The sequence below is a fragment of the Lytechinus pictus genome, chromosome 5, assembly GCF_037042905.1.
Source record: "Lytechinus pictus isolate F3 Inbred chromosome 5, Lp3.0, whole genome shotgun sequence".
Classification (NCBI taxonomy): Eukaryota; Metazoa; Echinodermata; class Echinoidea; order Temnopleuroida; family Toxopneustidae; genus Lytechinus; species Lytechinus pictus.
Window position 1 is genome coordinate 32,216,845 of NC_087249.1, and position 72,089 is coordinate 32,288,933.

At 35.6% G+C, this 72,089-nt stretch overlaps 2 protein-coding genes across 3 annotated transcripts; both read left to right on the forward strand.

Annotated features, from left to right (window-relative positions):
- The first annotated feature begins 8,078 nt into the window (after positions 1–8,078).
- Positions 8,079–32,661, forward strand: LOC129262104 (maltase-glucoamylase-like). 2 transcript variants are annotated; one of them, XM_064100264.1, is made up of 23 exons: positions 8,079–8,682; positions 13,255–13,403; positions 16,436–16,604; positions 16,854–16,950; positions 17,199–17,311; positions 18,144–18,269; positions 18,931–19,062; positions 19,521–19,631; positions 20,599–20,664; positions 21,984–22,097; positions 22,616–22,700; positions 23,176–23,308; positions 23,593–23,726; positions 24,688–24,722; positions 25,294–25,410; positions 26,297–26,445; positions 26,939–27,023; positions 27,940–27,996; positions 28,334–28,470; positions 28,816–28,904; positions 29,719–29,768; positions 30,472–30,639; positions 31,648–32,661. In XM_064100264.1, the coding sequence occupies exons 1-23, from the start codon at positions 8,194–8,196 to the stop codon at positions 31,708–31,710; spliced, it is 2,868 nt and encodes a 955-aa protein (XP_063956334.1). In that variant the 5' UTR covers positions 8,079–8,193; the 3' UTR covers positions 31,711–32,661. The 2 variants fall into 2 exon arrangements, with proteins under 2 accessions (XP_063956334.1, XP_054756121.2); XM_054900146.2 differs by lacking the exon at positions 8,079–8,682 and adding an exon at positions 10,958–11,969.
- Positions 32,662–33,742: 1,081 nt separating this feature from the next.
- Positions 33,743–58,247, forward strand: LOC129261546 (maltase-glucoamylase-like). Its single transcript, XM_064100263.1, has 23 exons — positions 33,743–36,373; positions 37,483–37,631; positions 40,220–40,388; positions 40,978–41,074; positions 41,563–41,675; positions 42,206–42,331; positions 42,797–42,928; positions 43,232–43,336; positions 44,218–44,280; positions 47,487–47,600; positions 48,164–48,248; positions 48,879–49,014; positions 49,354–49,487; positions 50,033–50,067; positions 50,618–50,734; positions 51,076–51,224; positions 52,046–52,130; positions 53,118–53,174; positions 53,898–54,034; positions 54,773–54,861; positions 55,435–55,484; positions 55,699–55,872; positions 56,636–58,247. The coding sequence occupies exons 1-23, from the start codon at positions 35,876–35,878 to the stop codon at positions 56,711–56,713; spliced, it is 2,892 nt and encodes a 963-aa protein (XP_063956333.1). The 5' UTR covers positions 33,743–35,875; the 3' UTR covers positions 56,714–58,247.
- Positions 58,248–72,089: the final 13,842 nt, after the last annotated feature.

The following is a 72,089-nucleotide window of genomic DNA, read 5'->3' on the forward strand; positions in this document are numbered from 1 at the left end:
AAACATTTGCGACCCACTCAACTATCGTTCTAAAGCATGAATCAGTGAAAAGTTTGGCCATATTTTGTCAGGGTCGATTCGTCGTACATACTATACGGGCTTTCGACTGTAACAAAGTTATTGCCAGTCAGAAGGAGACAAAATATAGAAAACTAAAGATGATATATTGAAATATAGATAAAGAGGGATCGGACAGATTCAATACTAACAGGTTTGGGGTGTAAAATCCCACAAAATAATATGGGCGTTTTTGGCAAAGTATTAAAATATTATGAACGTTGATATTTGTGAACACTCATTTTTAAACTGTCAAAAAATGTTAATGTTGAGCCGTTTTGAAGTAAGAGACCCCCCCCCCCCCGCGGCTTCCAGGGTAACCAAAATTAAGATAAACATAATGAATAATTACGCAATTAGAATTTTGTGATTACAGTCATTATAATACTGGTATTCTGACAATTTACAGACTGTAATCTGGGCCAACTATGCATCTCGTACATGCCAAGGAATGGACAATACATGCCGGATATTCTTTTTCGTGTGGATAATATAATGCAATATGAATATGAAAATATAATGGAAATTTTAGACAAAAAAAGGGCCCCATTGCATATTATGTCTTTGAATAATTGATTATTTTCAAACTTTAGGCTTCATTCATTCCGCAAGCGAGCAAAGTAGCCACCTGTCTGATAGCGACTGCATTTTTATTGTTCATTCCACCAAGTCATGAACAATAGATCCCCAGACTCTCTTTCATGAGGAATGTCTAATCCGCACTCCCTCCTGACCTATTATCGAGGAGAGCAATTTAGCACAGGATGTTCATAGAAATCGTGCCACGCGCGCGTCTTTTGATTTGACAATTGAATACTTTCAAAGGTTCCGATACGCACAATAGCTTTTCTCTCCGTTGAGATCAAGATTAAGATTCCTCTGTCTCTTTCCCCAACACTGTTTCGACTTTAAGACATTTAGCATCGACAATATGCGTCAAATTTCCTGTAATCTAAATGATGATGATGATGATGATAGTGATGATGGTAAAGATGGCATGGATAATGTCGAGAATGAAATCACGCGGAAACAGCACACCTCCACCACCACGACCACCAGCACAAACACTGGCATTGTTACTTCCACTTATCAAAAGCATAAAGAAAAACAAATAGTTTAAAATAATTTAATTAACTTGTAGCTGAAGCCTATTTTGCAAATTTAGAAATAAAGGATAAAGATAAGATTTAAGATTGAAGAAATGTATAGGCTATATAATCCTTGACAAATCAAAAATACAGGAAATTGAAAGATAAAAGAGGGAACATAAATAACGAAGCAATGGGGTGTGAAGGTAGAAATTACTAACAATTTGTAGAAATTTAGATCTTTATAAATTGTTGAACCTTACGATTGTTTATTCAAATAATATGTTTGTAATTGATCATCTATCAGAAAAGTAAGATATTGCTTTCGACAATATCAGAAATTATATTTTCTACACCTCTTTATTTGTGATATTTATAATTACCCCGTCATTAAAATATCAATCTAGTAAGGATTATTTTTACTTCCCCTTCCCTGAAATAATAAATTAAATGGACATTATTTGCTGTTCAAATGATATATAAGTGACACCACTAAATTTCTTTATACCGTGCATTGTCAATATTCATGCAGTAGGACTTATGCACAATCAACATACTCGATATGTTAGTACAATTTACATTTCCAATTATTAAATTTGCTTGATATATATTTTTTTTCCATTTAGTAGTAATCCAGTTTATGCTTCCAGATTTGCCATATGAGCTCAGCGTGTAGGGGAATATACCCATTATCTTTTTGCTGGCAAAAAGGGAGAAACAAAAGAAAGCGGAACATCGGAAGAAATTATGCATTGATTGATATAAATTATTTCTCGCTAATAAAACAAATGAGGAAGAATAAAAAAAGCATTACGGAAAATGCATGACATTCACAGAATTCACAGAATTGACATTCACAGAATTATGAAAAGTGAAAAGATCATGAAAAGTGCGTTTACTCGCTTGATTCGCTCACTCCCATTTTCTCTTGTTTTTCTTCCTTACACACATCATACTTTTTATTTCGCCCTTGCCACATTGACATCATATATTTTGTTGAATATCAAAATAATATTTAGGTTTCTTTCCGTAACTGATGCAAATTTGATGCTTATTTTTTCCACCAAAATTGGTACGTAATTTGGTGTTGTTATCAAATTTTCTTGATCCATTTTTTTTTTCATTTAGTAGTATATGATATCAGATTTGACATATGAGCTCAGCGTGTAGGGGAATTTACCCATCATCGTTTTGCTGGCAAAAAGGGAGAAACAAAAGAAAGCGGAACATCGGAAGAAATTATGCATTGATTGATATAAATTATTTCTCGCTAAAAAAACAAATGAGGAAGAATAAAAAAAGCATTACGGAAAATGCATGACATTCACAGAATTATGTAAATAAAAGATCATGAAAAGTGCGTTTACTCGCTTGATTCGCTCACTCCCATTTTCTCTTTTTTTCTTCGTTACACACATCATACTTTTTATTTCGCCCTTGCCACATTGACATCATATATTTTGTTGATGATCAAAATAATATTTAGGTTTCTTCCGTAACCGATGCAAATTTGATGCTTATTTTTTCCACCAAACTTGGTACATTATTTGGTGTTGTTATCAAATTTGCTTGATTCATTTTTTTCATTTAGTAGTATAATGATATCACATTTGACATAAGAGCTCAGCGTGTAGGGGAATTTACCCATCATCTTTTTGCTGGCATAAAGGGAGTATAAAGTGAATATGGTTATAATGAGCCATTTATGAATTCCATAATTCCAACGTATATGTGCCGAAGGCGGGAGGTCCTATTCTCAAAAATTAAGTATGTCACAATTAAATCTATCAAAACGGTCATCATGACTTGGGGAAAAGCGAAGATTTTACAAAATAACACGACTTTTTCCTCGTAAATTTCTTAACTATTCTGTTGATTTGAGAAGCAATACCTTTGTTTCTAGAAAGAAAAAAATGTCTGCTCTTTCATATTTACATTTACTAAAAATCCTGAAAATACTTTAGTTTGGCGCAATTAGCAATTGATTCGGAAAACACCGCCACAGATCCAAATACCAGCAATGTACCAAAACGGCTCCGCCGCAGGGAGAGGTATCGGGATTCGCGGGCCCGCACGCAAAGGGTTAATTATCACTCTCTTTTTTCTTCGTCCTATTTTATTCGAGGAGAAAATTGAACAATTAATATTTTTGTGAGAAGTTTGAATATGATATTAATAAGCGTAACAATATCAATAATTCTTTTTTATAATGGTATGGGCTATAAAAACACAAACGAATATGAACCATTATTTACCTGATCTTAAGTTTATGAAAAGAGAGTTTGGCTGCAGCGGAAATGAAATTGATATGATTACAATCATTTTATGACATAATATATAATTATAATATTTATGACTGTTTTCACAAAATATTACTAAACTTTGAAATTCAATAACTTTGTTATTTGTTATCCGATTTTGATGAAAATTTCGGTATTTTGCTCAGTGAATTCTGCTTTGTATATAAAACTATAAATACTTTCAGCCGGGACCATCCCTTTTATACTAAAAAGAAGGTGAAAGAGAAGAATAATGATAATAATAATTTAAATAACAATAACAATAACAATAATGATAATAATAATTATAATAATAATAATAATAATAATGGTTATTTATACACAAAAAGTATCACAGCGCTTACAATCAGAAATAAAATATAAATATAAATGTTACGTAACAAACATGTAGAATTATACACATTAAATTGCATCAATCATTGGTGTTCTCAACTAATACTAATAATGATAATATTAATAACAATAATAAATGAATAAATAAATAATGAGTGTGATGATTGCAGTGCGCAGACGAGAGTTGGAAATGACAGGCTTCTTTACTAATATATTTATAACGAGAACAATTTTGTGACAATGCTAAAAACAATGTATAAGACCTTTCCCCCGCCCCCCCCAAAAAAAAAATCCCCAAACCGTGCACATTTGCAGGCAGAAAAAAGCCTTGACACAAGAATACTACCATACAGGCCTGCAAAAGACCTGATCGATAGCTCATGAATATTCATGTAACAATAGCGAATGGGCGAGTAGTGTTGGGTGAGGAACATCGTACCGCTCGGTCATTGGTCAATTCCGAGCTGAATGTCTTCGCACATTCGCCTTTGCTCTGCCCATAGAAGTACGTGTATTGCTACACACAACCGTTACATCACACGTGTCAATAGGGGAAATCTTGATTCAGATCGCAGCAATATCCGAAATCAACTCTTGAAAATAATGATGCAAAAATACAATTTTACTCAAAAAATGTCTATGTAAACCACTATTTTTTATATGATAAAATGAATTGTGAATTCCTGGCCTGTATAACAACATAAAAAACAGAGAATATGGTGTTGATTTTCTGGCTGTAAAATTGGTTTAAAAAAATAAAGTTATCTGGGCACGCATACGTGCCAATGGCATTAGAGGGCTAAGGGCACGCATAGCTGCCAACGGCATTTAAAGAGTTAAAGAAAATGCATTATATTAGTGCAATAATAATAATGGAAATAATGGTACGAACTATCAAATATGACGTCTAATCCACTGACTGTAAGCCTACTTGATATCTGCACTGGTTTTCTTGTGGATCAAAACAGAGAGATCAGCAGATCAAAGACTGTCTATTTGTGGGCCTAACCTTGTCGGGTGATTCACAAAATCTACAAAATCTTTTTAAGTTGCTAAATGGCAGATCAACAATAGAAAAAACAGCAACAAAATGACCCATGGCCTCGACAAGCAATTTGACAACTGATCAAGACGCCATTTCATTCATCAAACCTAATATACATGAGCAATGCCCGCGTGACGGTACAAGATATAATATAAAACCAAACCACCGGTGCAACCATATTTCTGCGCCTCTGAGCTTTATTTCACCAGATCTATGGTTATTCAGACATATGTATATCAATGTGAAGATGTAAATTGTGCATGGGACATATGGTACAAGCCGCTGGTGGAAATTATAAACAAATGTGCACCATACAAAAGAAAACGTATACGAAATAAGGCGTGTCCATGGGTGACAGGTGATGTAATTGCATTGATGAATACAAGGGATTACTTACATGAAAAAGCAATCAAACTGTCGTCATCATATCTTTGGAATCAATATAAAAGGTATAGAAACCTGGTGACAAGGGAACTCAATAAGCTTAAAAAATCATGTATTACCTCTTTATTAGATGTTAAATCAGGTAACACAAATGCACTGTGGGATGTTATGCGGCGTCTGACTAAGAAAAAGCAACCTAAAAATATGACATTGAACGTAAACGATGCCGAAATATCTGACTTGAAAGAAATTGTTGAGCTCTTCAATACATATTTTATTGACTCAGTTCAGGAACTCACTAACAATTTTGAACAAAGTGTTGAGAATTCCAAAGAGTGTGAACACATTAATGAAGAAAATTCGGAAAAGCAGACAAAAAGTGATTTGTTTAATTTCTCTATTATTTCTATAGATTTCGTCATCAAAGAGATAAAATCTTATAGTTGCAAAAAAGCAACTGGATACGACGAACTCTCCGTCAAAATACTGAAATATATTTGTGATATTCCTTGTGTAATTGGAAGCTTAGTATATATATTGAATCTGTCCTTAAAGTCTTCTGTATACCCTGATGCTTGGAAAATAGCCAGAGTCCAACCGATTCCAAAAGGAGGGGATTCAGCCACACTGAAAAATTACAGGCCTGTATCTATACTGCCGATTTTATCTAAAATAATCGAAAGGGCAGTGTATTTAAACGTATTTGATTATATATCTCAGAAAGACTACTTATATAAGAATCAGTTTGGGTTTCGCCCTAAGCATTCATGCGAAACAGCTTTATTATGCATGGTGAATCAATGGTCAGAGAATGTAGATAAAGGACACCTGAATGGTATAGCTTTTATAGACCTTCGACGTGCATTTGATACGGTTAACCACTCCCTACTATTAGATAAATTATATCAATATGGATTCTCACCTAGTGTCATCAAATGGTTTGATTCTTACTTGAAAAACCGCCAACAATATGTATCTTTAGGAAAAGAAAAATCTACTCTACGAAACATTACAATGGGTGTGCCACAGGGTTCGATCTTAGCCCCGATACTTTTCACTTTATTCATTAATGATCTCCCAAACGCTATACCAAATGGCACCGTTTACATGTATGCTGACGATACTACTATTTCTGTTTGGGGGGGATCGAAGCAAGAGGTTGAGCTAAAACTGTCAAAAGCTCTTAGGGATTTGGACTCTTGGCTCAATAAAAACAATTTGATTTTGAATAGTGACAAGACCAAAACGATGCTACTAGGATCAAAACAAAAGCTAAGGTCACTAGACAGCAATATGCTATCGATAGTGTTAAATGGATGTCAATTGGAATGTGTAAATGAATATAAATGTTTAGGAGTTATCATAGATAACAATCTCGACTTTAAAAAACACGTTGACAGCATATCTTTAATTGTAAAACAAAAACTAGGAACTATTCGCCGCTGTAAACAGTATTTTGATAAAGCACAATTGAATAAGCTGTATTGGGCTTTTGTAATGCCCCATATAATGTATTGCTGTACCGTCTGGTCGGAAAGATCTGAAATTAATCACAGTAAGTTAGAGAGATTACATAAGAGGGCAGCATACATGGTATCTAACTTCTCTTGGGAAACTCCATCTGAACAAATTTTCAAAATATTATCCTGGCCCAAAATACGCAATGTCTTTTTTAGAGCATCTCGCTTAATGGTTCATAAATGTTTACACGAAGCTGCTCCCCAGGTGCTTTGTGATAAGTTTATTTATATAGAGAAAATATCCTCCCGAACAACTAGAAGCACAAATAAGATGATAATCAGGGTGCCATATGCTCGTACAACCTTTTATCAGAAATCATTTTTTGTCACAGGCCCATTACATTGGAATAAACTACCCGAACACCTCCGATTCATAGAAAACATTAAACAGTTCAAACGGGAAATGGCTAAATGGGAAAAAACCTTTAATATGTAATAGGGACTAATGGTGGAATCTATTTTATTCTTTCTCCTCATTTTGTACATATTTTATCTCTTTTCATGTGTATATAATGTTTTCGTTTAGTTTTAGGTAACATCTGTACAGTATCATATTTTATTTGTTCTGTTATTTTCCATAGTTAATTATGCTTATTTCATTTCATTTTTTTTTCAATATTAGTATTTATGCTCTATTCTTTGTTTATAATTGAATATGTTACCATGTTTTATATTTGTGTTTGTTCACGAAGGGCCTCAACGAAAACCAGCTTGTTGCTGATTGAGCTACCCTTCTTTTAAATATTTGAAATAAATAAATAAATAAATAAATTAGTTAATCTGTAAATGTTACTTTCATTAACCATGTTTTCGTCGCTTCTCTCCCGACATGCCTATTCCATTATCGTGCGAATACCAGTATCTTTCAATTGTCTATATGGTCTCTAATATGTTTGAGGGATGAATGAATCTATTGATTTACTTGTTAACTGATACATTGAAATATAATCATTAATCGAATTACTTGATAAGAATTCAATTTTTTTTATCTTTAAATACACTGTCACAAAAAGAACATAACGAAGACTTGCCTCTACAAGAACAAGCAAGGTGATGAGAATTGGATGTCGCACAGAGTCATTTTGTTTTAACCTCTGAACAAAAGAAATGGGCCCTGTATCACGAATCTTAGCGATTGATCGTGGGGTTGGATTTTAAGATGGATCATACACAGTAATCAATACAATCAATCGTAGAAATCAGACCCATGATCCATCACTAAGCTTTATGTTACGGGGCCCTGGCGTGAACGCAACACCCTATTTATGAATCCAAACAGTGCCAAAGGTGAATTATGTAAATGTGACTTGGCCGGTTAATAGTCAGTACTATAAATATTCCATTTTTACAGCAGATTTTATAACGATTAAAACAGCCAATGAGAAAGGAAAACCATTTTCGTCACTATACGGCTACCGGACAAGAGAGATGCTTCCATTTGTCGTTGAGGCGCTTCGAAAACCAAGATGACTGGTAAAATGGGTTCATTGGAGATGGGGAACCCCGAGGAGGTTCCCAAGCAAGGTTTCAGTACATACACCATGGTGTTGGTTTGCGTGGCCGTTGCAGCCGTTGTTGGTGTCGCATGCATCCTCGGGACATATTATCTTCATCCCGCTTACGGGAACACCGGAGATAACAACTTAATACCAGTGACAACAGTAGAGCCACCACAGAGGGATCGCATCAATTGCATTCCCGACGTAGAAATAGACCATGAACATATATGCATGCAAAGGGGTTGTACTTGGCAAAGTACTGATGAACACGGCGCGCCATTCTGCTACTTTCCGGAAAACTACGGCGGTTACAATGTCGTGTCGGAGCAGACTTTCGGATGGGGTCTACGACTTCGGATGGAAAGGGCAGCATCTCGCCCTACCTTTTTCGGTGACGAAATTTTAACCTTAACGGTAGACATCGAGATGCAGACTGAGAATAGACTTCATTTTAAGGTATATATTTGCAGGATTTAAATGTGTCCTATCTGTCTAATGACCATGAATAACTGGCGTTAAAAAGGTCAAATTGGGGATAACCACTGCTGGTAACGGGCAGCGACATAATATTTTGATTAGAGTTGGCAAGACAACCTAAATGTGACATCGCACTTTACTCGGTTTTCCAATTAAACTAGAGGTGTATCATAGAGTCATACGCTCATTCATTACATTTTACATGTTTTACACACTTCCAAATACTTGCTTCCGTGTATTATTGTTTGTTATTCATTACTTGAAAAAAGAAAAAAGAAATTAAGTTCTCGAAACTCTTCTCAGGGCAACTTTCTCTTGTGTTACTATTACTAGGCCTATACTACTACTACTACTGCTACTACTACTACTACTACTACTACTACTACTACTACTACTACGATACTACTACTTCTTTTTCTTCTTCTTCTTCTTATTATTATTCTATACTACTTCTTCTTCTACTACTACTACTACTACTACTACTACTACTCCTACAATTACTACTCCTACTACTACTACTACTACTACTACTACTACTACTTCTTCTTCTTCTTCTTCTTCTTCTTCTTCTTCTTCTTATTATTATTATTATTCTATACTACTACTTCTCCTACTACTACTACTACTACTACTACTACTACTACTACTACTACTACTACTACTACTACTACTACTATTACTACTACTACTGCTACTACTGCCTCTTCTTCTACTACTACTACTACTACTACTACTACTACTACTACTACTACTACTTCTACTTCTACTACTACTACTACTGCTACTACTACCTCTGAGTCCTTCTCCTACTATACTACGACTAATATTATGCCAATATGTCTAATATTGCAATATTGTTTAATTGGCTCCTTAAATACAATGGATATTCGGTGTTTATAGTGTTTTAATTAAAACTGTGTGAATGAGTAAATTATTACCAGCATTTATTACGAAACGAATCCAAATATTGTCCCCTTGCGGTGATACGACATCTGCCCCGGCGACAACTGTCTGAGATATGGGGTCCGATTTGCAATAGGGTTTATATTAGGTTTAGGGTTGAGTAAAGGATAGGGAATAGAGTTAAGTCCAGGGTAAGAGTTGGTCATTCCTTCTACATTATTCTAAATTTTCCATTACATATATTCGAGTCTTAGATCATGTCTTTCGAATGGTGACGTTGCAAGTCGATCCCAGATGTAAAAAAAGTCATTTACAACATAACAACATAAAAGCATGTATGATTGTTTATACGTCTGTAAAAACTCTACAAAAACACGCATACACATAAAGGCCGATACTCACACACAAACACTAAAGACTCCCTGGCATTTAAATAGGAAGTTCACCCTACGACTCATTTTTTATTTCCTTCAGAAGCGGAGGTGAAATGATTTGCCTATTTATATACTAAAGATACAACAACAAATATTTTCAATTTTCTGAAAAAAGGACTGTTTATTGATTTTTTACCGTACGAAATGCGGGAAAGCTACTCGCCTATAACGTCACAAATAAATTTTATATTCTGTGATGGATTTTCTTCAAATCATCAGAAATTTTTTTATTTTTTCTGCTATTTTTACAAAAACGATTTGTCAGGGTGAACTTCCCCTTTCAAACACCCTTAAATCGGTTCATATTTCAAGTGTGGTGCATTTTAGCCCTCGATCGAGGTATTGAACTTTTAGATGACAACCCAATAGTATACCTAGCATAGCTCTATGACCAAACATAGACCTAGGGCCATGGTCCATCGTGAAATTTTTTTTGCTCTACATCTATGAAATTGATTGAAGGACCATACTGTGGACCATAAAAAAAAAACAGAAAAGAAAAGAAGTACCGACAAAATTCTATTAATCGGTGAAATTTCAAATTGTCACAAAGCTTCACAAGGAATAGATGAAATCTGGGTGGGCTCATATTTGCACCTTTAGCAGTTTAGATTTTCGATTTTTTTTAACTTATATTTTTAAACTTTTAACCATTGGAAAAATAATTTTACGGTCATGTTTGTTCAAATAATTTCATGTCTTCATTTATAGTTTATTTGAAATTTAAGCGTGATCAATCGAGAGCGATTTCAATCCTGCATGGACTTCACTGGCACAACTATCCTGGTGAAAGTTCGGTTGGTATACGTGCTATAGTTCTTATGTTTTACTTTTGAGGGTATTAGTGGAAATCATACATCTAATCATTTCCAGGATCTAAGTCATATTTCCAACAAGGTTCCGCAAAATTTCAATTCCTTGACAAAAACAAACGGAAGAGGAAGAGGCAGAAAAGGAGAGAGATAGAGACGTGCTAAGCGTGTACGCATCCAAACCAGTCAATTTAAAAACAAAAATCCGTCTTTGTATTTTGATTCAGAAGTGTATATAGGTTACGTTTTAATGGATACATAATTCCTTACTTCTCCTCAGGGGCTTAATCCCGTTGACCCTGTCCTCTCACTGTACCCATATTTCATTGCCTTCAATATAAGCCTGCAACGCATCATATCCTTGAACAAATAATTGCGCATGACCTTTAATCGAGAAGACCAAACCGTTTTTTATCTTAAGGCAAACCAATCGTGGATGGCAGTCAAAGATAAGAAGACACCATCCCATCCTTAAGGAATAGTTATGCAACACAGCGATCTATTTTCGTTACTTGTCCACATTGATTATCACATGGTTATTGCTAAAGGTATTTGGACGATTAAGGGAAGAACCTGCGGAGGCATTTAGGAATCCGTCTAGGACAGTTTGGAGAGAGAACATTCAACCATTGCGATGAAAGAGGAAATGGGTATCGACGAGGCCGTGAAATCCGGACAGCAACGCTGGTCGACGACGGCCTTGGTCGTCGTCGCTCTCGGCATCACCGTCACCATCGTACCTCTCTGTGTCTGTCTCACATACTTCCTTCATCCAGGTTATGGACTGAGCGAAGCCAACGACGGCTCCCCCTTCGAACCCATGCCGGTTGAACCCGATGTCCGTATCAACTGCATACCGGACAGGGAACAATCTTCTAACGAGGAGTTATGTTCCAATCGAGGTTGCCTGTGGATGGAGCCCTATTCAGAAGGACAACCATGGTGTTTCTTCCCTGAAGATTATGGCGCGTACCATGTTGTGATTGAGGATAACATGAGCTGGGGTACCAGAATACGTCTTGAAAGACATGATGACGTGCCTTCGTTTTTCAGATCTGTCATTGATACGTTAGTCATTGATATAGAGCATCAAACAAACGATCGGATCCATTTCAAGGTTAGGCAAAAATATGTTTCTTTGTGGGTGAAGGTAAACTACATTCTTATGTACATTTCCGAAGAGTTTAAAATCATTTATACTCTTGGTATTTGCACTTTTCTTAAACCATGGGGCTTAGATTTGCATGGCTCATCTTCCAAGAATATATAGGTAGAGTTGACAGGAATGCGTGAAAAGGAGGGGTTAAAATGAATTAGAGTAATGATGACGATTCAGTAGATCACGAAATCCGTTGCTATAACTATACTGCTGCTGCTGCTATTTCTTATTCTTACTACTTCTACTACTACTACTACTACTACTACTACTACTACTGCTGCTGATGATGCTACTACTTCTACTACTATATACTACTTCTATTACTATTACTACGACTTCTACTACTACTACTACTACTACTACTACTACTACTACTACTACTACGGCTACTGCTTCTGATACTACTACACTCTAAAAAACGAAGAGCTACGAAGAGCTGATTTTTCTCGTTCAAATTTGAACTAGACAAATCAACACTCCGAAGTGCAGTCACTATACACGCTCTTCAAGAGCTAAATTAGCTCTTCGTTTTTTAGAGTGTACTACTACTACTATTACTACTGCTACTACAACTACACGACTGTTACTACTTCTTCTACTACTTCTTCTAATACTACTTTCCGAAGGTCCCCTGTACGTCGTTGCTTTCCCATAATTGCAATACTGTCTGTATAGATGAAGGCGTCCAGAACCGGCGTATCAGTAAAAAACTTTCAGTCGAAATCCAGCAGTAACATACATCGATCCCACCACCGATTTCTGAATATAATGGTGATCGCAAATAATCTTTCACAGAAAAACACGTAAAAGTGCAAAACACTGAAGAAAACTGCAATTCATAGGCTAGCCTTGTTGTTGCAAGATTGGGCCTAGATCATGATGTAATATAAATAGGTGCAATTGCCACCCGCAGGGTGATTCACTCGTGCACACTTAAAATGTTGGGCAACATTCTGTCCACTGTGTTGGGTAATGTATTTTGGTTAAAAATATATATATTCTGTGCAATTATTATCCAATTGAGCAAATTTATTACCCAATAATTAGTTTTTATTACCCGATTTAGACAGATTTTAACCAATAGTTGTGTGGACAGTATATGTTGCCCAGGGTTGGTTAAAAGTTGTTTGCCCAACTATTCTAAGAGTGTGTAAAGTTGAGTGAAAAGCGCTAAATTAGTATCTCTTGGATTGATTTTCAAGTCCAATATTTACTTTCCATCTTTCTTTGTTTTGAAATTCAGATTTATGACCCCTCAAACAGTCGATTTGAAGTTCCCGTTGAGATGCCAACACGTTCAGCAGAAAAGGCCGAAAATCCTAACTATGACATCACGTATACCAACAATCCGTTCACACTGAAGATTATCCGGAAGTCCACCGGAGAAGTCCTGTAAGTTTAAAGAAGTAATTTACCGAAACAAAAATCAAATTTGTCCTCATGAAGTGGAGAGAAGCGTATTGATAGAAATTGACGAAAGTTTATCAGAGGTAACAGAGCTGTGATTTTAATCAACAAAATTATATCTATGGCGTCACTTACACACTGTTTAATATGTGCATTAATATCCATTTTTGGCGTGTTTGGGGGAAATTACCTGGACATCAAATACAATCAAACGCTGTCGCATACACATTTTCCTAAAAAAGAGAGAAACAGAAATAAAAACAAATTCATCATGAACCCTAACAAATGACACTTCATGAAAGCTTAACAGTATGGGATAAGGTTGTAACGTCACATATTTAGATCATTGTGCCTTGTGACTTGTCTAAAATTTAGTATTGTTTCGTTCATGATATCCGTGTCATAGGCAGACTAGATGAATGGTAAGATCGAAGAGGTATAATCGATTAAAAAAATGGACCAAGAACAGATCCCTGGATGACACCGATCTCATTGATTGGAGGGGTGATGAGCCAATATGGAGTTTTCGATTGCATATACTGTAACAGTTTTACACCATAAGAGTGATATGAGCCTTGCATACTATATGAAGAAAGTTCAGAAAAGTTATTTAGCTGAGCTTTTTAATCTTTGATAAAGACTGTTTATAATTCTTATTATGGCCTTTAACAAATGATATCAACCCTCTCCCAGCTTGCAGCCCCTGGTATAATACATCCGAGTTCAATATTATGGGACACCAGTGTTTTACAGCGTCTCATTCTCAAGGGGGCATAATTTATAGCACTGGCGGATCCATGGGGGGGGGGGGCACAGCCGGCCCGTTAAAACAGAAGTGTGCCACCCCTCCTTTAAATTTGAAGACCTTTTTTTTTTTGGCTTGTCAATTTTTTCCTCGGAAAAATGTGCCCCCCTTTTGGAAAATCCTTGATCCGCCCCTGATTTATATTCTGTGTCTCCCCCTGGCTTGAATCCCGATCAAATACATTACCTAAAAGTTCCCTCGAATCATTCTGAATCACACTAAGAACTCCTTTCAGATTATTCGTGTATATGTTTAAAATATTCTTGAGTATTGATCGTTGCACGTACTTTGGTTTTGCAAATATTGTCAGCAAGTACCAGGATTATTCAATTTACATATGAATCCATCTTTATGTCAGAGAGTCTATATAGAACGCAATAGAGAATATATGAACATGAGAACGGCACAAGTCCATGACAGTTCATTTCAAGTATATCAAGAAAGACAAATTAGTTTTTATGTATGGTAGTTCGTATATCCATATACTCAATTCGTCTCTGTTGCAGCCTTTTTTTCTCCTTCCATATATACAAAATTGTGACAAAAAGTAGTGCCGGTGTATTAAATGTAGATTATAATATCACGATATTTACTTTTCCCATCATGCCTTGATGTACACACAGTCGGGAGAATTCTGGGAATAATGATTTCCTGAACACGCTTCCATGTTATTCAACATGGCCTCCAAATACTTATCCAATCTTTACTTTCCACTTCTACGTGGTGAAAAATTACATAGTCACCACTATGTATTCATCATGAAATATACATGCAAATAAAAGGTGCACACAGGACTGGGTATTTCTTATGAAAGTTAAACGGACCAAAAAGGGAAGAAAGATCAATAGAATGCACAGAAAAAATTAACAATGTGAGTCCGGACAGATGAAATACCAATTTAAAGCATTTTTCAAGTAGTATGCACACATATCGCTTTTTATTTTAAGGCATCAATATTTTTTTGTTACAAATAAAAAAGATGAATAGATATATTTAGACATTGCACAGTTATCTTTCTTTTTTTATTAATGAACTCATAGATAATACAGGAAATGAAAAATATGAACAAGAGGAACAAATCCCGAAATACTTTGCGTACTCGTTCAAATGTGACAATGGAATGGAGTACACGATGTTTTATTGTTAGAAAATAGACATTAACTGATTATATTAACGGAGGGGTTATAAAACCATATAACTTGACGAACGGTCTGCTGCGTAGCTTACCGACAACTTTATCTGAAAATATAATATACGGTCTTAGTGGTGAACCCATTTAATGGAAAGGGGACTGTGATGAACGCAACCCCCTCCCCCCCAAAAAAAAAAAAACAGTCGAAGACATTTTTTTTTACAAACATGCAAGCAACTTAAACAGTCCACAGGGGAAGGGGGGCGTACCTGTTTTGCCCTCCCCGAATATTTTCGCCAATTCGGACTACATGTGATACAGACATGACCCCTGACTAAGAATTTGGAATGAATGAATTATGAATTGTTAAACGGATAGGGACCAGAGCACGTGGAATCAAAGATATGTTTAAACTAAATGTGCATTTCAAAGAATTCACAAAGCAAAATGCTGAAAATTTGATCAAAATCGGATAACAAATAAAGATTTGCACTATTCCGGTGAAACAGTTCTAGGCATGTCTTTATGAATGTTCATTAGGTGGGCTGATGATGTCAAATCCCCACTTGTTCTTTTGTATTTCATAATATGAAATAAGGTTTATTCAAACAATTTCTACCAAGAACGAAAACAATTGGATTGACAACTGATTAAGTGCATTAGTTATTTATCGCCGCAACTTATTTCATCATAATGGAGACACATCATTTACACATGTATGAAATAATGAAAAATTTATGATTTCATGTAATAACATAAGAAAAAGGAAAGTGGGGATGTGACATCATCAGCCCATCTAATGAATATTCATGACGATGTGCATATAGCTGTTTTCACAAAACATTAATAAACTTTAATATTCAATAACTTTGTTATTTGTAATGAGATTTTGATGAAATTTTCAGCATTTTGCTCTGTGAATTTTACTCTATTTATTTAGATATAAATATTTTCAGCCCGGACCCTTTTAACTATTCTTTATTACTTGTTAATCGTTGTGTACTTGATGTGCTTTAATATTTTCACTAACCTGAGAGTATTTTTTCTTCTTTGTAACCATTTTCTGATATTCTTCACCAGTTGGGATACTTCGATTGGTGCACTCATTTTTGAGGATCAGTTTTTGACCATCTCCACCCGATTGCCGTCGAAAAACATTTATGGATTGGGAGAAAGTGAACACCATAGCTTCAGACACGATATGAACTGGATAACATGGGGTTTATTCTCCAGAGACCAGCCCCCTTCGGTAAAAAATGCAATAAATATGTATGAAAATGTTTTACCAATAGCTCATTAACATCAATTATGACTTTATTTAATCGTTTACCAATCATGTTATCGTTTTTAAGAGGGCAGATCACAAACCGAAGCTAAATCTGTGAATCGTCTGTTATGAAATCTTCATTGGTAAGGAACAGATCCATATTCCTATGTATTATAATACACAAGAATTGTTTTTTTGTACGTGTCTTACAAAGTGTTGTTTTCTTTCCAGTACAAAGGGAATCTGTACGGAGTCCATCCATTCTACATGTGTGTTGAGAACGACGCTAACGCACATGGTGTACTGCTCTTAAACTCAAATGCACAAGGTAAATTCATTTTTATTGATAAATTCCTCAAATAATCTAACATATTAGCATGACATATGTCCACCCCAAAAAAAAAAATAAATAAATAAAATCATGCGTCATCTCGCATCTGTTGTCATGTCAATTTTGTACCTATCAAGATATTTTGTACTATGCGAGTGATCTCACCATATGAAAATTGCTTAAACAAATAAAAAACATGTATTAACAATAATTCTTTGCTATCAACCCCCTCCCCCATCGGCCAGACTACACGTTGCAGCCAACCCCAGCCCTAACATACCACACTATTGGAGGAGTTCTAGACTTCTACATGTTCCTTGGTCCGAACCCAGAGTCTGTCGTTAGTCAATATACTGAGGTAAGTGATATACTTAATCAGTTGGTGAATTAGATACATTGCACTCACACTTTTATCACGATTGTACCATAATATTTTGAATTCATATATAAAATCAATTCTTTTGTAATGTTGCTTGTTGATTCTATGTATACATGTATATTTTCAAATTCTGTTTCTTAAAACATTTGCCAAATCAGCTGTTACAAGATGCGATCATAATTATGTTTTAATAAATCTTGAATATAGATCAGCTATAATAATAATAATAATATAGGGTATTTATATTGCGCACATATCCACCTTGTTAGGTGCTCAAGGCGCTCTCCTATATAACCCGGCTAAGCTAGGCGTTCATAGCGCACACAGCTTTTTAAGGAATTACTTCCTACCGGTACCCATTTACCTCACCTGGGTGGAGTGCAGCACATTGTGGATCAGTTTCTTGCCATTTTGCCGGATGAAAATAGTTTTACTGACATATTTATTTTATATATTTTTTTAAATACAAGGATACCCATGCAGTATGCACATAAACCCACACTACGTGTAAAACAACCCTGATAATTCGATAGTGATGATAATATGGTATACCCGGAAAGCCTGATGATCATGACAAAAATGAAAACAATAACGGTGATTATATTATTTTGTACAAATTATCTAACAACTATGGAAATAACATTTATATGTTTCCATTGCAATGATGATAATAACGATTATGAAAAATTATAATTACATTAATGATAAAAAGAAAAAAGAAAAAGAAACTACCAGAAAGAGGACATTTTGATATGCGTACGTCTTCACGACTTTCTTATTTCATTAATATGAATTTTCATTTTCTTTCTAGGCCATCGGAAGACCAATGCTGCCGCCATATTGGTCCCTGGGCTATCAGCTTTGTCGATACGGTTATGGAAATCTTTCAAACGTCCAGGAAGTGGTCGAATCCATGCGTCGGTATCAAATTCCACATGTGAGGCTGGTTCACTACCTTATAGACATCATTTTAGAATGATTGAACCTTACAAATATGGGGAGGATTTTCATTGTATTTTTTTTTATTAAAGATATAAATATTTAAATTCTTGAGCTGACCATTCACTTGTCCGATCTCTGGGTTCCAGTTGCCATTACCAAGATTACCAAATGAATGAAAATACGAATTTACATGAAAATTACTTTCATTCTAATATTAGATTATTAGTACTTTGTTTATTCATTTAAGAGAATAATGTATGTAGAAACGTAGTTTAAATCTATATTTAAAGAACAGTGTTAGATACAACTGTTCTCTTCTTATTTTGTTGCTATCTGTGCTATCACCATTCTATAATTAAAATTTATATACTTTATAAGAGATAGAAAGAGGGAGAAAGAAAGAAAGATAGAAAGAGAGTGAGTGGCTGTGTGGGTGTGTGTGTGAGGGTGTGTGAGTGGGTGTGTGTGGGTGTGTGTGTGTTTGAAAGGGAGAATGATCCCACATTAAAAAGTTTGAAAAAAATCCTTCTTCGGCACATTCCAAAACTTTGACAAAGAGCCATGCGCCCTTAATTTGCACCCCCAAACCTATATTTATTGTGTTGTGATATCTAGTAAGTATTGATATTTAAATTATTGCTTTCTTATTTCTTAAGGATGTCCAATATGGAGACATTGATTACATGCATCGTCAGCTTGACTTTACCATCCATCCAACCAATTACGTTGGTCTGGGAGATTGGGTTGATTCTTTGAAGCCAGAAGGAACGAGATACATTATCATCCTTGTAAGTTGTACTTTAACCTATTCATGACCAATTATTGTGCTTACTTCACACTTTTGATGTGAACCCGTTAAAATTCATGCTAAATGTATCACAAGAACAGAATGCAGAAACTACCTGTTCAATGCATTGTTGCAAACATTTAAGCAAAATTAAACAATCACTAAAATCTCTAATTTTAGAACTCAATGTCAAACCTTATTTCCACCTGCAAAATCAAGGAAATTTTGTATTAATCTGGATCTATTTTTCATACATTAAATGAATTAAAAAGAGACAAAGTCAGTAAAGGAAAATATACCGGTGTTGCCAAATTGAAGAAGTAAACTGGTAAAAATAAGGCTACAAAATATTTCTTGTTCTCAATTTCTTTACAAAATGAGCTGTTGTTCAAACCCATCTCTCTCTCCCTTCCTCTTTCCCTCTCTATAATATTTTCCCTCTTTTTTTTTCTTCATAAGGACCCAGCCATTTCAGCAAACGAAACAGCAGAATACTACCCAACCTACCAACGGGGAGTAGACAATGAGGTTTTCATCGAAGACGAAAACGGAGCGATACAGTTCGGAAAGGTAGGCCAAAATCATGGTCCTATTTCATGAAAGGGTATTTGCAGAGGATTGTTTTTCCTTTTTTAAAAACATATTTACAGTTTTAACGGGGTAGGGATTCGGGAGTCTGGTCCCCAGGATATGATCAGCGCATCAAGTAAGTACTGATTAGAAGACGCCCCCTTGTGATAACCTTTTTTCTTTTAACTTGACATATTTTTCGAAATGTCACTATTTTTTTGGATGGGGGGAGGGGGGGGGGTGATGTTTGTGTCCATGACTCGTTCTGTTTACCTCATATTATACATATATTGTTATTACCTATTGCGACAAAATAAAGTTTTTAAAAAGAGCGTTGACAAAATAGACTTTGTTTTTATGAACCGATTTTTACATGAATAGCTTGACTAGTCAGTTACCACGAGCACCGATAATGCATACATTGCTTTATATTCCTCTTTGGTTCTTATGCATTTGGTCTACAGACAGATGGGTCGTTTTAATACCGCCGTCGAAATGGCTAAAACCACTGGGTCTTCTATCACTTTGGCCTGGTTACCGTTTGGTACAACCCTCACCTTCTGGAACCGTCATTTAGGTTAATGTCCAGATTGTCTGATTTCAACTTCGTCGTCTTATCATTTGCCACTTTGCCAAATGAAAATTTTGCTCATTACCGGTTCATCAAACAAGATTAAGTAGTACTAGATCAAATAGGTATTACGCAAACTGGAAATTAGACAAAGAGGTAAGCGCGCTAAATGAAAATTAGACCAAATGGTGAAGAGACGTGGCTGTAGACGAACTTTGATTTTAGACTGCGTGGGATGAATCCAAACGGTATAAGAAGACAATGTTGGTGTAGTCCCAGCGGTAGACCAAATGCTTTTTTTTTCTATACACGGTCTTACAGAGCAATACCATGGTTTTCCGTACTGAATCTAAGACAATGTTTTAATCATTCAAAATGTGTTTGGTCTCACCATAGGTATGGCCCGACTATCCGGATGTTACTGACATTGACACATCTTTACCCTGGGAAGAGCAAGTCGAGGTAGGCCATTTTCTGTCATTCCCCTTTATTTCACTATTTAACCACACTCCACCCTTGATTCTCTTCCTTTGATATACCTGACGGCTTCAAGACATCCGGATTTTTAATAAAATTGCTTCACATTTTCTTTTTTTCTCTCGAAATGTTGAATTTAAGGAGGCTGTGCGAATTACATTTCAATATATTTATGGAGAAATTGTGAAATATACATTAGTACGATTATTTAATCAGTGTGCATCTCTACATCGTCAGAATGAAATTCTAGTAGAGTTGAAGGGGCTTCTTTGAATAGAATCATCTGGAAAACGTTTGATATCTATGTCAAATATCAACTGTATTGCCCTACTTGTATCCGATGTGGGAAAGGGTAATTTTTATAAGGATGAAGCACCCAAAGTAAAAACTTCTAAGTGTCAACCAAACATACTCATTTATCAACGGAGTTTTCTAAATGGTGGTATTCAGTCAGAGGTATCTTGATAATGACCTTCTTTATTTTTACATAGTCATACTTCATTCATTTTTCTGAAATTTTCTTGTGCCACAGAAATCAAATGCAACAAAAAAATCGTGTATTAAAGATCCTACAATGTTAAAAAAAAAAAACTCTTAAAGAGGACAATAAACTTGGCTTAAAATTTGATTATTACGTCTTGCTCGAGACTGTCAATGAAGTGTATCTCACTGTTTTAAGGTAATATCTGAAACAACAATTGAGAGTCTTACCTAAAATGAAGTTTGCTTTTAATAACTGATCATTTGATCTGTAAAATGATCACAAGGAAAAATACTAATTACTAATAGATTATTGACCACATTTAAGGATTACTGGATGAGGGAAAAGCGAAGGCAGGGCTTCTGCACGGCTTTACAATGACTGATTTATGCTCTTAAGCAAATTTGTTTACTGCTATTATGATCACATTATGAGTGCAATAACCACACGAACAGTTTATTGATAGTTTAAGCAGAACAAAATATCATGAAAATATCTCTGACTTTATCAAAGGAGAACTGTTATTGGCATACACTAACTAACGCACTCGAAATCATAGGAACATTTTATTACATTCCAGTTACGATTATTACTTTGACACAGTTTCTTCGACATTTGAATGTCATGAACAAAAGGACTCTTCCTCTATCAACAAAATAATGTATATTAAGGGCACACGAATGCTTCAGCATCATATTCGATGTCGCTCTGTTAATAATAATCAATTAATGACCTTATCCTAGCCTTTGATGTTCATGAAAATATTAAAGTCATTATGATTTTCTGATCATTGCTTTATTCTTCATCATTTTTTTTCCGTTAGAAATACCGTGCCTATGCAGCCTTTCCTGATTTTAGGAAGCAATCGGCCCAAGAGTGGTGGGCAAATGAGGTTAGCATGTTCCACGATAAGGTTGCATTTGATGGCATCTGGATAGTAAGTATTGCTTTACACACTCAGTCGATAATTTGGACAATTATTTTTTTAAAGACACACCAGGGTTCGATAACTGTACTCTAAAAACAGATTAGGTATGAATTATAAATTAAACTAGTGGATAAACTGAAAATATATATTTTGTGGTGTTCCTTTTTTTTTTTGGGGGGGGGGGGGAGTTTATTTGGTTTTCTTGCTTTCAATTAAGGCAGTGCGTGGTGACGATTAAAATTGGCCTTATAATTTTTTACAAGAAAAGCCCTATACTTTGTGATATCACAAAAGAGAATATTATTTTCTTTTGTTGTATCACAAAGTTTACATATCTTTGAGGAAGTAATGTTTTCTTGATTTTTCTCTAACAGTGCAATATCATTGATCAATCTAGACGAGCTGTGAAATGTACTGATATATTATATGTTATCTTTCTTTTTGCAATTACTTGACCTAAGACATTTTCGACAAACTCGTCATTTTAAATGATATATTATCAAAATGACATTTAATATACATCACAGGATATGAATGAACCTGCAAGTTTTGTGCATGGCTCGGTAGACGGTTGCCCAGATAATAAATACGACAATCCTCCATTCATGCCTGGTAAGTATAGGCCTATATACATGTATACATGTAAGTATATATAATGTGAAATAGTACAATTACTTTCAATAAATGCGTTCATATAAAAGTGCAATAAAAGATTTACATTCAAAGTGGAGGGACCTAAAGTAAAACAAGAGCTGGTTGTGAATAGGCCCTTAACAAATGATTAATGTGGAATAATAGACAGTTGAAATAATGGGGAAATCATCAAAAGCTTGTCTGATATATATATATATATATATATATATATGATATGATACAAATGTCTTACCTGCTATTTACTATGCCAAAAAAAAAACACCTGCTTTGCGAAATGCATTGTATATTCGACCTACTATGTAATTCGCCTTGTTTGGGGTCAACATTCATTTGTCATCAAGATTTACATTTACTATTGAAATGCAATATTTTCCATGATTGTATTTTTTTTCGAAATAAATTCTCATATCCTTTCTTATTTATTCACATTCAGAAATCTGGGGACCAACCATATACGATAAAACAATTTGTATGAACTCCGTGCAGCAGGTGACATACGACATGAAAGACATCCACTACAACATGCACAGCCTTTACGGATGGAGTCAAACAGAACCAACGCTACAGTAAGTTGCTCGTAGTTATCAATTGCAAGTATGTTCTTAACTTTAATATCTTTGAGTTTGTCTGAAGGTAATCGACATTACTAAGTGTCATCAGACTTCTTGATGGTCTATTTCAACGAAACTTGAATAACTTGTCTGTGTGTGTGTGTGTGTGGGGGGGGGGGGGGTAGGATGTGTGTGTGTGTGTGGGGGTAGGATGTGTGGGAGGGTGCGTGTGTGTGTGTAGGCTTTACAGGAATAGGAAGTTGAATTTTTATTTGTCTCCCCGATTTTTTCTTAAACAGGGCAGCGGAAAATGCTACAGGAGAGAGAAGTCTTGTCATCTCACGATCAACCTTCCCTAGCAGCGGCAAACATACCGGTCATTGGCTCGGAGACAATGCTTCGATATGGCCTCATCTATATTACTCTATTATCGGTAAAATCCCTTGCTCCTCCCGAATACCATCCAAATAGATATATAACGTTTGATTATAAATCAAACAAGAATGAATAAATTTAACAGAGGAAAGAATGAACGAATAAATACATTACTAAAGTGTATATATATATATATTCATATATTGTAAAGAAAGAAATTGTAAATAAAAGAGTTGCCAAAGCTGTTGTACATGTATAACTTTACACATTTATATATATATTCATATATATATATGCACTAAACAAGAATTTAAAAAGACAAATAGTCAATAAAAACAAGGTAAAAGAGAAAACAAATCTTGTATTAAGTCCAATAGTTGGAAGATAAGGCGATCGTTTTTATTTTATATGCCTTTTTTGCTGAAAAGTGAAAGTAGGGCCTACAAAAAGACGAAGTAAGAAAACTACAAAATTATGGCCAAAGTTACAATTTTTGATGATTGTATATATAACAACCATGACAATATCCAAATTTAATTATAATTCGTTCTTTTTCTGTAAAAAAAATTATAATGTGAATCCCTTCAAAATTATAATGGTAGTTATGGTGATTATGATAATAATGATGACGATGATTATGATTTGATAGAAATGTGATGAATAGGCGTACTTTAGATAAACATGTTCACATTTTTTTCGATGACTTTTTCTCAAGACTCTTTAATACCTGACCGCCTTTTGATCCGTCATTGTGGTTGGTTTAGCAAGTGTGCGCCTAACATAGCTTGAAATGCTATGAATCCAGTGACCGGGTAATAATAATTGTGAAGCGCTTTGAACAGTCGTAGATTGATAAAGCGCTATATAAATGCCAATTATTATTATTATTATTATTATTATCTGCTTAAGAGATAAAATGAAAATACTAATTGTTTCCCCAAAGGTTAATGATCAAGCTTCTATGATACACAGTAAGTGATTTTCGATGTCTTTATAAATCTATTTTTTTGCTTCATCAGGTATGCTAGAGTTCAACCTGTTTGGTATTCCATACGTAAGTATTGACAGCCGAGAAGAGGCTTTGGCCTATAATTCTGATTTTTAGGCGTTTTATCAATTTCCAAATTTTATATCTAGATTTAACCGATGTAACTATCCTAAGTTAATATGATATACATGTGCCAGAGCCAAGGCAATGAAAGAAATGTTCACTTGATTCGTCTCCATTTCATGATTGTACACTGCAAAAACAACGGTGTTGATTTAACACCAGCCCGGAATATATATATATGTCCACACCAGAGAGGTACAGAAACAACACCAGTTTCGAATCAAACCGATGCTGCTTTAATACTAATTGGTGTTGTATAAACACCTATCTGGTGTTAGACCAAAACCAAACTGGTACTGTTGAACACTTCTCTGGTGTGGACTGTGGACATAATAGAATCCGGGCTGGTGGCAAATCAACATCGGAGTTTTGGCAGTGTACTCACATTTTTTTTTATTGCAGGGAAACGAGCTTACAAAAAAAAAAAAATATTGTTTTATACGATAGTCACATGAACCATCTAAACATTGTCATTCCTCCTATAAATATATGATTCCTCTTCGTCTCGAGATAGATCGGTGCCGATATATGTGGTTTCTTTGATGACACAACAGAGGATCTCTGTCGCAGGTGGCATCAAGTCGGAGCCTTCTATCCGTATGCTAGGAATCATAATGGTTTAGGGTACATGGTATGTATTACGATGGGTCATCGTGATCGTGATAATTGTCGGCGATCACGGTTTCTTTGCTAGTCCTTTGCCAGGACTGTTCTACTTTTCAGTTGATCAAGAACACAATCCTCGACCTCTACGCCCGAAATGAAAACAGCCACACGATTTCCTACCCTCATCGTGAAAGAGGGGATAGCGCGATCACTGGAGATGGCGCGCAGGGGAGAATAAAACAAGGGGAGAGAAATAACAAGTACACCGACGTCTAGAATCTAGACTATTTCTTTGCTGGTTATGATACTATTTTGTACACCTGACTCCTTCTTTCTTTTCTTCCCCGCCCATTAAAATTCTCTCTCTCTCTCTTCTCTCTATTTCTCTCTCCCTCTCTTCCTACAAGTGTTTTATTTTTAGAATTCCCTTTTAAAGCAAAATAGCCCGTCCGTGACAGGCCATTTTAGCATTTACTTCCAAATGAATACTTTAAAAGAGATTGCTGTAGAATGATGATTGTAAAGCCAATGTACAGAATGTAACGAATATTTACTACACAAAGCAATATTTATAATATCAATTTATTTGAATCGTAATTGCAAGTAAAATCATGAAATATATTCACGTAATTTCGATCTCGTCCATCCCTGACATTGACATTGACTTGCATATTAATAGGAAACCATGACTGTACGCATTTAAACAACAGTAACGTTTACCATCTCCGAAAAAGGGATATTGGACTCTTGCCTTTGAAATACTTGGTAGTCTTTAATACATAAACTTATACAATATACTTGGCCTCTACTATTCCGATTCTTTGTAAGACTTCATTTTCGTTTTCTGATCTTTCAATTTCGTACGTTTATAATCTAATTACTTATTTTTATTTTTGAAACAACCATTACAGCCTCAACACCCGGCACATTTTGGTGAGGAGTTTGCGTTGGAGGTGCGCGATGTACTTTTAATCAGATATCGTCTCCTCCCATACCTCTACACACTGTTTTACCATGCCCATACCAAGGGATCGACAGTCGTCAGACCTATGTTGCACGAGTAAGCAATTTCATGGTTTGGATGTATTTTCGCATGATTTTCTGTCATTTTGAACCGGTAGCATAGTATATCCCATTCGGGACAACCCAAAGAATAATGATTCACTAGATCACAAATTCCCTCCATAATCAAGAGTATGAATTTAAAAAAAAGTTAAAGTAGGGAGGGGGCGGAGCTGTCAACATTTATTTTCATCTATTGCATTTTTCCTTTTTATTTCATAAGTACATGAATGAATATTTATTAAACATGAAAATATATTTTCATCTATTGCGAATTTCGGGTTTAAGGTCGCGAAATTACTCGGGTCTATATTTAGAATCTCTGCGGGGTTGGGTGTCTCACCCATATCAATTTCAATGAATTTTATTTAGGTTTATTTGATTCATTGTTTTCAACTGTGCTATTTTCTCAAACAAATATCATTCTTTAATGCCGGGTGCAAGCCTTCTTTTTATCTGAACATATTGTGTGGCTATTTCTACATTTCCAGGTTCACTTCTGATTCAAACACATGGGACATTGACAGGCAGTTCTTATGGGGACCTGCTCTTCTGATTTCACCTGTATTGGAACCAGTAAGTACAGTCACACCAACGAAACGGACTCCAAACAGACCGAAGATATACCATTCGAAATAACGTTAAAAAAAGATCGTTTTGGAGTCGTACTCGTTGACGTGACTAGAGCATTAACATTAACCGTCTCCTTCACAGTACAAAATGAAAACATCGATACGTTAGGGAAATGGATTTTGATCTGAAAGTGACAAGATATAATTTCGACATGTTGGTGTTGAACTATTGATTGTGGAAGAGCTTTTCGCTCCCTATTCCTGGGTGATTTTTAAGTATTTTTGAATAGGTAATCATGACAAAAATAAATAGTAGAATAAATGGATTATAATTATGCAAGGAATACAGTAGAACATGAAAGTGGACAAAAATACATTGGATCGCTTAATTTCATGGAAAACAGGAATGTTCCCCTTGTTTACGTCCAGTATTGCACTCAGCTGTGATTCGTGAAGTATTGGCCTCAGCTCGAGGAATATCTCTTGTATCCTACTTTGAACCACTCAAATATTTCAAAATTTTTAACCAAAAACTGTAAAATTATTATGATTGATGGCTGATTCAATGTAACATCATCATTGATGGAATTGATTTTAAACTATAGAAATATAGTTTGAATGATTATTTGATTAAAATTTCATAATACTAGTATATGATAGCATAAAGCAGGAAAGTGGGGACGTGACATCATCAGCTCGCTCATTACACATTCGTGAATCGTGATGACGGAGGTGATTTCTTCGTTCACCATGCCTTTGGAGAAATAATATTTATATTATGATCATTGAAGAATCTGTGTCTGACAACACACCAATCCTCACCAAGCACACTGTTGACAAAATTTGAACCGCATGAATAAGTTTTGCCCTCCGAATGCGATTTTATCATCCCCCTTCTCTCTCTCTTTTTTCTGCTGCAGGAAACAACAAGCGTAAAGGCATACTTTCCAGTTGCTCGATGGTATGATTACTATACTGTAAGTATGAGAATACTTCATTTTCTAAAATGTACAGTAGTTAACTAAACGTAAGAACCCGGGTCGGTGTACAATTTGAAGTTTGAGTTACAAACCGCCCTTTTCCGATTCTAGTGAATCGCCACATCCGAACAGATCCTCGCTAATGAACTTGCCGATTGTGGCACTTGTAGACCAATGTCTTGTCAAAGGATGTTATGATTACTTAAAATATGCAGATACATGCAATGATAAAATAATCTATAATCTTAACGAAATGACTTGTTAGCAACCCATCTCGAAACCGATAATGTAGCCTATGCCTCAAGGAATGTCTTGAAATTGTTACAATCAATAGGGTATGGAACTGTCCCACGACATGCTCGCCGTTGGTGGCGGTGTAACGCTAGATGCTCCTTTGGATTACATCAACCTTCATGTTAGAGGCGGCTGCATTATTCCGACCCAGACTCCTGACAACTCTACCATGTTCAGGTATTCATTTGTATTATTCAGTATTATAATTAATACTATTACCAACATGGCACATCGCCTTCATCGTCACCCACTCTTTGAGTCAAATAAAATAACGATATATATATATATTTAAAGTAAAAGTATGAGAATAGGAAGTGATCAAGAAAGAAGCAATGTATTACAATCAAGTACTTGTTATATTATAATATGTGCCAACATACATGTAGTTTAAGTAACCCATGGTGTTTTTTAAGAATATGAACTAGCTGAAAACTGAGTACGCCGAGAATTGCCAACAATATAATTTTACATTCGGACAATTAGCCTACCTATAAAAAAATGTACCTTCATTTGTTGATTTAGTCGAAGGAACGAGTTTGGTCTCATCATCGCCTTGGATGACGAGATGGAAGCAAGCGGTGATCTCTTCTGGGATGACGGTGATTCCATCGGTGAGTCTAGAAATAATATTTCGGCACGGAGCATAGACATATTATAATCATTATAATGATAGTTTTACCATCAAAAGGCAACTCGCATGGTAACAATGCTCGACAGTCAATCCAAAACAAGGGTTCCGTGGAAAATTACCATCGGATGGCAAGTTACAATTATTGTCAAGTTTACGTAACAAATCACCATATTACTTGAGAAATAAAATGGTATCCTATACTGAAAGAGAGCTGTGTATACGATTTTGCCATCATTGATAAACCAAGGTATAAAACCATGTCACTCTGTCTGACAATTGTTTTACATCGAGAATATATCGTTCGTTGTTTTACATTTTATAGATACTAATAAAGCTGGGGTAGTAAAATGAGTCCAGCCAGAGATTGCTCACCAGCTGTTGATCAATCGTCTTCTGTGTCAGATTAGAAAAAAATGAAATGGTTTGCCAATCTTACCTTCAGAAATATTTGCGCCAGCTCATATTTCGAAATGAAGATTAATCAATTTATTTTATGGGAAGGCGCCGTATGAGTATTTAGAAATGATAATAAAAATTGATAATTATGAAGGAAATACAAAATACGGAAAATATAAAATGAAATAAGCTAGCAAATACTTTTCTGTTTGAACCCGACTGTAAGCCATTTCCTTATGAAAATTATCATACATTTTACAAAGGGAATAAAAAAGCAACAAAACTTGAATATATGTGGTTTTGTATATTTTTATACTCATCAGCTATATATTGTATTTCTGTTCACGTATTTGAATTGTAACCTTCTTTCACTGTTTTTTTTCTTCTTTGGTATACAGGTACCATTATGAACGAACAATACTACATGTTCCACTACACGTTCTCAAATGTAAGTATTTTCTCACAATGAACTTGGATTAATAACATCAACAAGAGCATCACAACAACAACAATAACAATAAGGAAAATAGTCCCCCGCTCCACCCAATAATTTTGAATCAATTACTAAGCGAAACGATATTACAGACATGAAAGATGACTCGGACAATATTAACAAGAAATGTCCAATAATATGGTCGAATCAAAACTCTTTTATTTAATATTTTGTTTATTTTGATAATGATTTTTCTCAGTTTTTTATATATCATTCATAAACCAAACAATTCGGAGCCCTATATTAGTGGAAAGTAACAAAGATATAATGTGATGGAAATCTGTTCTAAATCGTCAAATATATTACAGGAAACATCTGAAAATGCCGCCCTTCAAAATAAATTTAGGGTGCGCATTATTATATAGGGGTATTTCGAACGAATCGATTATAAGCTAAAATCCATGCATTTTACTTAGAACTTATGCAGATACATTTATTTGCGATTGAAATTCAGTGATTATAACCGAGCCAGTAATTGGCAACGTGAATTTTGAATACTAATTTAAGTCTAATTTCCCAGATAACTATCAAAAATAGCCATTGATAAAACAAACTGCACTGATTGCGCACATTGTCCAGTATAGTACAAGATAGAGCATGCACTATCAATATAAGTTAGAGGAATGTGTGTAAATGTATTAAATTACGTTTGTTTTAGGATATGCTGACGGCAGATATAGCACATTCATACGGAAACTTGATGGAAAATCTTTTTATGGATCATATGATGATATATGGCTTGATGGAGGAACCCACTCGTATCGTAGTAACGGATTATGATACCGTCACGGAGATCAGTACCTTCACGTTCGATCAGGAAACTATGGTAAGATTAAAGTGATTGGTTAACATTGGTTTAAATTTAAAAAAATCTGAGATAGAAGGTCACACTTGTCACCTGTGTCTGTGATATGTTACAAAAATGAAGCCCAGAAAAAAATTGCGTTCGAAAATAATTATTTAGTGCTTCGAAAATTGAAATATAAAGTGACCGAAAACACCATCTTAATTTCATCCCATACACTTATGTGTACTATTTAGGCGTCTATAAGACGCCTGTTTACAAAATCGGGGTTTGCCTTGTAGTTTTAGCTTTTCATTCTCAATAATGGTTGTTTTCAGGGTTTATTAGTTTTAATACATGCACTTGTACACTGTATGTTTCATCTTGGTTTGAGAATTTTTTAAATCGGCTGCTCACAAAGTTAAACGATACCTTTAATTCTCATTTCAGTTTATATATCACTCTCAATATTATTTGTAAAATTATTGTTATTTGTAAAATTATTGTCATGATACGTAATAACGATTTTGTTAGTCTACTGTTAAAGTGTTATATTCTTGAGGTTATTTGAATATTACAACCATGATATTTTGTACGATTTTTAGTTCTCGCTTTCGCACGATTTGATCGTGCTAATGCGCGACTATATACCGGGGCACGACGTGCGCCAATGGTCTGTGTCATAATTATAGTCCCCACCAGTAGACGTTGGCCCGACGAAGTTGCGCATAATTTTACAAAAAGTACATATTGTCCTAGAAATTTGTGACCCCAAAATTTCAAATCTGGCACGACACTTCATCAGTGCTCGGACTGGACGCATACATTACGAAATGGAATGCGCAAACTAAACACAATCGGGTCCGAAAGTCATGCAGATGCCATAGCAGCAACATAAAAAAAATTAAAGAATGTAACGCAAATGTTTCACCATAATTATCAATTATATACATTCAAAGGGTGTTAAACTGTTGAATGTAATACATGTAATCTATGCAGTTTCGTGATATACATAATTGCCACTTTCTTTCATTATTTCCATAATTACAGGCTCTGAATGTAAACGGAATCAATCACGCCATGGATACTGGATTCACCCTTAAAATCATGTAGTGACCCGAACAAGTGCAACCCCTTTCGACATGTTCTATGTACTTTAAAGACTATAAGGAGGGTATACGCTTATTTCAATGGTAACCTACGTTATAATAATTTATCTGGCCTTCGACATAAGACATATAAGGGGGTCAGTAACTTTGTGTATATTATATACGTATTTCGGTTAACAACTGGATCTTCGCTACATAACTGGAATGAACGCGGTCTCACACAAAGTGTTTGATTGTAGTAAGATAAAGATGAGATTTCTACTTAAAATTCACAAAATCATCAGCGTGGAGCAAGTATCACAGTGTAACCTCTACAGTTTGAGCGTGCTCATTGTGTTCACAGACTGGACTATATGAACTGTGAACATATATGAAGGGCTAGCAACGATAAGAGTGATCTCAGAGAACAACGAAAAACAAAAAATGATCCACTTTAACAATTTCAATTATCATTCTCACACCAGAAAAAATATATGTACCACCTGCACTATTGGAAAATTATACTTTCTTTCTGATGACAGTGTAAACACATTGTGGCTTGCTTATTTTTATCCGTTTTTTAGTGCTTCATCAATATTATATATTATCTGAGGTTATCGTTATAATTCATGCGCATTATTGAAACTTATCATCATAGGCAGGAATATATCATTTATCTTCGTTGAAATAAAAGTGTGGGTATTTTAGTCTGGTGTTATAAAGACGGGCCATGTTCGGTTCGCGAATACCAAGTGTTCATGTTTTTTTTTTACGCAAGTCATTTTCGGTTAGTCCCTATAATAAATGTGCGTTAATGCCTTCGAGGTAATCGCTTATTTTATGCCTTGTGTTTTGTAATTTCTGTGAGATGATGTATACTATACGCATGACAGATCTCTGTCTCTCTGGAGCTGTTTATATTTGTTTTGATTTTCAATAAAATGATTACAAATATAAAACCTGAGCTTCTACAACGCCGAAGGTGTGATTCTCCGCTCTTGTTTTCATTTCTTCTCCTTCTACTCCTTCTCGATTCATCCTCCTTATTCTGTTCAATTTTCCTTCGTTTCCCTCGGAATTTCTCTCTTAAAAAAAAAATATTTCGCTTCCTTCCAGTGCGATGTGATATCGTATGTAGGTGAATAGGGTATAACCAATGACAAATTGAAATAAATGGACAGACGTCGATAAAATAGTTTTAGAGTAATTTATTCATGTATCGCAGTTTTATATACCTTTTGTACATTCAAACTCTTTTCACGAGCGCCGATATAATATTGTGTAGGCCAACCTTAAATTCCGACTAAGCTGTACAATTTTTTTCGAATTTATCACAAATTCACCAAAATAAAATAAGTGAATTAAAATAACAATGCATGAATGAAAACAAAATTGACACAGTTTTTCGTACTTTTATCTCAATCTAACTCCATTATATCTCATAAGAAATATACTGATTGAAACAGAAAAAAGACAAACACAATCAATCAAACAATCCCACATCAGTACAATCACTTCCAAAGACCACCAACTACTAATGCAACAACGACATCAATGATAATTTTAAGTATGGATTTGTATTAAGTAACATAAAGATCCTGTTGATGCAAAAGATATGTAGGCCTAAATGTCTATATATATATATATATAGACAGGGTTGGTGTTTTAGGTCGTGCCGTACAATATACACTGGGTGACAAATCCAATACCTTTGTTGGTTGGTTTTCCAACATTTATCGTTCAATGTTTTAATTTTCAAGATGAGCTCACAAAGGCGTACTGTGATATAACATAATCTAAATGACAGTCAAGATAAATCAAACTTCCCAATTCTATTTACTTGGGCTGGTAACAATGATTGCTATTATATATTTCACTACTCTACCATGTGCGATCTTTCCGAGATACACCATTCATTTTCATTATGAACTATCAAATCTTTAATAACATTTTTAACGTTATTACACTGGGTTTGAAAAATATGAAATACTGAGCGTTTTAATGGCTTTCCATGGAATCTGACTTTTCTTTCGGTATTTTAGCTTTATAATCTTTAAGTATTCACAGGGACGTGTTTTTCAAGTGTACACGTTTAAAAAAAAATGGATTCGGCATAATGGAATACAAATATCCATCTATGCATCTTCGAAATTGAAAGATTAACCTAAAATAGGGAATTATTACCACGGCCAAGACTGTAAAAAATAAATGAAGCAATGATTAAAAAGCACACTCATAAAAAAATACAATAACGTTTTAATACTTTCTTTCGAAATTAATCATTAACGTTTTCCTTTACAGTCGCAGTGGAATACAAACATATTAAAAAGGATGTACTCCGTCATGTTTTTAGGACAGACGAAATGCTCGATTCAATACGGTTAAGTGGGATACAAATGAATATGACTTTTAATATTAATTTATCTTTCTTTAGAAAACGGGCATTTAGAAATGGGACATCATCGAACACATGCTTCTTTCACAAATAACGCCAAATATAAAGCTACTACAAAAATACAATTAATTCCGTCAACCATTTTTTTGTAGGTAGACTAGACAGACATGGCACGAGCGGTTGGCACGGTCATAACATCAAGTCCAAGGTTCGACATTAATTATTAGTTGTACCTGATGACGCCATCTTTCTCATTGACATTATGATTAATGATTGCATTAAATATTGTCTATGTATCATATCCATCATTTTAAAAGCAATAACAATAATAAAGATTACAATTTTAGTTAGGAAAATGATATTTCTGTTTTTATCATCATTATCACCATCATCGTCATCATCAATTAATGTTTTGCTATCAATATTACCGTGGTCTTATTATTGTCGTTACTGTATCAATTATTGCCATCGTCATCATCATCATCATCAGTATTTTACAAATAATGATCATCGTTATCATTGCTGTCAGATATTTATTCATAAATCATGAATTATCGATTACGTACCTGGTAGGTGTTTCATAAAGCTGTTCATAAGTTAAAAGCGACTTTAAGAACGATTGGTGATCCTTGTTTGTAGTAAATTATATTCACCATTAAATGTTCATTGGTGATTATTTAACGCGTAAGGAAACTTCGCCACTCGTTCTTAACTTACGAACAGCTTTATGAAATGGCCCCAGGTTAGCATTGGTAAAACTAGTGCAAAATAAGACCAGTTCCATTGTATCAAATATTAATGAGAGAGGGGAAGGGGGGCAGCTAATCGAGGGGAAAGAGAGAGAGAGAGAGACAAGGAAGGGGGAGAGAGAGAGAGAGAGAGAAAGAAAGAGAGAATTAGAGGAGGTACAGAGGATAAGGGTTGTGAATACATGGAACAGGGACGGATCTAGCTGTTTTCCAAGGAGAGGGTTTGACCGAGAAATTTGACAAGCAAGACAAAAAAAAAAGAAAGAAAAGTTTCACTATCAAATTAATGTCATTTTGGTACCGACAAATGTCTTTACTAGCAAAAAGCAACAAGTAAAAAAATATATATGAAATAAGACAGAAAAGCCGTAGATCCTCCCTTTACCATGTTTATTTAGTTTCTTATTTTTTACCGCAATGTACATATCTTACACTTCGAATAATCAAATTCAGGAATGATGGAAAAAATCTTTTCTATCTTTCGCTCTCTACTCATCCCCCTTAGTTTCCCCGTTATCAGCACCGCTTGTGTGAGTATTTTTGGTTGTGTGGGTGTAGGTGAGTAAGTGTTTTCGATTTCAGACATGATGGTCACAGCCATGTTAATGCCAATGGTATCAAGTAGATTGCTTCTTGTTTTCTTATCGTAATGAATCGATAAGGCAAGATGTAAATTATTTTGAATAATGAATATATCTTGTACCGATCGTACTTAAAGGAGATCAAAGGCCAAATATAACGAGGGTGTTGCAAAAATATAGCCAAGTGGTTTCGTCGAATATAAACTAAGGGGGGGGGGGTGAAATTTATTTAGGGCTTTTGTAACCATGGTACCCTAATCGCCCGCCATAGCATCATTAAATCGTATCACATCCTATTACTCAATTCAATTCAGAGAAAAGTTAAACAAATGAATCAAGACACACCCTGCTCGTGTTGTGGGGATCCCTTATCTCCTTCTCAATGCCTCCGCCAAGAGTGGTCATAGTACACTTCTACCTTCACGCGTGGTTCGATGCTATTTTTCAAGTACTTATCGAGCAGTCATGGCGAAGGACGACTTTGAATCTCTCCGGTCGGAAGCAGAAAAGAAATCTACAGGATGGACAAATCCTCGGGTGATTGCCCTGCTCCTCGTCGCCATCTCCTGCGCGGCAATACTTTGCACCACCCTCACGTTCTTTCTTCATCCTGACCAAACTGTCGATGGCGATGTCCCCCCGTTCGAACCCCTCCCCACTGACCCTGATGAGATGACCATCGTGGAGCGCATCAACTGCTACCCGGATCGGAATGCAGGCGAGGCCGAGCGGATCTGCTTGGCACGAGGGTGCGAATGGCAACCGACGGTCGTCGACGGGGCCCCTTATTGCTTCTTTCCGAGGGGGCATGGAACATATCGTCTCGTTCTGGAACAAGAACACACATGGGGGATGAGGTTGACACTGGAGAGGGAAACATATACCCCTTCCTTCTTTGGGCAAGACATCCAAACCCTCACACTTGACATCGAATTCCAGTCCCGCAATAGGTTGCATTTCAAAGTAAGTATTAATGCATAGTTTTTGAAGAGTGAGGAGGAGGGGGGGGGGGGAAGAAACGGTGAAATTGCTATGGAGCATTCCGTGCCGATCGTATTGGTTTGATAATCATAACCACTAGCCACGCATTTTTTTTTTGATGTGTTAATTAAAAAAACATTTAGAAATGCTATGATATAAAATAATAGAAGTAAAAATACTCATGTATTCATGTCTTAAAGGGGAAATCCAACCCAAATAAAAACTTTTTTTTATAAGGAAAAAAAAATCAGACAAGTTGATAGGTGAAAGTTTGAACAATATTCGACAAACAACAAGAAAGTTATGAATTTTTAAAAGTTGTAAATATTGTTAATCACTATACCCATGGAGACTTCAAATTGGCCGCATATGGGATGTCATAGTGATGTAAGGCAAGGACTACTCTTCCATGTACTCCAATACATATTATGGCTTAAATTTCATTTTTCCCCAAAGTTTTATTTCAAATTATATTTTTCTTTCATGAGGAAATAAAACAATATACTACCTGGATTATATTTAGATTACTGCCCCAGGGGAAGGGGTACTTAGGAGAAAACCACAAATTCCTGATTATAAAGTACATGGCCTATGGGAAAGTTGTCCTTGCCCTTTGTCATAATTTACTTACCCAGTTGCCAATTTGAAATCTACATAGTATTAGTGATCTCAATTTTAAAGCAGCTATAACTTTCTTATTGCTTGTTTGATTTCTTTCAAACTTTCACCATTCTGTTTAATTTATTTTTCTCCTTCCCAACACAACATTTTATGGGCAAGGCTGGATTCCCCTTGAATGGTTATTTTTACTTTATAGAAAACATTAAAAAAAAAATGATTTAGTGTTCAATTTGCAACATGATATTCCGTAATATTATTGAATATTTTTTGTTTTCGAAATAACTGCAAACATGCCGATCGCTGTGGCGTACAAGGTAAAATGATAAAATGATATATCACATGGCTTATTTATATATTGATTTCATTTATATGATATTTTGTGCCTATAAAGTACATAAAATTCTCAGAATCCAAAAAGCATAGATGAATATCATTTGTACAATTGTATACCCTTTTCACGCCGAAAACAGTTTTACGATGCCTCCAAACCTCGTTTTGAAGTTCCCATCCCGCTGCCGCCCCGTCCAAATGAAGGAGCAATAAACACCGACTACGCTATCACATACACCGCTCGCCCTTTCACAATCAAAATCACACGAAAATCAACGGGAGAAATATTGTAAGTATATATACTGGTCTCAATCAATAAAACAATTACAATCGGAATTCATCCGTTTCAAAATACATTATTCAACATAAATCCGAACGTTTCGTTGAATTCGGATGTTTAAAAGGAGAAAGTTACGGCATGTTTAGTTTTACATTGATTATCAATGAAAGACGTACATGATAAATCCATCATAATAGAAAATACATAATTATGTTACTTAAAATAAGTAATTGCTCAGAAACAAATGTCTGTTGAATTATAAAAGTGACTCCCTAGATGGTATGCTGATAATGATGGTGATGATGATAATAATAATACACTCTAGAAACAGTTTACCAAATATTGGGGAACATGTATGCTTGCTGGGTAAAATGGTACCAAATGCTTTGTAAGTTTTACGGAATTTTGCATTAAAACTTTAATACTCTATAAACTTGCATTTTGCCCAATATGGAAAAAAACAATTGCACAAGAAACATGCGTGTTCCGTTTCTACCCAATTATTGGGTAAATTTTTACTCAATCTTTATTAGAGTGTAATAACCACAATAACCGCACCAATAATAATGGTAATAATGACAATAATAATCGTAATGACTATGTAACAAATTATATTTCTATAATTTCTATGATTATCTAACAATAATAAGGGCACTTCGTAATAGTATAATATTGTAAAAACAGATAATTCAATAAATGTGTATATATAGGTATATGTATATAAATATATATATATATATATATATATATGTGTGTAAAGTTATACATGTACAACAGCTTTTGGCAACTCTTTTTTATTTAAATATTGTAAAGAAATGGATGAAGAGAACAAAGGTAGGCGTAGCTTAAATCAAGGTTCCCCAGAGCTATCTACCCTTTGGAAAAATTGGTGATGCCGAAAAAATGTCTCTGCCGGGAATCGAACCCGGGCCCCCAGCTTTGAACGCCGGTGCCTACCTTGATTTAAGCTACGCCTACCTTTGTTCTCTTCATCCATTTCTTTACAATATTTAAATAGAAAAAAGAGTTGCCAAAAGCTGTTGTACATGTATAACTTTACACATTTGTATTTCTTCTCCCATATGTGTACTGTATCGAAACAATAGCTTTGATCCAGCTGAGGCATGGCGGCTTGTCATTGTTCAAAACCCACCTTCACCCGACAAAGGAAATTATAATTTGCATGGTGTCGAGAATCTGTCTATAGGTCAATCGGATCGGGGTCGCCCTAGCCACTAACCCGTCTCTGTGGTCTAGTGGTTAAGGCACCGGCGTTCAAAGCTGGGGGCCCGGGTTCGATTCCCGGCAGAGACATTTTTTCGGCATCACCAATTTTTCCAAAGGGTAGATAGCTTTGGGGAACCTTGATTTAAGCTACGCCTACCTTTGTTCTCTTCATCCATTTCTTTACAATATATATATATATATATATATATATATAGATATATATTGTGATGAGGCCAACTCAAAAGATGACGCAGGATACCATTATATATATATATATATATTGCACAAAATTACTGCATAATTCTATGGTAAGTCATTCATAACGGATTTGATAATACTGTTAAATAATTAACATTTTATTCAAAAGGAAAAGGACAAACAGAGTTACCCAAGTGTGTTCTATTTCATATCTATATGTTATAACACTCACCAATAACACCTTAGCATTTCAGTGATCACGTTCAAACTGAACTTGACCCTTGTACTGAGTCCGTGTAGACGAGACGCCAACTTGAGAAGTGAAGGGGTTTTCGGGTTTTTAGTGTTTTTTTTATTGTTTTTTTTTGGGGGGGGGGGGGGGTAGGAGGTGGTCCTCCTCATAAAGTAACATTAGCGGAATTAAGCCTCGGCTTTGTTCAAGAAAGCTCGTTATTGATGCTAGCAATGTAAAAAAAAATAGAATCACTCTTCTCTGAATATGCCGAAGTATCGTTCGCTAAAACTTCCCATTGACAGCTAGTACAGCTAAATAAAATCTCGCAAATTCTAATCTCTTATATTTTGATATGAGTATAAGTATTTTGTATATATGTATTATGGGCATTTGTTGAATACATGGGTGTGTGCCTGTGAAGGCGAGAGTGAGTGTATGCGCATGGGTGTGAGTGGGTGTGTGTACGTTGGTGCGAGTGTGTATCTGTGTTAGAGTGGGAGCATAAACGCACAATAATTTCGTTTTGAAATATATTGTGAATTTCGTCTGTCAGTCAATATTACTAGCCATATATCGCAATCATTATGGTTATTGATCTAGTTAGTTATGTGAAAGGACTTTTATGCAAATGAAGATTATTTAGAGCGGTGGTAAGGAGCTCTCAGTTATTAACATTAGCTTTTATTGGCTTTTGCTTAACTTTGATGTACTGAAGTGCGAAAATAAACATTACTTTCCGGATTAATTTGGAAAAAAATCCATCAAAACGAGTCTCGAACATGAACCGGTATTTTGTATTACAGGCACACAGTCTGTATTGTTAATTGCGGTATCCTAAACGAAAAAAAATAATAAAAAAAAGTGAGAAAAGTATAAGAAATCGTATGTGGGTTGCGGGTTCCTATAATGTTTAATTGAAACATATTTGTATAACTAGGTGGGATACGTCAATTGGAGCTCTGATATTTGAAGACCAATTTCTATCAATTTCGACTCGGTTGCCTTCCTCCAATCTCTATGGCTTTGGGGAAAGTGAGCATCGTAGCTTTAAGCATGACATGAATTGGCGGACATGGGGTCTTTTCGCCCGGGACCAGCCGCCTGGCGTAAGTATATCACCAAAACCTCCTTCTTGCTATACACTATCAGATTGTGGCCAGATTTCCCCCCTTTTGTAACAAATTATATAATTTGCTTTCATACCAAATAAAAATACTCTTATACGAGACTATGACTCAATAATGGACTGCTAAATTGGTTGTAAATTGCAAATCATCAATTTGACAAAGCATTGTATTATAATCAATTCGACCACAAATTGCGGTAGGTAGCAAGATTTTCGTAATCGTCATGAAAAACAAGATTTTTTTTTCTCTCACTTTGTTAGAAATCTTGCTGAAGCCAATATTTTTTATTATAGTTTTCAGTCATAAACGATATGCATCAAGAGGAAAGTATGAGTATTGATCATGTTGATATAGAATATCTATCCCCGAAAACATGAATTTAGACAGATCGAAAGGTGTATGTTATGGGCTTCGAAAATATACATGTACAAACTCGATGCTTCAATTTAGTGGAAGATTGATCTGGATGTAAGTCTCCCAGAGGTATTAATTTCCGTTAAACAAAGTCAATCATGGAATATCTATGTATAAAAATATAAATAAATTCAATATGTTATATTCCACAAAGGATAATATCAATCTGTATGGTGTCCATCCTTTCTACATGAATGTGGAGTATGGTGGTAATGCACATGGTGTTCTTTTCTTCAATCTGAATGCACAAGGTATGTCAAACACAATGATAATAGGATTGTTTCAGTATTAAAACATGGACGCATTTATACTAAATACTAGTAGTTAAATTGTACATTATAAACATGACAACCAAACTGAACATGGTAATTTATACCTGTCGTATTTTTGTCCAAGATTCGAAATAAACATTATTGCAGATCAGCTTCTACTTCTCGCCAATCCGTGGTTTCAGTCCTTAGGTTAGAGAGGAATGTCAAGAACGACCATGACCATATAAATGATCGGCTACTCGTCAATTTATCTAATATTCCGCAATACCACATATTAAGTTTTAGGTTTGGAAAATGACTGAATTACCTAAACAATACAAAGGTGGGAGCAAAATATATTTATGAAAGCAGATAATGAAAAAGGCATAACCTTAACCTGGTTAGTTCGCATACTTTACCAAGATTAAACATAATTATTTTCTATCGTTATCATCTTTCTTGAGTGTTTGATTTGTCTGTTGTCTCAGATTTTACTGTCCAGCCAACCCCTGCTTTGACCTATCGCACAGTCGGTGGAATTTTGGACTTTTACATGTTTCTCGGGCCAACACCAGACCACGTTATTCAACAGTACACAGAGGTAATATCATGTACTTAAGAAATACATATATCTTCGGGTTTCTGTTTTAGATGTTTACACATATTAACCATTGCAAACATTTACCAGCGTTAGGGCAGTTTTAATCGACTTTGTAGTTATAACACAATTTTCAAAGTAATATACAATTTGATCAATATATTATTAGACTATACTACTGTGCTTCTATCGTTAAAGATAAATAACAATATATGAATAGTACAGTTTTGTAGAATCACCTTAATCATGTTAATGAAGAAGAGTAGAGAACTTAATAAATCCTGTTGAAACTGAGAGTTGTTTTTTATTCTTGTGTCATTGGAATATTGCAAATGACAGAATACACAAATCAGTGTTGTTTAGGAACCTTTTAATTTTTGCATTAATAAAACCATATCTGGAACTAATATTTATATCTATTTTCTTTTCCAAATCATAAGTCGGTTGATCGTCTTAGGGACCTTTAATTTTTGCATTAATAAAACCATATCTCGAACTTATATTTAAATTTATTTTCTTTTCCAATTCATAAGTTGGTTGGTCGTCCGATGATTCCTCCATATTGGGCTTTGGGTTACCATCTAAGCAGATACGGTTATGAAAATCTGGACAATCTACAGAAAGTCGTGGCGAGTATGAGGGAATACGACATTCCTCACGTAAGTTATCGTTTACGATTATATATTCAACATCATTCTTATCACGACATTGGCTATAACAATTATGTCTTTTATTCGATTCGACTGTTGCTGTTATACCTCATCGAATGCTCGAACCGAACGATTCAATAGTGATACATTTACTTCAATTATAATTATAAGTATGAATATATAATCACAATTATGGGTGACCATTATTTCCCTACCAACGTTTCCATGGTCCGATTTGTCCACTCAGATGGTCAAATTGTTGTTTCTATGAAATTCTAGACAGTGAACACTTTCATAATTGAAATATACAAGATGAAACAGATATCGTATTGTTACTTTAACACATTAGAATATTAGGGGGTGTTTATAAAAAAAACTTATTGATATATGTTTCTAGACAAGCTACAATAATAGGATGTTAACATGTGGGTGAATTTCAGCATATTTATTCTCCCACTTTCATATTCTGTATAGGATGTTCAATACAGTGACATTGATTACATGAAGAGGAATCTGGACTTCACATTGGATGAGGAGAATTTCGGTGGTTTAGGAGAGTTCGTAGAATCCATCAAAGCAGAAGGCACAAGATATATAATAATGTTGGTAGGTGGTCATTGGTTCTTAGACCTATCAGTGATTGAAATAGTTTTGTTTATATGGTTTTAGAGGAACCGGGTTTGGTCATTTTTTTTACTTGCCAGGATGGCATCCAAAATAGCATGATTACGATTGTTTGAGGGGCAGAAAATCTTGAAAGCCTACCCCGGCCCCCCCCCCTTCTCCCCGTCCAGACCCCCTGGTAACTTCGAATGCTAAAATACATCTGTTAAGGCTAAAAACTACTCTTATTCACTTAATGTACATCACCTTTGTTTTACTTGATTTCATTATGTATTTCCATCGAAGGACCCAGCAATTTCAGCCAATGAAACTGGTTATGAGCCTTATGATCTCGGTGTTGACAATGATGTCTTCATCAAAGACGAATTTGGTGATTTGAGATACGGAAAGGTAAGTGAATTGAAAAAAAAATCACTCCCTAGTAGGGTGACACGACATTTGCTCCGGCGACAATTGCTCCAGGCTTTGTTTTGTGCAAGATGATATGGTTAGGGTAAGGGCTGCAGTGGGGATGTGTTAGGCTAAGGATAAGGTATAGCATGGAGCTGTAAAACAATAGCTCTATGGGTATAGTGTTAAAATCCAGGGTTTAAGTTGGTCATTCCATTAGTGTGTGAAATTTACAGCGGAGCAATTATCGCCGGAGCAAATGTCATGGAACCCCCGAGTAGTATTGTTTTGATGTACATACATACACGCACACGGACACCCACACACGCGCGCGCATCCTCACCTATACACTCCCCAAAATATATATATATATATATGTGTGTGTATGGTATTATATGCATTTCAATATGCCGGTCTATTAGTGGATTTGTGAAGTTATATTCATCTTTCGATATCTCATATGTTATACGTACAAAGATACAATATTAAGAATATTGAAAAAAGTAAAATAAAGAATTGATTATTTGTGAAGTTTACGTATGCTGCTTAGGGATCGTATCCATAGTGCGAACAGAACCAGTATGAACGTTTTGGAATTGAGTATGATTTTGAAATTCCCGCCCTGTTCATAAACCGGACTCAAGTAGTAGAATACACACAAAAAATCAGTTTGTATATGTATCAAAGGACAGCATTTTTACGCAATACATTATTTGACTAAATATCTGTAACACAATTCTTCTTGTAAACATTGATATGATTAGGATCAGGGTTTTTAATTATTATTTATGCCTTAGTTGTAGTGATGGTTTAAAATATGTACAAAAAGAGAATACAGGCGCCAACTCTATTTTTCTGTTACTTACCTTATGTATATACAGGTGTGGCCGGACTACCCCAATATCACCGTTAACAGTTCCGTTGACTGGGATACAGGCGTCAGGGTAAGGAGAGTCCAGATTGGACCTTGATGTTTTGGAGTTCTGTTTCCCAAAGCGAACATAAAGCTAACATACTCGGCGCCAATCCACTCATTTTCCCTCCTCACCAAGTGGTGAGAAGGGAAGATGAGTGGATTAGCGCTGATTAGAGAGTTAACATAATCAGCGCCAATCCACTCATCTTCCCTCCTCACCAAGTGGTGAGAAGGGAAGATGAGTGAATTGGCGCTAATTAGAGAGTTGGAGTCATGTGCCCTCTATGTCAGCTTTGGGAAAGAGAACTTCCAAACACCAAGGTCCAATCTGGACTAGTATAAGGACAGCATGAGACCTGGGGGTGTTTCACAAAGATTTAAGTATGACTTAAGGACGTTCCACAGTTAAAGCGAAATCCATGTCATTTTCACCACACCAATCACCACACCAATCACCTGTTCATCCATTGTGACGTCGTTCCACAGTTATGTTTGTGCGCATTATGATCTGCGCATAGTTTACACTCTGCGCGCTGACGTCACAATGGATGAACAGGTGATTAATTAGCTGCGGGTATGAGCTGATTTTTCTCATCTTCTGCACTTTAACTGCAGATCCAATGCATTATTTCATGAAGCTAAAACATGGAATTATTCCATGGACCATTCAAAAAAAAAATCTCTACAATTTCAAAATACTTTACTCTGCAGTGCTGCCAAGAATCACGAATATTACCCCGAGTTTGAATAAATGGTAGAGTGGTTTTGATTTTTTCTTCACATAGATACAAAGCATTCGACGCATTTTTGGTGTTTTAAAAAGCACATTGGCTCTAATAAAAATGCTGATAGTTTAAAAACAAGCACATGAACCCCTATTTTTTAATGCTTGTACCTTTTAGGTATACCTTCCTCTACAACTCTGCAAATTTTGGTGAAAATGACATGGATTTTTAATAAAGTGCAGCATTTATTGTATGTTTGTAGTTTGTTACTGAAATTTTACATTTTTTAGATTGGGATTTTGTTATCTCTTACGTCATTTTTAAGAACTGACAGTGCTGTTAAACTAAAAATTGGAAACAAATAGCACTTTAAATAGATTCTCCATTCTAACGATACAATTATTAACTCTCTTGCGAAATTTGATGACTTTTTCATGTATTTTGACTGAGTAATAGAGGTTTAAACTCATTGTAGTAATCTTGGGCGGTCTAAAAACGCCAAATTCTTTTGAATGCGCAATTCTTAAGAACATCAATTTGGGTGAACTTTGAAGCTCTATAGCAAAAAATCAAGCACATGGACCTATGTTAATTTTTGCATATTTCGAATATTAAGGTTCTAAAGTATCTATGTGCAAAGTTTGGTGAAAATGACATGGATTTCACTTTAACTGTGGAACGTCCTTAAATCGCACTTAAATGCCGACGCGTATCTGAAATGCAACGCGCAATCTAATTGATCAATACGCAATAGTGCGCATCCTCTTTGCATGATCTGACCAATGTGGTCATGGCTTTTATACCGCCCACAACTAGGCATTTAGGTGCGACTCTAGGTCATACTTAAATCTTTGTGAAACACCCCCCTGGATGGTTATTCAAAACGAGATAAGTGCCACTTGAAGTCATGCTTAAGTGACAACGCACGCAAGCTGATTGATGGATACGTGGTATTGAGCATCCCATGTTCATAATCTGACCAATGCGGTGATGCGCCTTATACTGCACGCAACGGCGAATTTAAGTACAATTTTTTACACTTAAGTCTTTCTGAAGCATTTTTCGAGTTTTGTTGTGGGTTTTTTTCAAATCCACTGTGTGCAGTTTGCATTATTGAATATTCGTCCAAGATATTATTTGTATCAGTATGATAAGAATCTTAAAGGAACTGTAACGTTGGCTCCACAGATTAGCTTAACGAAGGGCTGAAATAGATCGCATGTCTTCAAAGTGAGTGCACTTGTATCAATTTTGCCAAAATTATGCTGCTCTTGTCTTCAACTCATGCAATGCATCTTTAAATCGGTCAATATCTCTATATGCATCAATCAAACTGATTCAATATACAGTGCGTCCCAGAATAAACGAAACCGAGATTTAGCGATGATTTATCATAACTTAGTCACAAATACAATGAGCAAAAACAATTTGAAGAGGGGATACCAAAAAGTCATTTGGCGGGCTGTATCTGGGTTTAAAAAAGAAAACCACATTTCTAAAAAGTTCAATATCTGCTCTTTAATTTGATACCTCAATTACAGAAAATGGTCAAGAAATAGGAAAGTTCTGGTTATTTGAAATAAGGCTTGAATTTCAATAATTTCATAAAATGAAGAGTTTTTACAGGCCAGCGTTCAAACTCACTCGGCACTCCGTTTTGTTGACGATCAGCCATGCATGAAGTCTTTTGTTAACCATGCGATAGCTTCTGTGAGAAACCGGTGAAAACACGTTTATTTAATGAAATTATGGAAATACAAGCATTGTTTCGAGGGAACGTAACTTTTTTACTTCTTGACCATTTTTTGTGATTAAGGTGTCAAATTAAAGAGCAGATATTGAACTTTTTAGGCATGTGATTTTCTTTTTAAAATTCAGATACCCCCCGCCAAATGAGTTTTTGGTATCCTTTCTTCAAATTGTTTTTGCTCACTCATGCGTGAATGAGGAATAATCTAAGTAATATCAGATGAAAGAGGAGATTCTAAGCTTTACATTGGTAGGTCATTTGTCTATTGTATTTGTGATTAAATTATGATAAATCATCGCTAAATCTCGGTTTCGCTTTTTCTGGGACGCACTGTATAATACATTCACAATAGTCAACAACAATAACAATTTTGATTGTGAAATGAACAATATTTTAACATTATGCATGATCCGAGTAACGGTTTCAGACGACAGCTTGATAACCTCCGGATTACTAATTGAACTTTTACGGAGAAAAGGGTGATTGGCCGATGTGAGCATGACGACGAGGATATGCAAGGATATTGCTTTGTTAGATATAACAAGAAAGATCCAAGTGTAAGCTCTCCAAATTGTCAATAAACCTCTGTTCATCTTACATGATAATACACTTAAACTTCACATTTTCATTTGTTCTTAACTTACGTTCACATTCATTAATGGTTTTCCCCACAATCAATCATCATAGACAAGTATCAAATGTATATAACACTCCATAATCACTTGTTATTATAATCGTTTTAATTTCATATTTACGCAGCTCTTTCGTGCATACGCAGTATTCCCAGACTATAGAAAACAAGCAACAAAAGACTGGTGGATAGATCAAATAACAAAATTCAAGGAGATAATTAATTTTGATGGTCTCTGGCTGGTGAGCGATAATATCTATTTCTGATTATATTCTTATTCGTCTGTTAAAATTTTCATTTATTTATCTATCCATGTAGATATTCTATGATTTAATGATTTATCTTCCGATTCCTTTATATTTTTTTGCCATTTATAGCTTTCATTCATTTTTTAAAACATCATTATTATTCGTTGTATTTATTTTTTTCGATATATTGTGTTGCATTTTTATGCACTTTCTTAATAAATTAGTGTAAACAGCGTTAAAAATATACATATTTATCTTGATTCACGAGTTAAAAAAAATCCTAAACGTGAGGTTTGATTTCATTTACATTAATCATGTAAGTTGGTAATCATTCATTATTTATGAAAAAATTTTTGGTGCTGCATCTATTTGTGCCGATTACAAACTACAGCTGTTTCGTATTATTTTATGATGAAAAGAGAGCACTGACGAATATCATTCATCTTAAAGGCCTGCATCTAGAGTGCACAACCTTTTACAAAATATATGGGCTAAGGAAATTAAAATAGGCTTTTATTTTCAGTATGTTTATTGTTCCTGATACTTTCTTCTTCTAGGACATGAACGAACCAGCTAACTTTGTCCATGGATCAGTCGATGGGTGCAGTGAGAACATATATGATTTACCGCCATACGTTCCTCGTAAGTATGGATGGGAGATCGAAGACGACCAAGTTGACAGTCCTTTCAGATGTAGGGACTGTCTAGTCCGTGCTATTGGACTTCACTGTTTCATGCTTCCTTGTCCCTTTATTGGAAACATGAGTTGAGATATGAAGTTCTGACGTTTTTTTTTTACTAAGAAAAATGTCAACGAATTATTTCAATTGACAATGACCTGGTGTTAATTGAACATAAAATAACTATATATTGCTGAATTTGGACAAAAAATGACAAACATTTGCCACTATAGTAATGCATAAAAGTACTATAAAAATACCCATCATATTATTGTGACAATATCAATATCAATGTAAACATAACTTGCTTTTATGTGTTTGTACTCATGCATTACTCTTAAAAAAATATAAAAAACGGATAAAAGATGTCCGGGTGCACGCTGAGGCAGAGGAGTCCCAAGACTGGCAAGCAAAACGAAATTTGTACCCCTTCTTCTGCTTTCAACAGCTGATTTTCCAAACTTTAGTTCCACCTCTTAAGATGTGCACCCCCATACCACTTTAGTTCCACCTCCCCAGGACGTATACCTCCCCATGTTCAAACCAGCCTACACCCTTGACTTTGGGAGATTTTCTGCTTACTTCACCACAGGTATTTCAGGAGGAGGACCGATTTATGATAAGACAATATGCATGAATTCCGTTCAGCAATTAGATGACAATAGAAAGGAGAACCACTACAATATGCACAGCCTCTACGGATGGAGTCAAACTATTCCGACAGTCGAGTAAGAGTCGGGAATACCCCCCTCCCGCCACCACCACTACAAAGATGGGGAGCAAGAGAAATAGAGAGAAAAGGAAGTAAAAGAAAAAAAAAAGGAAAGAAAGAAAGACAGAGAGAGAAGGAGTGGTGATTATGTTTTTTTTTAAGTCATAAGTTTTGAAATAATGTAAATGTATTCCGGTGTGTCCTTTAAAGTGTAGCTCAAATAAACTATATAAAGATCACCTGTTCATGTGTTAGGTCAACTTGTATCTTCTTATCAATAGTCAGTTAGTTTCTACTCCCCTCTCTCCCCTTCTCTTGTTCATCGTCTCCCTTCTCTTTATCATTATCATTCTAGTGCTGTACAACAGCTGACTGGGATGAGGAGTCTGGTTGTTACGCGGTCCACGGTACCTAGCAGCGGGACTAACTCTGGCCACTGGCTGGGAGACAATGGTTCAAACTGGCCCCAACTTAGATACTCCATTATTGGTATGATTAAATACTATTTAGGGGATATCCCGGGGGGATATTAGATATTGATATCATAAACTGCATACTGATATATATATATTGTCACGATCACGATCCTTTTTTCTTCTCTTCTCCTCCTCCTTCTTCTTCTTCTTCTCCTTCTTCTTCCTCTTCTTCTCCTCCTTATTACAGAAGTGTTTAGTCTGAGACCAATCTTTTACGTCACTATACCGGAATGGTAACAAAGTGTCCAGTCTCACTAGAACATTTCAATTCTTAAAGAATAATGTAGAAGCCTGAAATAACATTCAATAGAGACCCTAGATATATTTTTTATTCAGTATCCGCCATTGATACCGATTGGCCTGTATGTTTACAGATCACGAATCGAAGGTTTTACGAAGGAATGAAGTGAAGACAACAAAAACATCATCCGGAGCAAAAAAAAAAGACTTGGAAAATATTTGTTTACTAAATTATGTTCAGATTTGAACTGTTCTCTCTACACATATTCCAAATTCTTCCCTAATCTCACGAATTCCTCTGCCTTTCTGTTACCATAGGAACACTGGAATTCAATCTCTTCGGAGTTCCCCATGTGAGTACAAAAGATACATACCTTATTCAATTTTTAATGAGAAAGAAAATGTATATTCTAATTAATTAACAGTATCTGTTGATTAATTATGTTTAAAATAGGTATGTTTCACACCCTTTTTCTATTATGCACAATTTTATGAGTATAAGTAGCAGTATAGTTGTGCTTAAAATATATAATATGTTTTGTGTGAACTAAATATTTTTTTCGAAAGCAATATAGTTTGATAAAATATCTCTTACATATGTTGGTAACCATTTCCAATGATTGTTTACGGTTCAATCATTTCATTATCATGTGTTTTACCATTATTTTTGTTGTTACAATCGTTATTGTTATGACATTGGTCCAGTAACATCATACTCTTTGTTATTATAGTTTTTATTTATCTTTACTTTTAAGAATACAATCAAGCGACACCGCCCCTTCAATTTAAGTTTCGTAGCCTATTTGCTGATTTCTTTTCTGTTTTATGATATCATTTCCACCCTTTTTTTTCTTAAACTTGAGATTTTATTCAAATTTGTTTCTTGGCATTCCGATGTGTCAGGTTGGGGCTGATATTTGCGGTTTTTTCAACGACAGCCCAGAAGATCTCTGTCGCAGATGGCATCAAGTGGGGGCGTTCTACCCATACGCCAGAAATCACAATGGAATCAGATATCAGGTATTTAGGCAGCACTTGCCAGCAATAAAATAATATAATCAATGAATACATGAATAAGGGTATGAACAGAAAGCAGAAAAAAAAATGAATAATTGAAGAAATAATGATTGAAACTTGCAACATGGGAACAGAATCTATAGGTCTGATGATACATATTTACTTAACTTAATAAAATAAAAATCTCGTTTTATTTTGGTGTCCGATTAATTCTCAATGATATGCAGAAATGTGTTTTTATTGATTAAATTGACCTCTATCCTTTAATCTCCTTTTCTCTCTCCTTCCCTCTCCTTCTCTCTCTCTCTCTCGCTCTCTCTCTCTCTAAATATTACGTTTAATAGGCTCAGGATCCCGGCTCCTATGGAGAAGAATTTGCTGTCAGCATTCGGGAGTTGCTTCATATCAGATATAGAATGCTCCCATACCTGTACACCCTCTTTTACGACGCCCACACACAAGGGTCTACCGTCGTCCGGTCCCTGATGCACGAGTATGTATGTATATACATGAACTGCTCATGTGACGTCACACCCATAGGCTAAGTACACCCCTAAAAGAATGGTGTAAATAAAAAAAAAAAATCAAACCAAGTATTTAAAATGTGGAATAATAATAGTCAGTTCTTGTATAGCGCATAACCATGAATGACGTCTCTATGCGCTTCCAAATGACTTAGATATTATTACCATGGCTGTGGCTCAAGCAGCTTTTACGTGCTCGGCATTTCAAGGAATAAATTCCTGCCAGGTACCCATTCACCTCACCTGGGTTGAGTGCAGCACAATGTGGATTAATTTCTTGCTGAAGGAAACTACGCCATGGCAGTGATTTGAACCCACGACCCTCTGTTTCAAAGTCCGGAGACTAATCCATTGGGCCACAACGCTCTACAATTTTCCCATAATTTTCCCATACGGATGTAAAATTGTACGAACGATTATACTTTATGTTGATATATCTTGTCTGCCATTTTATATATTTACATACATTGTTTTTGTTTTATCGTGCAGGGCCCTCAGTGAAAGCAGTTTGCCAACTGAAGATAAATCCCTGTTGAAATAAAACTGGACATAAAAATAAATAAATAAACAAATAAATAAATAAGATAATTAACACAATTGTTTTGCCGGTGACAGATGTAAATGTCACGATTTCAGTGAAAGTGTCTAGGATCATAATTATGCTGAAAGTGGTAGGAATGCACTCGAAGTCCACTCTTGCACTGCGCGCCGTTTTCCCTATACGCCCCTGTAAAAAAAGTGTTACGATTATTGTGACAATGTGTGTGTGTGGTTTTTTTTTTTGGTGAAGGTTCACACATGATAGTCACACGTGGGGAATAGACAGACAATTCATGTGGGGATCAGCTCTCCTTATCTCACCTGTACTCGAAGAGGTAAATATTGTCACACCATAATACTTTCTGTACTCCTATTTCTGATTATAATTATTCGGATAGCTGCTTTACATTTAATACTTCTGTTACTACTATCACTAATACTACTACTAAAATAATGATACCACTACTTTTACTACTGCTACTACTACTACTATTACTGCTGCTACTACTACTACTACTACTACTACTACTACAGAACTACTACTACTACTACTACTACTGCTACTACTACTACTTTTACTACTACTACTACTACTGCTGCTACTAATACTGCTACTACTACTACTACTACTACTAAAATAATAATAATACTATTACACTCTTTAAAAAAAAGGTTTACCCAACATTGGGTAAAATGAGAACATGCATGTTGGTTGGGTAAAAAGAAATATTTTGTCAAGTTTACGCAATGTTGCGTTGAAATTAACCATTAAAACATGCATTTTGCTCCATATGTGGTAAAAAAAGTACCAAGTAAACATGCATGTTCACTTTTCCCCAATATTGGGTAAAATTTTACTCAGTGTTTTTAGAGAGTACTTCTACTGCTACTACTACTATTACTACTACTTCTACCACTCCTACTCCTACTCCCATTCCTAATTATAATATTTGGATAGGCGCTTTTACTCCTACTTCCTCCATCACCACAGATTCTACTAATAATAACATACTACTACTACTACTACTACAACACTGCTACACTACTACTTCTTCTGTTTCTTCTTTTAAAACTGCTTCCACAAATGTCCCCTTTACGTCAGTGCTCGCACATGTTCTGATTTGTGTCTACATATTCTTCCATTACTATTCCTTTACAGAAACTAAAGTCAACCCATTCAGTTGTACATTCTTCATTTAATTACGACTGATGCTACTACCCTAATTGTTTTGTATTTATAGTATTTGTATATTTGAACTGTTTGTCAATAATGTATTACGTATGTGATTTAAATAATAAATAATGATTTACTTTTTTAACAGGATACTACAGTCGTGCGGGCATACTTCCCACAAGCTCGATGGTACGATTATTATGAGGTGGGTGTAAAGAAGCAAATAAGATATATCTTTAATTTTTTGATAAATTCCTTACCATGGTTTTGTCCCAGCTCTAATGTGGAGATTTTCATCAAACCTCTTATCAAACATCATCAAACATCTTAGAGAACTAATTTTCAGTATCATTGTGTAACTTCATAATTTAGAATTTACTCGTAATTTCATCTAGCATTGTCTAGTTCGGCTGTTTTTAGTATAATCAAAATAACCCCGAGCAAGCGTATACCATGTACCCTTTCACAATAAGTCGAGCAACCGCTAGTGACTTCGGGGATGTAATGAAATTAGTAATTTTAGCATTTACTAATAACAAAAGTAATAATGATGATATTACACTGAATTATCTAAATAAGTTAATGCTAGAAAGTCAAAAGGGGCCTAAGCTTTCGATCCTAGCAGAATCTTCGTCGGAAGCAAAATGGTCATTTTGCCTCCGACGAAGATTCTGCTAAGATCGAAAGCTTAGGCCCCTTTTGACTTTCTAATTTACTCCATTGGCTCTCTTTTATTAGATAAGCAGTTTTCAGCAGCTTCTTTTTGCCATTAAGTTAATGCTAATGGTTATGAATACATTCATAACAGTAACTACCTATCAATCACGATATCGACTTTGTACCAAACAAAACGGAAAACGAAATTATTCTAGATTACGGTCAAGTGTACTTCTTTTAATTGATTTTGATGTGCGAATGGTGACTACAGGGAATGGAGATTTCCGTGGAAAATCTGGAAGTAGCTGGCGGCATAGATCTTGTTGCACCACGTGACGTCGTTCCGCTTCACTTCCGAGGAGGTTATATCATTCCAACGCAGCAACCGCATAACTGCACCAAGTTCAGGTATACACAAGAGTCGGAACATGGACTTATAGGTCCATGGTCAGAGGAAGTGGAGACTGAGAGGGAGGCAAGGGAGGAGGAGAGGGTGGAGGCGATGATAGACTCGGGTATAGCTCAACAGGTTTAGGCTGAACGGATGGGGCATGGTGGAGATGGGGATAAAATAGAGGAAGAGGGAGATGAAAAGAGGGAGAGAATCAGTGAGAGAGGGAGAGAGAAAGAAGGGGAGGGAGAGAGGGGGTGGGCTGATGGGGGTTGGCGGGAGGTTTTGGGATTACTGAAAAATATGTGGAAAAAAGGATCACTAAACGGGACATGTCTTTTGAATGAGGTGCTTTGATAATTCGATAGGACCTTGAAGCTAAAAAAAATACATTAATTTACACAGTACACAATTCAACATTTCAATGTGCTTATATCTCTATGATAATTATGAATGAAGGATGTTGGTAGGGAGACGAGGACAGAGAGGGGCTGAGGAAGCTTTGTATTCCTAGTCTTTTTATTGCACGACCTTGATATAAAACAGTGTTGAAAATATTGAATGAATCATTTCAGATAACAATAAATCAATGAATAATCTCTCATTTTAGAACGCAATTAACAATTGTGTTGTTTCGTGTTAAGAAATTAAAATGCAATGAATGATGACATTTATTTCCCTTCTCCCCTGCCCCGTCATTCACCTCCTGACAACGCATCTTTCGTTTGATACTCGGGCATCCTGAAATAATGAAGTCGTCTAAACCCGTTTGGTCTGATCGTACCTCTCGATGAATCGATGGAAGCTGCTGGCGATCTCTTCTGGGACGACGGCGATTCCATTGGTAACGTGACGTCATATAACGCACTAAATTACTTGTATGATAATAATGATGATTCCCGATCATATCTACAATCTGAAACTATCCTAAAATGTCGAAATCAATGTTATTGAGTCATATTGGTAGGAGGCAATACGGCAAAACCGTGGTAATAATACTGAAAATAATATAATGATAATAATAATGATGATAGATGTCATACAGCAAAAATCGAATATTGGCCCATTTAGATTTATCTATCGATAAATCTACTTGTATATCATTGGGTGTACAATTATGTACGTACTTATTGCCTCAAGAATCTACCTATCTATATATCCACCCACTCACCCATCCATCTATCTATCTATCTATCTATCTATCTATCTATCTATCTATCTATCTATCTATCTATCTATCTATCTATCTATCTATCTATCTATCTATCTATCTATCTATCTATCTAATCTATCTATCTATCTATAGTAACTACCTTGTCTCGTCTGATCAGTAAACTTGAAATTTTCGTTTTTCCAATGGGAGAGCTCATTTATTTGTGCCAAGTCTGATGTACTGTATGTATATTTTCTTTTACAGATACCGTTGAAAATGGAGATTATTACTTAATGCGGTATATTTTTTCAAGGGTAAGTAACAAACTATATGTTCTGATCACCTTGATCTTGATGTTGCTCGCAACTGTGATGATGATGATGATGATGATAATATTAATAATAATAACAATTATAACAATGATAATAATAACAATAATAATAATAATGATAATAATAACAATAATAATAATAAAAATAAAGATGAAAATAAAGAGTTGATTGGTTGAAAAAAAAAATCTCTTTACAGCACATCCTGACGTCATCGTTCATTCATGTACCCACGAATCACCCAACTGCACTTTTCGAAAATTTGGCTTTGGACGATATAACTATATATGGACTAGAAACAGAGCCCTCCGTTGTAAAGTTCAATGGTGGAGCATTGGACGCTTCAAGTTTCGAGTTTAAAGCAGAAACAAAGGTATCCTACTTGATAACTTTAAATACCATGTTCTCTGACGGTCCTATAAACTGACACACTGGCGGGGATGAGCGAAGGGGCTGCTGCCCCAAAAGCTCCCAAACATGATTTTCTTGTTCTATTATTGATTTTTTAGATTAATGACTTTCGTCGAATTTTCTAAAAATATCTGGTTAATTGATTATTGAACTTCTTTACATGCCAAATATAGTACAAACTTTGAACAAATTTTAATTTATTTAGCTCTCTTTGCAATCTAGACCTTTTTGAAATAATTAACTGTATAAAAAAACTCAGTACCCCCCCCCCCCCCCCGCCGCTCCCTTATTCCGGGGCTCTTTCCAACTACTCGTGTGTAATTATAATAAAAAGCAACACAGGCAAAACTTGAAACATTTGCGCCTTATTGACTCGTGAACTTCAATGAAACCATGCATTACAACAATCATTGGATATACATGTATATATGTCATTTGCAAATAACATCATTGTTAGTTCCAATGGCTGCAATTAATTTTCCTCCTCCTCCTACTACCACATCTTACATCTTTGTTGCTCTTTCTTGTTCTTATTCCTTTTTACTTTCTCCCCATCCCTCTCTCTTTCTCTCTCTGTCATATTTCTTCTTGTACTTGCTGTTACATTTCTGATGTTTTTCTCCTTTCTCTCCTCCATTTCTATTACTATTCTTCTCCGACTTACCCCCCCCCCCTGCCCCTCTCCCCTCTCGTTCTCTCTATCTTTGTTATCATTGTCTTTTTAGGTTCTTTCGGTGAAGTCTTTAGATCATCCAATGACAGATGTCTTCACTTTGGCAATCGAGTTCTCTGAGAGCCCATAAAGATATAGTCCTTCAGACATATTTCTGGGCACGTTGCATGGTGTGTTGGATCGGAGCTCTTATCGCCAAACTAGTCCTTACTGAACGAGTCTTGATCTAATGAAGATCGCCTTTCTTATTTCTAAGATATAATAAGATATAATTATATATTTTAGCGATGCTTCATTAATATTCATATTAATGACCCCCCCCCCAACACACACAAAAATAGTTACAAAATATGCACATTATGCTTATACTTCTCCTGTACTCATTCAAATAATGTTTAAAAGTCGATCTTTTGCTCTATAGTAAATGTCCAGCTTATAAATCCAAATGAAAATCTCAAGCTCTTAGAGCTTATGATGATACATGTACTCTCTTGTATATATATTATCTGAATGATTATACCAATGACGTTATGTAATGTTGATTCATATATATATATATGTATAAAATCAAATACAAAAACAAAAAAGACGCTTGGAATTCATGAACGTATTGATAGCGTGTTAATTCACTTATGAAATACATTGTTTGTTGCATCCAAATGCAAACGCTGTTTCTTAACACTTCATGACAGCAAATAAATTATGTTATTTTGATATGGAAAATTATTTCAAATATCAAATAAATCTAAAAGAAAAACAGTCTGGAATAGATGTTTTTTTTTTTTACTTCACTTTACTTTGCTTTTACTGTTTTTTATGATTATTTTGCTTGGTAGATTTAAGACACTTTTAACATCTGCTATTCTGTATGAATTTGATATATGACCCATCGGGGATTACGGTATTTCCATCAACCATTTATGGAGTGAGAAAATTATCATACTAGGTAATATACAATTTATTGTTAAAAAACTGTATGCTATCATTCTGATATTAACTAAATAAAGGAACTCTGTGGTAAGGTGAATAAAAAAATGAAAGTTGCTTTTCGGATGTACCGTACCTGAGTTGCATATTGTAAAAGGCATGTAATACGCAACAAGATCCTGATTTAATATTTTAAAATGTATACGTATTATCAACTGAATGATTAATGACGACTAAATCGATTGACCGATCACCTAACGAGTACACACTAAGAAATTTGGGCTCAATTTTACACCCCTAGGGGTGCACAGGCTTGTCCCTACACGAGTACCACTAGGGGTGGACACGTACACCCCAAATAGGGGTGTACAGTGTGCGCCCCTATTTTGGGTGTCCATCTGCACCTTAGAGTGTGTACACGTCTACCCCTCAGGGTGCATAATGTACCCCTACCCAAAATAACAAAAAGATTGTCGACACTTCCGGTCCATTCACTTTCAGTATCGATTTTTTTAGTTGCCTTGGTTGGGACTCGAACTCACCTCGTTCTATCTGTAGTCAAGATTCTTCCCGCTATGCCAGCGAGAAGCGCTGAGAGCGGATGAGGTCTCTAGGCGATATGATCCGATTCTTATTTTGACTTGCGCTTATAGTTGTGGTTTAACTATAGCTCTATTTACTGTTTCTCCAAATGTATACGTAATCAAATGTGTTTTTGAAACAATCATCATCATCACATAAATATTTAATATTAAAAAAAATGATTTCACTTAGGTAAAGTGAAATGCGTAAGTGCATTGTTATTTCGGGTAATCTTCGATCACAAACCAACTTAATCTATACCATCTACGTCTATCAGCAAGACTGATGGGGTGCACGCAAATAGTACAGGGGTGTACAACAGACACGGGCTCCCACATAAAGAGCTAACTTGCACCTCAATGGTTTTGCGAGGTGTACGCACGTATCGTACACCCCATTTGCACCGGGATTTCTTAGTGTGTAGATAAATCATGGTAGGCCTATATACATCCGTTCACACCAATGAAGGGTTAAACAGGCTCCCGTCAACAAAGGGACTTGGCTATGATCATTCATGTACGATTAATGGAGCAGGAACAACTATGCAAAGTTTTACTCTTAATGGAAGGTGCAATTTTGCACCCACTTGAATGTAATTTTGCACCGTAACATGTGTATAATTGTATCTTTTAAGGTGCGCTCGAGCATTTGTGAATGCGAACATTATAAAGAAAAGGGCCGTGTATTTCCAATCTTTTCAAACTTATAGTCAGCAGCTAGTGTTGGAGTGCCTTGATGCTTGGCTTAGGCCTTAAGGCGCCTTATGGCCTACTTTTTTACAGACTTCGCCTTGAACTTTCAAGCCTTGGCCTTGAGAGGCCCTTGACCTTGAGGAATTAGACCCTTGACATTTCAGGGTATTTTTAAGGCATTTCGTATTTTGTGCTTTCATTTATTTTTATGTAATCATAATTGTTTCAATTGTTCTGTATATTTAATGACAATAATGGCCAATACTACCAGTCAGCAGTAGCAACAGTAGTAAGTGTAATACATGAAGCAGTGCCATCAATTGTAATTATTACCATAATCGATAATTATCATCATACACGTAACAAAGAAAACAGCAATGATGAAAAAATAACAATAATGATGACATTGGTAATGTGTTGTAGTAATGGCTAATGGTGATAATGACATAATAATGATAATAATAATAATAATGATGATGATGATGATGATGATGATGATGATAGTGATAATGATAACAACGGTGATTTTTAACATGACAGGAATAATTCTGACAGATCTGACTGCGATTTTGACAACAATTTCCATACTTTAATACCTAAATCTAAAGAATTATTACAAGGTTGATTTCGAAACCATTAGTATTTTCTTTAGCCAGCAATAATGTTTTTAGTCTCATTGATATTCTGAACAGGTAAAATTGAACACAATCTTCAATTTTGCGATATTCAAATGGGCTATGTCATTGGTATGATGAGCCAAAATTTTTAAGGGGCCAAGCATGGCATATGGAGCAAAATTCCTGCAAACAAAAAAGTTGGAAGCGATTGAAGCGAGCAAGCAAAAAACTTCACCTTTTTAACAGCAGAAAAGCTAATTTTGTGATAGATTGTATTGGTGGTGCATGGAACTTCTTCTCTTTTCTTTTTTGAGAGGGGGGGTTCTGACATTTTTTAAACAAGTGAGAAAGAGGGATGGGGGAGAGAGAGAGAATGAGAGAGAGGAGGAGGGAGAGAAACTTACGTGAAGGCGAAAGAAAGATGGGGTGTCTCAGATTGACAAAACATAAAGTAAAATATGTTTACTTGTTTTAAACCAATATGGTTTGACAGTGAATTTCTTTTTACTACGGTTTCAAGGAAATAAACAGTGTATTTGTTTTTTGTGTCAAAATGGTTTGATGGGGAAAAAATGATAAAAATTTACCCTCCCCCAATTAAGTGTGTGGGGGTGTGCCCCATTTATTTTTATATCATTTTTTAATATCACTTTTCTTTTGTTAGTATTCTTTATTCAGGTTTTTGTGGTAAAATAAGTGGAGAAGAAACAAGAAATGAGAATTGAAATTTAAAAGTGGTTATAAGCAGAAAAGAACCATGAAAACTGACAAGAGTCCTAAAAATGACTCATTTTTTAAGTCGGCATTTGAACATCTCGACTTGCTCTTTGTGGTCTCTTGCCCCCCCCCCCCCAGAAAAAAAAAAATCCCCGTAGGAAAAAAAAAATCCTTTTTTCCAAAATGGAATATGCGTGTTTTTTTTTCAAAATGAAATATTCTCTTTTTCAAAATGAAATACCCTTTTTTTAAATAATACATTTTCGATTACAAAATCACTACTAACCCTGTTCATGGTTACAAAAATGTTAAAATGTCCAGTTGTCAGGTTGGAATATTACAAATTTTTGGCTCGCGATCTGCGCTTGCATCACTTGCTGTTTAGTAAGGTATTAATCCTGTTCCTGGTTACAAAATATGCTTAGAAAGTCCAATTTCAGGTTGGAATATCACACATTTTGAGCTCGCGCTTCGCGCTCGCATTATTCGATTGGTGAGATATGAAGTATCCTATTCATGAGTCACTAGACTAGATGCAGTCCTTAACATGTTCCTTTTCTGGTCAGTATATTAACAATTTCAGCTCGCGCTTTGCGCTGGCGTTAATTCTTTAGTGAGATAGACATCTTTTTCATGATCACAAATGTTTAATTTTCATGTCTTAATACATAAAATGTCCAAAAAAATTGAGCTAACGATTCGTGCTCGCAACATCTCGCAAGGATTTCCTTTTAACAGTGATTGGCGCCATAATTATCAAAAATCGAGTTTTAAAACTTCAGATTTGATTTTTTTTCAAAACCGCTCGCTCGCTACGCTCTATCGCGGAAAAACAAAGCCTAAATATATAATCTTTTCAATTATAAATCACTTCAAACAGGCTTTGCTCAACTTAATTTCTACAGTACACACAGCTATTTCACGCACATGATAATCTCATGGTGAAATATCCGTTTGCATATAAGTGCCCTTTTTTGCTTTGCCCCCCCCCCACAAAAATACATACAGCCGCCCCTGTCCCAGGGAGTGGAGAAAGTGCATACGTTGAGAGTGTGCATGCCAGAATCGGATGACCGGGGTAATAATAATTATTGCAATGTAAATCTAGAAAAGTGATATACTAAATGGGCAAAGGTAACTATTTTATTATCATCATATTTTGATCATTATGTCTAAATCTATCATAACAAAATTATTTTTTATTACATGTACAACAGTCAAAATTTTTGCTCGCTCAGTTCACTTTCTCACAACATTTATGAATATTGCCCTGTGTGTCATGTCTGCCCCCTAAGTATTGTTGGCGCATTGTTCTGTATATCGTAATTTTGAAATGCCTTGGCCTCGAGGTTTTCAGGCCTTGGGTTTCCATGCCTTGTCCTTGGCCTTGGCCTAGGGTATTAAAGTCTTGGCCTGGGCCTTGGGCTTGAGGGGTTTGAGCCTTGACTACAACACTGATTAGGGTGTAAGATTACACGCAAAGGGAATGTAGTGTCGGATGATGCAGGTGGCAAACTTGATTTTTTTTTCTTCGTGGGTAGGAAAATTTGATTTATGCGGCGCTGCTTGCCTCTGATTTTAGGTAGTCTGGCTAGATATTTGTTGTAACAAATTGACAAATAAGAATGAACTAGTTGTCATTTATTTAAACAAAAAAACTTTGGTTTTAAAAAATACCTTCCAATGCTAATTTCCCATGAGAGCACTAGCTCCCAAGCGAGCAACGAGATCAACCGCCTTGTCAAATGAAGTGTAATTCACGGAACATAAATCGGAATCAATGTGGTCATTAACCGAAGCCCCCCGAGGAGAAGATAGATGCTGAATTAGACGGAATTCTCCCGGATTTCGCTTGGGGACGAGCCCTACCGGGGAGCAGCGAAAGTTATCGAAAGGCGGGTCTTGGAAAGGACCTGACATTCTCCCTAAACTAACTTCCTTACCAACTTTCTCCAACAGCATGTCCCTATGCACCCTAGCAGATTTCAAATTACGCGAGAACACAGAGCGACGCTCGCCTGTGAAACCCAATGAAAAACCCAACCTAAAACCAGAAATCAGAAAAGCTGCATTATGTTGATTATGGTGCCGTCTAAGAAATGGGAGCATGCTGCCAAGTTTAATTGGAGTTGGAGCTAGGCTTCTGTTTGGCGATTGCAGCGGCAGAGTTGCAGGCGTGTGAGCCATGCGCTGCTGAGGAGCATTTTCCGCACCGGTGAGCATAACGACAGGCGGTGCGTTGGCATGACCCAGCGTTAAAGGCGAAACAGACTGGTGAGGAGCGGAAGGGGGCAGGCGCGGCGCCAGGGGCCCGAATTGCCCCTTGTCTGTTGGCATATCCTGAGGATGGGAAACTACCCCGCCGAAACGACCGGTCGTATGGCCGAAAGGGCTGGTTACCCCCAAAAGACGAAAACGCTGCTCGACCGGGCGTCGAAGCTACTGTCAGCCATAGCTCGGTGTCTATGACAGCCCAGGAACGATGTGGATGACGGGCCTGACGTAACCGAAATTGAATGTCATAGGCCCGCCAATTGAAACCCCCAAAACGCACAATAGAGCGAACGATATCCATATACTTGAGGAGCTCGCGCGCACGCATACAGTGTCGCTCCAAGTATATAGACGCGTAAATAATAAACGCAGATGTCCACTGTTCTATGATGGCGATCACCGGAGCCTTGCTTTGGGGGCGAAGCATTAAAGCGGACCCGGTGGCACAAAGGCTGAAGGCCTGCAACTGGGAACTTTCCTCACTTAAGCTTTCCCTTTTTAGTAATCCACCTAACTCTACAAATTCACCTTTCCAAATCTTCTCCTTAACACTGGAAGGCACCTCCCCGCCCAAATCATCACACACACAGCTAAGCATATCTGGCTGCGCAGACAGCGTAGGAAAAGGAGGGTTGGGGGCTGGTGTAAAATTATCATGACTATTAAGCCCATCAACTACAGGGGCAGGAGGGATAGAAGGGGGAGCTTGGGATTGAATTTGGGGAATGACCGGATCTTGTGGAGAAGTCACAATAGGCCAGGAGCCCCCCATTGTCCCGAACTCACCGTTGGTTGTCGACGCCGAACTTCCAGCAGCTGGGCTCTGCGTAGAACTAAAAACTTGGCCGACGTCTGTCTCGAGGTCGACAGGAGAAGGCTGGCTGGCGGCATCTCGGACCGAACGACGAGTAGACTTCCTCTGACTTAACTTTTTGCCTGGCTTAACCTTGGGCATGATTGAATAATGCAGGGGTGGCGAAATTGAAAAGTCCTTAGAGCAAACTGTGACTCCTAACAGCTCAAAAGTCCAACAAACGGATATAACACAAATATACAGGTATGTTCCCAGATAAAAGAATAAATTCTCAACTGCGAAGCGTTCTTTAAGATATATGAATGGGTAAGAAAGACAATAAGAAGGATCACAACTAAAGAGTTCAACGCACGAATAACAAAAATACAGGAAGTATGTTGCACAAGACAGGTGAATTGAGATGGAAGATGCTTTCAAATCGACTCCACGAAGAAGAATGCTAACTTGTTAGAAATTGGCTTTTGCCCCCTCCCGAAATTACCACGTCAGCTAACGCGACGTAGCATTTTTAGCCACGCCTCCTTGAAATGTCCGAAAAATACCAAAATTCGCAACGCAACATTTTTTGGCCACGCCTCCTCGTGAAGTCCGACAAAATACCATATTTGGCATCGCAACATATCTCCGCCAGGGCAAAGGAATTCGCCTGCCAGGCCCCTTCCTTGTAAAACACCTGTTACGTACCGCTGGCGGGCTATGTTGTTGTCCAGCTAGTCTGACCTGAGATAACCTCTCATTAACTCGCTTCGCGCGTTAAGAGGTATTAAAGTTCTTTTCTGCTCTAGAGCGGAGAAAGTAAATAGAAAATGAGCGATTTCCATTTTTGGAAAGAGAGAGAGAGAGAGGAAAAAAAAAACTAAGCACCACAAACTTTGCACACCAACCTTTCTACAAGTACAATTTATTGGATAGGACTGCCATAAGTATTACATATTGAATTGGTAAGGGAGTGTGTGGAAGGGTGCGTCCGTATGGGTCATGTATTTTATATATTCATTTTATCTGTTATTTTTTTACACATTCCATGGTGAAATCACATCGTTAGTCTTCGGACTGTTTGATGAGTATTTTAGTAAAACCGAATTGAATTTGAATGTGAATATGTGAGGGCTTAGGGTAGGCGTACGTGGTGTGTGTGGGTGAGGGAGGGTGGGTGTATTTGGATGTGTATGGTGTGTTTATAAAAATGGGAAATCCTTAGTAGATTTCTTGGCGCTACTCGACAAGAAAATATAGTTCGTTGCTGACTATTAGTTCCATGCTATGTGTCTGCACCACTCGCCACTTTATTGAAAGCGAATGAACTTTGGAATCTATTCGACTCCTTTATATAAAAACAGGTCCTTAAGATATATTAATTCCCCTCAAAAGTATCTCTTTTGTTCTGAGAACAAGTATAAATAATAATAATCTGCACGCAAAAGTGTTCAGACAATTCCAACATAAGTGGACTTTTTTAATTTGTATTCTCGAGACGAACATAACATAATCGGGAGTTACTAATTAATGATGAAAGACAATAAAGAGGATTTTCATAGATAATCATTCGTAAGGAATACTATTATTTTTCAAAGAATCATGGAACATTCTTTCAAACAGCATACGAATTAAATATGTTAAATGAAAGTTAGGCAATTACGATTTGAAGGTGGCTGAATTACAAGCAGCAGAAGAAGCAGCAGTATTGGTAGTAATAGTAGTAGTAGTAGCAGTAGTAGTAGTATTAGTAGTAGTAAGAATAGAGGTAGAAGAAGTAGTAGTAGTAGTAGTAGTAGTAGTATAGTAGTAGTAGTAAGAATAGAGGTAGAAGAAGTAGTAGTAGAAGTAGTAGTAGTAGTAGTAGTAGTAGTAGTAATAGTTGTAGTAGTAGTAGTAGTAGTAATAGTTGTAGTAGTAGTAGTAGTAGTAGGAGGAGGAGGAGTAGAGGTAGAAGTAGTAGTAGAAGTAGTACTAGTAGTAGTAGTAGAAGTAGTAGTAGTAGAAGTAGTAGTAGTAGTAGTAGTAGTAGTAATAATAGTAGTTGTACAGTAGCAACAGCAGTAGTAGTAGTATTAGTAGTAGTATTATAGTAGTAGTAGTAGTAGTAGTGGTAGTAGTGGTAGTAGTGGTGGTAGTGGTAGTAGTAGTAGTAGTAGTAATAGTAGTAGTAGTATTGGTAGTATTGGTAGTAGTGGTAGTAGTAGTAGTTGTAGTAGTAGTAGTAGTAGTAGTAGTAGTAGTGGTATTGGTAGTATTGGTAGTAGTAGTAGTAGTAGTAGTAGTAGTAGTAGTAGTAGTAGTAGTAGTAGTAGTAGTATAGATTATGTTCGCCATCAATTCCAATTCCATAAATATTTCTATATGGCCCAACCCCCTTCATTGACCATGTTAACAGCTCCGTCTTCCAAATGTGAATAGCGCCACTAGATGTTGTGTCAATGACAAAATAGCTACGGAGTCGAATGAGATAAGGAACCATAAGAACAATTCATGTTCCTATTATCTTATGGACACGTGATATTTGTTGTTGAAAGATAAATGCTTCTAAATCTAAGACAATTGAGTGATTGAATTCAAAATTTTGTAAAAAAAATATATCTTACCTTCTTATCTACTGAAAAAACAAAAGAAGTGCACGTACATGTAATTTCCTGCATAACAAATTGAACATGTGGATTTGTCAATATTTGTATTTTATTCAGTTCGCGTGATTAACTTTTTTTTAACTTTACCTTAGGTGGGTCGTTATAGATTTGCTACATTGAGAATGATGGAAAATATGTAAAATGGAAAAGATAAGACCATTGTTTGGTTATCGAGCAAACCAATGGTTAAGGATTGGAGCGAATCGGGGAAAACCAAAAATACGGTTTTTAAGAATACATGTTCTTTCGAATTTTCATAATTTCAATCCTCATTATCCCTCTGATGTTTTTCCCCTGTTTTCTCAACGAATCATTCTCTTTTCTATATCACTGATGTTATTTACATGTTTGGCATTAAGTTTATTCATTGACCGATGTGCTTTTGTACTTATCCATTCGGCAATTTGCTGGAGATTTTTTTTATAGAATAGTCTGATGGTGTTAATCAGACTATTCTTTTGAAATCGGACTGAATCAGTTTTAATTTTTTTTTGGCATATATATATATATATATATATATATATATATATTGAAGAACTCACTTGCAAAAGGGGTTAGGTCCATTTTTCATCATATTTGATTTTTATGTCTCAATGTATAGACTTTTAGTAGCTTTATAAGATGATACCAAAGAAAAGTTGAAATTCCTATTAAAAAGTGAACTAAAATGGAAAAGAAAATTAACTTTTTTTCAAAAGAGGTTAGGTCCATTTCAGTTTAGTTGCAAAAGGAATTAGGTCCACACAGAGTTTTTTGGAAAAGAATATCTTTAAAAATATGAAGACAGGTAGATTTCTTTTATTCCCAATTTTATGTTATCATGGTAGGGTATCGTGGAAATTCAGTTCCGCATAAGAATATTGCAATATAGGAGAATTAAAAAATGATTTTCTTGGAGTGGACCTAACCCCTTTTGCAACCAAACTCTTCTGAAGAACTCATTTGTCAGAAGGGGTTAGGTCCATTTTTCAAAAAAAAAATAGTTTTCTGTCTCTAAACCTCTAAATGCGCCGAAAACAAGCAAAAGTCTGTTAATACCGTCTAAAATGCGAATGGTTCCGTAGTCTTGCTCCCAAACATTGAAAATCCATGTAATTTTCATCATACTTTGCACATAGATATACTGAGCAGGCCATTACAATTTTTTTGAATAGCTTTTCTCGTGACACAATACTTATCTAATTTCTATTTCTGGCTCTTTGTATACAATTTTGTTCAAGCAAGTTCCTATCAATCATGCAGAAATTCGTAAATAACAAAGGGAACTTCTAAAAAAATAGCTTAATCTGTACACTAGCAGGGGTTAACCATCGCCGTTTCACAATTTCGCTTATCTCAAACATGCTCTATTTAAATGTTATGTTTTCATTTCATGTCATGTTTTCTTTTATTTCTTTCTCTCATATCATTGTCTCCTCATCACTTAGTTATATCTCACTACACACATGCATTGCACTATCTAGTCCCTATTTCCAAATGTTGGGATCGTTATCCGGCTTGCTCAATTGGAATTCGAAAGTATTTATTACTAAAAATATTTATGTAGTATTGGGATTCGTTCCTCAGTCTCTCTTGCGTTAGCAACGGAATTTCCTTTCAATTCTATTGACGACGACGAGTTTTTGTTCCAGCTTCACGCAGATAGGAAAATAACTAGAGCTATAAATAATCCCGAATACGACAACAGCATCTCTTATGATTTAAATACAAACTCAGAAGAGTTGCCCCTTAACTTTGATGACAATGACCCAGTACAACAGTTTGCTTCATCTAAATACTATAGGTAAATGAATACAAATCAAATAGTTTTAACAATATAAATGATAACACGTTTCTTTTACATATAAATATAAGGAGCCTGAACAAGAATTTTGAACAGCTTGATCTACTACTAGAACATTTTAATTCACATAATAGCCCTATTATTGGTCTGACTGAAACGTGGCTCCAACACTCTAGTAACTCTCTTTTGAATATTGATGATTATTATTTACTCACAAACAACAGACATAATAGACCAGGAGGCGGTGTTGGTATGTGTATACCGAACCGACTAGATTACTCTTGTTTAAAAAATCTTACCCACATGAATGACAGTCTTGAATCACTTTTTATAGAGGTTAAAAATAAACACAGTAGGAATGTTATAATAGGGGTGATTTACCGCCCTCCACAATGTCCCCATGATGATTTCTTAAGAGATATCCAAAACATTTTACAAAGTCCAATTATTCAAAATAAACACTGTTTCTTAATGGGTGACTTCAATGCCAATTTGTTGCAGTCCAATGCTCAAGGATTTCCTCACGATTTTCTTGAAATGATTCTTTCGGCTTCTTTTTTACCTACCATAACTAAACCTACGAGAGTAACAGACCGATCTTCCACATTAATTGATAACATTTTTACTAATATGCAAGATATGCCTTTAGAATCAGGAATCGTTATTTCTGATATATCTGACCATTACCCTATTTTTGTAGAACTACTCTTTTAAACACACGAGATGAAAGTCGTAATTCTAAAATAAAAACTCGATGTTTAAATGCCAGAAATTTCGAACGCCTCAATGAAAATTTGAGTACAGTTGACTGGCAACAAATTTATGATTCTGAAGATGTGAATGAGGCTTACGATAATTTTATTGATATTTTAAAGGATAATTTTGATATGTGTATACCATTTAGAGAACGGGTGAGTAACTATAAAAAATACCCTAGATCTCCATGGGTGACTGAATCTATCTTAAGATCTAAGATCGATAAACCGGAAAAATAATCTGTTTTATAAATACAAAACTAATCCAAATAATAAGACTCGTGAAAAATACACTCGATATAAAAATATTTTGACCAATTTACTACGACAAGCGAAAAAACATTATTATGCAATGCAATTTGAGCTTAATAAAAATAACATGAGAAACACATGGAAAATAATTAACAGAACATTAAACAGAAACAGTAAAACGCAAAAAAATATCCAAATTAAATCAGAGACTAACGATCTTATTGAAGAACCTCAAGCGATAGCTGAGACTTTTAACTCGTACTTCTCTCAAATTGGAGAAAAACTTGCAGAAAATATTCCGACAACTGGCAGTAAATTTGATAATTATCATCTGGGGAATAATAACCCATCTTCTTTGTTTTTTGTCCCTACTGACCGTGAGGAAATTATCGGTATAGTGAATAGGTAAGAAGGAAAGAAAAGTTCAGGACACGACGAGATTGATATAAACTGTCTCCTAAAATCAATAATCTTAACAATAGCGACTCCGCTGGCCCACATTTTTAACCTATCACTCACTAGTGCCATTGTACCAAATAACATTAAAATTGCTAAAGTAATCCCAATATTTAAAAAATGAGACACATCTGAAACAAAAAACTACAGACCAATATCACTGTTACCATCCTTATCCAAAGTTTTGGAAAGGATCGTATTTATTAGATACATTATCACATGCCGATACATTATCACATGCCGTTGATCAACATTTACATACAATTGCAATATTCCTGGACTTTTCCAAGGCTTTCGATACAATTAACCATGATATCCTATCAGTAAAGTTGTCCCACTATGGTGTTAGAGAGAAAGCCCTGGAATGGTTCAGGAATTATTTTTCGAATAGAAAACAATTTGTTCAAATAGATAATCACAGTTCTGCATTGCGACAAATAAATTGTGGAGTTCCGCAGGGTAGCATACTGCGTCCCTTGTTATTTATAATATACATAAATGACTTTTATAAATCTTCAGATGTTCTATCTTTCATTTTATTTGCAGACGATTCGACATTATTTTATTCTCATGCGAACCAAAATACACTATTATCTATACTATAAATCGTGAACTGAGACATGTAGTTGAATGGGTTAAAGCTAACAAATTATCCCTTAACATCCTGAAGACAAACTTTATGTTATTTAGTAATACTTTGCAAAATCTACCTAGATACATCCTTTTGGATGACACACCTCCAAATAGGGTCTCTTCAACCAAATTTTTAGGTCTCATGATTGACGATAAATTGAAATGGAACATTCATATTCAAATTATATCCAAAACTATATCCAGGAATATTGGTGTAATGAATAAAATAAGACACTTTTTTCCAAAATCAACACTTTTTACACTATATTCCTCCCTAATACTTCCCTATCTGAATTATGTAATAATGACATGGGGTAACGCCAACAAATATCTTACAGACAAAATTCTCATCTTACAAAAGAATATTATAATAATTATACATAATGCTCCTCCCCGTTATCATACTAACAATTTATTTTACAAGTCGAATATTTTAAAACTTCCAGATCTATTTCTTTTTCAAACAGGGCAATTCATGTACAAATTGAATTCAAACGAACTCCCAAGCATATTAATTAACATGTTTACAAAAAATAACGCCATTCACAATTACCCAACAAGACAATCCCTCCGTTTTCACCTTCCCCGTACCCGCACTCAACTTGCGCAAAAACAATTTCCTATTACGGTCCTAAATACTGGAATACACTCAGTCACGACATCATTAACTCCGTTAGTCTGAACTGCTTTAAAATCAAGCTAAAAAAGCACATTCTCGAATCTTATAGAGTAAGTCCAAATTGAGCGCTCAGGACCCAACACCTCTCTTTCTCTCTTTCTCTCTTTCTTACTTTCTTTCTCTTCTTTCCTCTTTGTCCTTCCCTTTCATCTGCCATCACCCTTATTTTTTCCCTTTCTTTCTCTTTCATCCACACAGGTACACCAGTCTTTCTTCTCGGTTACATTTTTTTTCACATTCATCCATCATTTCCGTACTCCATCCATCACAATAGCATTTTTAGGATTTTTTCTCGTTCTTGCATTTATACTTATACCTACAAACCTGTCTTTTAACTTATTCTTTGAGGAATCCACACTTAACAAGCCCTGCTTTTTAGTGGATCCCTCCATTTCCTCAACATTTATTTAAATAGTAAAGATAAATAAAAGAAATTATATGCAAAATTCTTTATCATGAATAGTCTACAGTTATTATTATGATTACCTAGTTCATTGTAAATATCATTTTTAATATGGTTATATTGTTTCGTGTCTATTGTAAATATTAATTTATCTATGTCATATTGTCATATATTGTCATTGTATAAATGTATATACTTGCGTATTCATTTATATATTTGTAATGATTTCTTTTGCTGTTAAATTGACTTGAGTTGAAATGAAAATAAACCAAACTGAAACTAGATACTTTAGCACCTGAATATTCCAAATATGCAAAAATTAACATGGGTCCATGTGCTTGATTTTTTGCTATAGAGCTTCAAAGTTACCCAAAATGGATGATGTTCTTAAGAATTGCGCATCCAAAAGAATTTGGCCTGTTAGACCTCACGAGATCACAACAATGAGTTTAAAGCCCTATTACCCAGTCAAAATCCATGAAAATGTCATCAAATTTTGCAATATGATTAAGAATTGTATCCGTAAGATGGATGATCTATCTATATTGCTGTCATTTGTTTGCTCATTTAAGACTAACAACACTCTCAGTTCTTAGAAATTGCGGGAAAGATACTCAACCTCAAAAATGTCAAATTTCAATAACAAACTTGAGAAGTAAAAGAAATGCTGCGCTTTATTCAAAACCCATGTCATTTTCACCAAACCTTGCAAAGTTGTAAAGGAAAGTATACCTAAGAGGGGCAAACATTACAAAATATGGGTCTCTGTGCTTGTTTTCAAACTATCAGCACTCTTATTAGACATGTTAGAGAAAATGTGCTTCTTGAAACACCCGAAAACGCGCCAAAAGCAGTATCTATGTGAGAGAAAATTCCGAACCAGTTTTCCATTTATTCAAAACTCGGGGTCATATTCATCATACTTTGCAGCACTACAGAGAAACTATTTTGAAATTGTAGAGGAATAAAAAAAATGGTCCATGGAATAATTCCAGTTTATTAGCTTCATAAAATAACACATCAGATCTGCAGTTAGTGCATGCAGATAAGGAGAAAAATCAGCTCACAATACCTACAGTTGATTAAATCGCCAGTTCATCCATTGTGACGTCAGCGCGCAGAGTGTAAAATATGCGCAGATCATGATGCGCACAAACATAACTGTGGAACGTCCTTAAGATATCGATTCCCCTCAAAAGTATCTATTTTGTTCTGTGAACAAGTATAAATAATAATAATCTGCACGCAAAAGTGTTCAGACAATTCCAACATAAGTGGACTTTTTAAAATTTGTATTC

Bases quoted from the DNA above. Each gene is read 5' to 3' on its own strand.
- LOC129262104 (XM_064100264.1), top strand. From the start codon at position 8,194: ATGACTGGTAAAATGGGTTCATTGGAGATGGGGAACCCCGAGGAGGTT. The intron at 16,605-16,853 runs GTAAAAAATGCA...TTTTCTTTCCAG, and splicing joins CCAGAGACCAGCCCCCTTCG to TACAAAGGGAATCTGTACGG. The intron at 28,471-28,815 runs GTATTCATTTGT...TTGTTGATTTAG, and splicing joins GACAACTCTACCATGTTCAG to TCGAAGGAACGAGTTTGGTC.
- LOC129261546 (XM_064100263.1), top strand. From the start codon at position 35,876: ATGGCGAAGGACGACTTTGAATCTCTCCGGTCGGAAGCAGAAAAGAAA. The intron at 52,131-53,117 runs GTAAATATTGTC...CTTTTTTAACAG, and splicing joins TCTCACCTGTACTCGAAGAG to GATACTACAGTCGTGCGGGC. The intron at 53,175-53,897 runs GTGGGTGTAAAG...TGGTGACTACAG, and splicing joins GATGGTACGATTATTATGAG to GGAATGGAGATTTCCGTGGA.